General features: G+C 43.1%; 1 protein-coding gene across 4 annotated transcripts; it reads right to left on the bottom strand.

Moving 5' to 3' along the window:
* Positions 1-21,184: 21,184 nt before the first annotated feature.
* Positions 21,185-48,261, bottom strand: LOC148136034 (NACHT, LRR and PYD domains-containing protein 3-like). 4 transcript variants are annotated; one of them, XM_087983883.1, is made up of 9 exons: positions 48,010-48,259; positions 47,604-47,688; positions 46,337-46,506; positions 41,066-41,237; positions 40,901-40,966; positions 37,018-38,764; positions 29,995-30,081; positions 28,347-28,514; positions 21,185-23,507 (listed from the first exon to the last, which is right to left on the bottom strand). In XM_087983883.1, the coding sequence occupies exons 2-9, from the start codon at positions 47,665-47,667 to the stop codon at positions 23,420-23,422; spliced, it is 2,562 nt and encodes an 853-aa protein (XP_087840009.1). In that variant the 5' UTR covers positions 47,668-47,688; positions 48,010-48,259; the 3' UTR covers positions 21,185-23,419. The 4 variants fall into 4 exon arrangements, with proteins under 4 accessions (XP_087840009.1, XP_087840010.1, XP_087840011.1 ...); XM_087983884.1 differs by lacking the exon at positions 48,010-48,259 and adding an exon at positions 47,843-47,952; XM_087983885.1 differs by lacking the exon at positions 40,901-40,966.
* Positions 48,262-72,089: the final 23,828 nt, after the last annotated feature.

Raw genomic sequence — 72,089 nt, 5'->3', positions numbered from 1 at the left:
GAATTGACCTTGCTAAATTACACATCGTGTTTGGGGATATGTAAGCAAGGTGCATTAGATAGGGGAAGTCTAGACTAATTGGGGTAGGGGACTGGGTTGGTGTGGACTTGTTGGGCCAAATGGCCTGTTTCTACACTGTAGGGATTCTAATTTACTGTATAGTTTGCTTGAGAACTGGGTCTTCCAAAATGCATCACCTCGCATTTGCCTAGACTGAACTCCATCTGCCATTTCTCTGCCCAACTCTCCAATCTATCCATAATCTGCTGCATTCTCTGACAGTCCCCTTCACTAACTGCTACTCCACCACTGGTCATAGTTCTTCATTTTGAGAAACTCCGTTCCACTATTACTCACAGTCTCCTGTTGTCCAGCCAATTCTCTATCCACCTAGCTAGTAAACCCTGGATCCCATGCAACTTCACTTTCTCCATCAGCCTGCCTTGGGAAACCTTATCAAACGCCTTATTGAAGTCCACGTATATGACATCTACAGCCCTTCTCTCATCAATCAACTTTGTCACTTCCTCAAATAATTCTGTTAAATTGGTATTATCTCAGAGAATAGATAAGGGAGATCTAGTGGACGTGGCTATTTAGATTTTCAGAAATCTTTTGACAAAGTTCCACATGAAAAGTTAGTTTGCAACATCAAAGCAAATGGGATCAGGATAATACACTGACTTGAATTGAGAATTCATAGCAAACAGAACGTATATTGTTTGGAGTGGAAGGTAATGACACTGGGTATTATAAGGTTCAATGCTTGGGTTCTAGTTATTTGCAATAGCCTTTGTGAGTTTTTTTTCATTCATGCGATGTATATACTGGGTTCTCTAGACTACTCTCAGATATTTTGTTTATTTATTAATTGGATAATTAATATGACAGGATACTTCATTTCTTTGACTTGCAGTCTGAACTTGAACTGAGTGTTTATGCAGCAATTTAAATTCACCAGTGAAACGCCAACCATTGCAAATATAAATTCCGAACTGTTGTAATGTCTCAGGTATGTTCCCCGAATGTTATAATAAAAGAATTCTATAATTCTTGCACCGACCACAGAATGATGAAAATGTCGGATAACAACAAAAGTAAAATCACAGACTTTCTTCTGCTTTCCACCTCTGGGTCACCGGGATTCTCTCCTTTGCTATGGCCCTTCAGTCTCTGATGGGCCCGACTTGTCACAAAAATATGTTTCACTGTCAGTACTGAGCGACAGAATTAAAGTGTATGGAACCAAGGGCATTAAAACCCAATCAAAACAGTCAAATCCCACCCAACGGGCACAGAAAAATAATTCTGCTTTGGATAACAGAAACAATTGGCAATTACCTCTGTCAGTTCGTATCTATAGTAGAAGGGGATGTTTTTAAAAATAGACCAGAATGCATATTATTCAGAGGACGACAGCTGCATTTTTCTTGGCGCATTACTGTGTATCCACGTTCTGGAAACAGATGACAATTACATCGATCAAAGGAGGAGGTAACTATCAACCAGACAGAACAGTTTTTGGCTGAATGAATCAGAGCATTGTGAACACTACACATAGTGGTGAGATCCAGGAAAGACAGGGGAAATTAATACATTGAATCTGCCACAGAATAACCTCTGTGATTATAATAAATAGATCTGCCGTCACCACAGCCATGAGGTAACGGCTAGTGCAGGTTGAGAGGCTGCACTTTCCTTCGGCCAGTATCATAATTCCGAGTAAACAGGTCCTTCTCCTGTTTAAGATACCCCTTAAAATTCATGTCTTTGAATAAGTTATTGTCATCTGACATAATATAGACAATAGGTGCAGGAGTAGGCCATTCTGCCCGTCGAGCCAGCACCACATTCATTATGATCATGGCTGATTATCCTCAATCAGTATCCTGTTCCTGCTTATCCCCAAAACCCTTGATTCCACTATCCTTAAGAGCTCTATCCAACTCTTTCTTGAAAGTATCCAGATACTTGGCCTCCACAGCCTTCTGGGGCAGAGCATTCCACACACCCACCACTCTCTGGATGAAGACAGTTCTCCTCAACTCTTTTCTAAATGGCCTACCCATTATTTTTAAACTGTGTCCTCTGGTTCGGGACTCACCCATCAGCGGAAACATGCTTCCTGCCTCCAGAGTGTTCAATCCTTTAATAATCTTATACGGCTCAATCAGATCCCCTCTCAGCCTTCTAAACTCAAGGGTTTACAAGCCCAGTCGCTCCAATCTTTCAAGTAAGATAGTCCCGCCATTCCGGGAATTGACCTCGTGAATCCAAGCTGCACTCCCTCAATAGCCAGAATATCCTTCCTCAAATTTGGAGACCAAAACTGCACACAATATTCCATGTGCAGTCTCACCAGGGCCCTGCACAGCTGCAGAAGAACCTCTTTGCTTCTATACTCAATTCCTCTTGTTATGAAGGCCAGCAAGCTATTAGCTTTCTTCACTGCCTGCTGTATCTGCATGCTTGATGGGTCAAAATTAACTTCATTTAATCTGTCATGATAAAAGTGGGTGACATCAGCATCAGGCCAGGATGAACTGAATGGAAACAGAGCAAGTAAAGTATTGCTGAAAATGCATTTGCAATCAAAAGACACAAATTTTAAAAAAGTATGTGATTTAATCTTTATAATGGAGCATGTTGTCCTCTAAATTCTCGAATTTACATTCTCACCTGTTTACCTGTATTCAAAATCTTCCATGTTCATCATTAATTTATTTGTTTTCTTGGACAGGTGTGAATCACGTTTTGTAAAATCTCTATGAAAGTGTTAGCTGTTCTGTTGTGATGTAAATGTTATCAGCTGCTGTGATCGTGAAAGAAATGACCGATTTCATAGAATTAAGTGAAATGAAATGCAGGTAAGAATGCCAGAAACAACAGTAAGTTTGACAATTGGGAACAATCCTGTGTCATTGCACTGTCCAAACTTCTCGATTCCTTCTCCAAGTCCTTCTGATTATCCAACTCCGTCTCCTAAACCTATACCCTCTAGTTTTGCACTCCTCTCCCCTGGGAAAAAGACCTTGGTGATTCAGCCTATCCATGCCCCTCATGATTTTAATAACCTCTATAAAGGTCACCCCTCAGCCTCCAATACTCCAGGAAAGATAGCCTCATCCTATTCAACTTCCCCCTACAGTTCAAACCTTCCAAACCTGGCAACATCCTCGTAAATCTTTCCTGAAACTTTTCGAGTTTAACAATATCTTTCCTACTACAGGGAGACCAGAATTGCGCACAGCATTCCAAAAGGTCTAACCAATGTCCTGTATAGCCGCAACATGACTTTCTAACTCTCATACTCAACACGCTGAACAATAAAGGCAAGCACACCAAAAGCCTATTTCACTACCCTGTCTACCTGCGACTTCACTTTCAAGGAACAATGAACCTGCACCCCAAGGTCTCTTTATTTGACAACACTTCCCATTAAGTGTATTGGTCCTTTCCTGATTTGCCATACCAAAATGCAAAACCACATACTTATCTGAATTAAACTCCATTTGCCACTCCTTGGCACATTGGCCCATATGATGACTATTCCATTGTACTCTGACATAACCATCTGTACTGTCCACTACACCACCAATTTTGGTGTGATTTGATTTTTATTATTATTTTATTGGCATGTGCATTTTACATAAAAAATACAATAAAAAAGTGAAAACATTTTATTTGTCACAATGACACAGCACTATTTTGAATAATTTAAGAATAAGAAAAAATGGAAAGATATGGCTGAAGATGAGCCGGCTAAACACGGTAATCAATGCCTTTGCCATCATCCTCCAGTTCTTCCTCTTATGTAATGTGAACTATTTTTAAAATATCAATATTTATTTCCCGGAGTTCTCAAGCCCCCATTTCTTTTCAACAGTAAAAATTGATGTGAAATATTCAGTTACCATCTCTCCCACCTCCTGAGGTTCAACACAAAGACAACATTGTTGATCTTTAAAGGGTCCTACTCTCGCTCTCTCTCATTGCTCTCCTGCTCTTGAAGTGTTTATAGAATCTTTTTTGGGTTATCTTAAATCTTACTTGCCAAAGCTATCTAATTTTCCATTTTTGCCTTTCTGATTTCCTTTTTAAGCACGTTTCTACCCTCTTTATACCCTTCCAGCAACAGGACCATATGCTTCTGAATTCTCATTATCACACTTTTAAAGACTCCCACTTGTCAGTCATACTTTTACCTGTAAACGGTCTGCTCTAATCAACTTTTGAAAGTTATTGCATCATTCCCTTAAAATTTGCCTTATTCCAATTAAGAGCTTTAACTTTTTTGGAAGATTTATCCATTTCCATAGCTATTTTAAAACTAACAGCATTGCAATCACTAGTTCCAGTCACTTGCTCTGCCTTATTTTGCAAAAGATATTCAAGTTTTGCTCATTCTCTACAGGAACATTTATATATTGATAAAGAAAATTTTCTTGAACACATTTAACAAATTCTTCACCAACCAAAACTTTAACACTATGACAGTCCCTCAGAAATATCTATTCTAATTGCAGTAGTAATGTATTCCTTAATTAAATATGCCATTCCCTCTCCTCTCTTACTATCCCTCCGATAACACCTAAAGCCTGAAATGTTGAGCTGCCTCTCTTGTCAATTCCTCAACCAAGCTCCTGTAGTAGCTTTGACATCCCAAACCCACATTCCCATACATGCGCTGAGCTTATCAGCCTTACCTGAGAGTTAAATCATTCTCTGACCGCTCATGTTTGTCTTTTCGAATTAACTTGCTCTTTTCTGATTCAGAACCATCCTCATATTTCTGTCTATGCACTTTACTTAGAAGCTCCCACCTCACCACTCTAAAAATGTTGGCAGGATCCGAAAGTAGAACTAGCAAATCTCCCCAGTCGGATATTGGTCCCTTTCCAGTTCAGGTGAAACCCATCCTTTTTGAACAGATCTTTTATGTCCCAGAAGAAATCCCAACGATCCAAGAAACTGAATCCCTGCACATTGCACCACCTTTTCAGCCATTGATTTATCAATCCTCTCCTTCCCTCAAGCGAAACCCCAAAAACGCAGAAATGCTGTGCCGTCCACATTTCGGAAATAAGCCCTTCATCAGGAATGTGACTTGTTTTCAATAGATTCCAGTATCTGCAGTAATCTGCTCCTACATTTTCCCCTGTATCAGCTTTTATTTCTCCCTGCCTCACAATTATCATCCCCTTTATCTGGGTCTCTTCTCTCTCTTTCTGGGCTCCATCTCCACCTATTGCAGGAGTGAGAGCCACTAACTGCACTTTTTTTCCGAGCTACTTTCAGGACTGATGAAGGGTCACTGAATCTGAAACGTTACCTTTGTTTTAACTCCACAGAAGCTGCCAAACCTGCCGAGTTTCTCCAGCGATTTCTCTTTTCATCCACATTCACTTCCAGATGACGTTCCCAACGCGGGACCGCACTTCTATTGGCTATAAGCACGAGATTGACAGATTTTCTGATCAATCAGAGTTGGATGAGAGTAAAGGCCCGCCCTGAGGGCTCACGCGGGGTCTCGAGGCGCGGCCGTTTAACCGACTCTGCGCGAGCTCGCGGTTAGGAATTTGGAGAGTTTATTTTCAAATGTTTCCAGTGAAGGTAAGAAAACATCTATGATACTAATCAGTAAACTGTTAATGTGCGGATACACTGAGGAGGAAAGTTTTTCTATCCAATTACCTGTCCAAATGATGTTGGCGCTCGGGGTTAACAGGACACCAGATCAGGATGAGATCCATCCAAGGATTCTGATTGAAGTGAGAGGGGCACTGGCCACAACATTACAGTCTCCTCTGGACTGAGAGGAGGTGTCAGGAGACTGGAGGGTTATCAACATTATGAGCTGAAACTTTATTGCTGGAACAGCACAGCAGGTCAGGCAGCATCTAGGGAACAGAAGATTCGACGTTTCGGGCACAGGCCCTTCTTCAGGAATGAGCAGAGAGTGTTCAGCAGGAGAAGATAAAAGGTAGGGAGGAGGGACTTGGAGGAGGGGCGTTGGAAATGTGATAGGTGGAAAGAGGTCAAGGTGAGGGTGATAGGTCGGAGTAGGATGGAGGCGGAGAGGTCAAGAAGAAGACTGCAGGTCAGGAAGGCGGTGCCGGGCTGGAGGGATTCGGCTGAGACAAGGTGGGGGGAGGGGGGATGAAGAAACTGGTGAAGTCCAAGTTCATCCCCTGTGGTTGGAGGGTTCCCAGTCGGAAGATAAGACGCTCCTCCTCCGACCGTCGCGTTGTTGTGGTTTGGCGGTGGATGAGTCCAATGACCTGCATATCCTCGGTGGAGTGGGAGGGGGAGTTGAAATGCTGTGCTACAGGGTGATTGGGTTGGTTCGTCCGGGTGGTCCAGAGGTGCTTATGACCTTGTTCTGTGAAGACTTGTAAGTTAATCCTGGAATTGACAGCCTTGTCAGTTTAACACTGGTGTTGGGAGAGCTTCTGGAAACAACTATTGTGATAAAACTGATAATCACGTGTGTGGGATATAGGTAAAGTAGGGTTGCTTCTGCAAGCTTAATTGCTTATGCAAGGTGAATGAACTAACCTACGCCAGTGTATAATGGTTTCAGCAAAGAGCTGAGTAAGCTAAAATGTGCACACAAGAATGGAACATGCCTGCAAACACTGGAAGAGGTTACAGACAAATAGATAAGTTGAAAAAGAACATCAAGATATTCTAAGCTCAGCAAACTTCCCTCATGTCAGCACTGAGGCAAGCCAAGTCACTGATAGGGGGGAGGTCACCCGGCTTGGAGTAGGGGAGAAGTAAACAAGGGCAGAGCACAGCTGGGCAGGGGCAGAACACAATAAGGAATATTGATAGGTTTGAAGGCCAATGAGGTAAACGGGGAAGTACTGAGAATTAAACTGTGTAAATTGTGGAGTAATTTTTGGATGGGGGTGGCTACCTGCTAGTCACCCCTTCTTGCAAGAATATTTCAATAAAATTCGCTGCTTCAGAATTTGACTCAGACTGAAATTTATTATATTGTGAGCTCTGTTTCTCACACATCAAAAAAGGTGGGTTGGTTAAAAAATGTCAAGGGGAAATTGTGTAAAACTATCTTGCTGAAGTTTTCTGATGACTTAACAGAAAGGGTCAATGAGGGCAATGTTACTGATGTGATTAACATGGATTTCCAGAAGATAGCATACAACAAATTGTGCAGAAGATTATAAGTCATGGTACAAGAGGCACAGGCAACATGGATACAACATTAACTGAGTGATAGGAAAGAGAGAGTCAATGGTCAGTGGATATTTTTCTGGCTGGAGGAAGATTTGGAGTGGAGTTCCCAACGGGTCAATATTGGGACCGGCATGATTAGATTACAGTGTGGAAACAGGCCCTTCGGCCCAACAAGTCCACACCGACGCGAAACCCACCCCATACCCCTACATTTACCCCTTACCTAACACTACGGGCAATTTAGTATGGCCAATTCACCTGACCGGCACATCTTTGTGACTGTGGGGGGAAACCAGGGCACCCGCAGGGACCGGCATGATTAGATTACAGTGTGGAAACAGGCCCTTCGGCCCAACAAGTCCACACCAACGCGAAACCCACCCCATACCCCTACATTTACCCCTTACCTAACACTACGGGCAATTTAGTATGGCCAATTCACCTGACCGGCACATCTTTGTGACTGTGGGGGGAAACCAGGGCACCCGCAGGAGACCCACGCAGACACAGGGAGAATGTGCAAACTCCACACAGACAGATACCTGAGGCGGGAATTGAACCCGGGTCTCTGGCGCTGTGAGGCAGCAGTGCTAACCACTGTGCTACCGTGCCGCCCTGTTCCAGTAAGGAGAAAGGATAAGGAAAGCAAGGTAAGGGAACCTTGGATAAAGAAGGAGGTTGTGAATTAACTCAAAAAGAAAAAAAACAAATGGAAGGTTTAGGAAGCTAAAATTGGACAAGGACTGTAAAGAATATAAAGAAAGCAGGAAAGAATTCAAGCAGGAAATTAGTAGAGCAAGAAGGGACCACGAAATTGACAAATAGGTTTGAAGAGAATTCCAAGGTATTCCAGGCATACATTAAAAATAAAAACAAGAGGATAATGAGGGAGAAGGTAGGACCATTTGAGAATAAAGGAGGAACTTGTGCTTGGAGGTTTGCAAAATCCTAAATGAGTACTTTGTGTCAGTATTGACCCAGAAGAAGGATTTAGAGGATAGTGAGATTAGTGTGGAGCAAGCTAATATGCAAGGGCATTTTGAGATCAAGAAAGTAGTGGTATTGGGTTTTTTGAAGAGCATTAAGGTTGATAAGTCGCAAGGGCTTGATGCTACCTACGCCAGGTTTTTGAGTGAGGCAAGAGAGATTACTGGGACTTTGACCAAGACATTTGTATCTTCACTAGCCACTGGAGAGGTACCGGAGGACTGGCAAGTAGCTAATGTTGTTCCTCTGTTCAAGACTGCAATTTGGGATAATCCAGGAAATTATAAAGTGGTGAGTCTTTTGTCAGTCGTTGGGAAGCTATTGACAGAATTCTCCAGGATCGGATTTAAGCACATTCGGAAAAGCACTGCCTAATTAGGGCCAGTGAGCATGGCTTTGTGTAGGGCAGGTTGTGCCGTACTAACTTGGTTGAATTTTTTGAGGAGGTGATCGATGAGGGTAGAGCGGGTGGATATTGTTTCCATGGATTTTAGTAAGACTTTTGACAAGGTCCCTCATGGTAGGCTCATCCAGAAGAGTATAATGCATGGGATCCACAGTAACTTGGCCGCATGGATTCAGAATTGGTTTGCCCATAGAAGGCAGAGAGTAGTTGTGGAAGGGTGTTTTTCTGGCTGGAGAATGGTGACTAGTGGTGTTCCGCAGGGAATCATACTGGGACCTCTGCTTTTTAACAGATATAAATGACTTGGATGAAGTTGTAGATGGGTGGGTTAGTAAGTTTGTAGATGATGCAAAGATCAGTAGAGTTGTGGATATTGTAGAAGGTTGTGAGAGGACGCAGCGGCATATAGATCAGTTGCAGATATGGGCGGAGAAATGGTAGATGGTGTTTAATCTGTCTAAGTGTGAGGTGCTACTCTTTAGGAGATCAAATGTTAAGGAAAAGTATATAGTTAAGGGCAGAACCCTGAACATATCGATGTATAGCGGGATATTAGGGTTCAAGTTTGTAGCTCCCTGAAAGTGGCCACGCATGTAGATAGGGTGTTAAGAAGGTGTGTGTCGTACTTTCAGTATTGGTCAGGACATTGAGTCCAAGAGTCAGGATGTCATGTTGCAGCTTTATATTATGTTGGTTAAGCATACTTAGAGTATTGCATTCGGTTCAAAGTTAAAAATCGCACAACATCAGGTAATAGTCCAACAGGTTTATTTAGAAGCACTAGCCTTCGCAGCGCTTTCGATGATCGTGGAATATAAGATCGTAAGACACAGAATTTATAGCAAAAGTTTACAGTGCGATGTAACTGAAATGATATATTGAAAAAGACCTGTGTCTTATAATCTTATACTCCACAACCAACTGATGAAGGAGCAGCACTCCAAAACTAGTGCTTCCAAATAAACCTGTTCGACTATAACCTGGTGTTGTCTGATTTTTAACTTTCTCTTCCATCATTGTATAATTTGCTCTAGAAATAGACTTGCCTCACCTATGAGATAGTATGCTTTCTCGCATGACTCATGAACTGCCTTATCTGGAGACTGTTTTCAAATGCTGATTAGCGACAGAGTATTCACCAAAGTCCTGAGAACAATGCACCATTAATACCCACTCTTAGCAAGGTCTCAACTCTGCTGCATGCAAGTGTAAGTCGGCCATCTAGTGGCTAATTGTGGTACTGAGTCTAGTTAAGCAAATTGTCGTTGGGCCATTTATAAATCCCCGCTGAACTGGAGCTTTTCGATGCAGTCGCGATCCATTTGTTTTATGGACTGGCTGCTACCCATGACATATTATGAGATGTAATAAGCTTGGTCAATTCAAGGTCTGCATCTGAGATTTTCTTCAACACCGTCCGATGAAGGAAAGCATGCCGTACGCCTTCTTGATCACTCGATCGACCTGCATTGCCACTTTCAGGGCCTGAACACTCTGTATGTCAATTTTCCCAAGGGCATTTCCATTTACCGTGTAGTTCGCTCTCCAATTGGATCTTCCAAAATGCATCATCTCACATTTGCCCGGATTGAACTACATCTGCCATTTCTCTGCCCAACTCTCCAATCTATTTATATTCTGCTGCATTCTCTGACAGTCCCCTTCATCATCTGCTAACCCACCAATCTCAGTGTCATCTGCAAATCAGATCACCTGTACATCACTCCAGATCATTGATGTATATAACAAACAACAGTGGTCTCAACACGGATCCCTGTGGAACACCACTGGTCACAGTTCTCCATTTTGAGGAACTCCCTTCATTGCTACTCTCTGTGTCCTGTTGCCCAGCCAGCTCCATCCATCTAACTAATACACCCTGGAGCCCCCCAGCAACTTCACTTTCTCCATCAGCCTACCATGGGGAACCTTATCAAATGGGAAAAAGTGAGGACTGCAGATGCTGGAGATCAGAGCTGAAAATGTGTTGCTGGAAAAGCGCAGCCGGTCAGGCAGCATCCAAAGAGTGGGAGAATCGACGTTTCGGGCATGAGCCCGAAGAATATCCGAAGAATGAGCCCGAAGATTCCTGAAGAAGGGCTCATGCCCGAAACGTCGATTCTCCTGCTCCTTGGATGCTGCCTGACCTGCTGCGCTTTTCCAGCAACATATTTTCAGCTCGAACCTTATCAAATGCCTTACTGAAGTCCATGAGGATGACATCTACAGCCCTTCCCTCATCAATCAGCTTTGTCACTTTATTTTTAGATAAGATTAGATTTCTCAAAGAATTGTCTTTAGTTTTAAAAAAAAAACCAAGCTTTAAAATCCCTGTTACTCTCTCTTTCGTCAAAGCTTCCAATGGAAGTATTTCAAAATACGAACTATATTGCACCACTGTTACTTTAACTTGAAGTAGTTAAAACTCTCTTTGCTCAAAGTTTTTTGAAAAGAAACAAGCATTTGGAAAGGCCTTGGACATAAAGATGCAGGTTAGATGGAGACCTAAATGAAGACAGAATATACTCAAAATGAATTTCACTTCTGGTGAGAATCCAGAAGTCATTCAGGAAGGGCACTGCAAAACATCATTTTTTTTTCCCAATCACTGCATAGTAAATTGCTCAAAACAGAAGAGACCTTTGAGATGATATTGTAAAATCAGGCAGTCAGTGGAATGAAGAAGGGCTCATGCCCGAAACATCAATTCTCCTGCTCCTTGAATGCTGCGCTTTTCCAGCAACACAATTTCAGCATTTGTACATCAGCCTCAGCTGCAAAATGCAGTCCAATTACTGAGCATGGGGAGAAGGCAGAAAGGTTTCATATTTAGTATGATTTTTATTGCTTTTGTCGGATGTTTCAGACAAGCTGACCAACCAATTTAGTTTTAAAACCTGTTGCGTCTTATGAAAAGTTGTCGGAGTTGTAAGATGTTTACCTGTTTTAAGGACATTCCCAGAACAGCTCCAATTATCATGCTCTGCTCCCAAGGCAAAACGTTTATTTCCCTCTATAGGAACTAAATAGTGCATCTACAGACCGAGTTATAACATAGATTAGACAATCAATCCAAAATTGCACCTCATAAATCCACAATTTGAAGGTCTCTTATGGTAAAATCCGTGTGTCTTGTCAAGGAGGCCTGGGATCAAATCCCACCTGCTTCAGAGATGTGCAATAACTTTGAACATAGAACATATCTACAAACAATGCACCTGAAATGGAGCTCCATTTGTGTTGAGAGGTTATGGATACATTATTTTCCAGCAATCTTGTTTTTAACTTACAGTTTAGCAACAGGGCCAACACTAGCAAGGCTTGTCATTCACTTCCATTGAGACAGTGCTGGTGAGTTGCCAACTTGAATAACTGGTCTATCTGGTGAAGATGCATCTGTACTGATATTAGGCAGGGACTTCCATGACTTTGATTCAGTGACAATGCAGGAATAGCAATCTAGTTCCAAATTAAGGTAGGACACGAATGTGAAGGCACCTGTCAACTTTGTCTTTTTCAATGATGGAGATTCCAGAATTGGAAGCAACAGCTTGACAAGTGGCTGCAGGGTACAGTAAGGACAGGAGCTGCACATGGTGCTTAACATTGTACGGTCATCAGTAAATATTCTCACTTCTGACATTATGAAGGAGCAAATAGATGCAAAGATTACAATAAAGCAAAAGATTTTCTCCCGATTTTGAAAAATCATTAGTTAAGTCCCAGTCAGAGAACTCTGCTCAACACTGGGTAACATAATATAGGACGAATGGCAACGCACAAAAAGGGGATTCTCTGAAATGGTATTGAGGATAAAGGATGATAGCAAGAATAGTTGGAACCAAGAGAAGCTAGGAATATTCTTCTTACAGCAGAGTAGGTGAAAGGAAGATTTGATAGAAACTATTTATAGAAAAAGAAACAGGCTCCACTGACAGCAGAATGAATGGCCAGTGGATGTATTTGATGGAGGAATGATAGTTGATCAAAGGTGGTTTGGTTCCACATGGGACTTCCCTCCAAGTGTCCCTCTTCTCCATCTCCATTTACCTTTTCCCCAGGCAGAATTCAGCCCCGTTCCCTATTCTCCCCCCATTCACCAATCCTTCCATTTCCCCTGCTTCCTATAGTTCCTTGACCTCCACATCTCCCCCCAGTCTCCCTCAAGCCCTCCAACTTCCCTTTTGCTCCACCCTCAGTGAATGGAAGTTGGTTTCTCTTGCTCTGTGACTGCATGGATAGAGCGTGCTAAAGCAGATAAGTTAGGAATACCATGCAAGCAACAAGAGGAATTGCTTACCTCTGCAGGGGCTATCACCAATCCGGCCAACCAAGGTGTTGGTTAGGCCTCCAGTGGAGGTGGCACAGGCCACATTCCCAAAACTATCTAATGCAATAGCACATGTTAGCTAAAAACGAAGCTTAAGAAATTGGAAATCAAAATTAAAGTATCAGTGCACAGCCCTTCAGTATTAAACTACTTTAACCAATTAAGCACAGCAACTAGGTTAAAATGACCTCTACTTGTCCACTTGAACTGAAGCAAGTGTTAATGCTCCAATAATGACATAATATTGTTCGCAGATAGTCAAACTTCAGGACATGAAGTTAGTGCATGGTGTACTGAAGTTATGCTCACGTTTCTGCACAGCCTTAGTCACAAAGATAAAATCTTTTATGAGTGACGGCAGAAATTGAACTCCCCCTCCCACTCTGACAAGGTCACGCAGGTCCTGGGCCTCCTCCACCGCCACTCCCTCACCCCCCAACGCCTGGAGGAAGAATGCCTCATCTTCCGTCTCGGAACACTTCAATCCCCGGGCGTCAATGTGGGCTTCATCATTTCCTCATTTCCCCTCCCCCCACCTTACCCCAGTTCCAACCTTCCAGCTCAGCACCTTCCTCATGATCTGTCCCACCTGCCAATCTTCCTTTCCGCCTATCCACTCCACCCTCCTCTCTGACCTATTGTACACTTAGCTACCTTCTCCCCATCCCCACACCCCTCCCATTTATCTCTCCACCTCGGAGGCTCCCAGCCTCATTCCTGATGAAGGGCTCCTACCCGAATCATCGATTTTCCTGCTCTTCGGATGCTGCCTGACCTGCTGTGCTTTTCCAGCACCACTCTAAGCTTGACTCTGATCTCCAGCATCTGCAGTCCTCACTTTCACCTAAAACTTTAACATAGCAGAAGGAAACTGCTGGTTACTGCAAGTATAAGTGATTAACTCTGATATCACATGCCCGGTGATCGTGTTCCGAGGATCTGTGTCCAATGTGATAAACACTATTGCGAATGTGACTATTTTAGGCAAATGGAGGGTGAATGAATAACATCCAAGTGTAAATGTAGCTCTGGCCATAACCCAGGCTCGTGCTTCTTTCTACATTTTGGCTCAGATTCTGCAGATATGGGAATTCAGAAAATCATGCTCAACTGCAGCTCCACATCTAACACTATAGTAAAACAGGGAAGGTAACAGGCAACTTGATTCACACAAGTACCATATTGTAAGAAATGCTGATTATATTAAATGAGCCCACACTAAAACCCCATAACCATAATGATACTGAGGTCAATAAAAATCATTGTACAGGATTCTGTACAAGGTATAGTTTAATGAGCAAGATAAGATAGAATTAAATACACTTCCATTTGCGAATCCACTGGGGTGGAAGCTGCTTGGAGGTTTCGCTGCCATCAATCCCATAAACGTTCTGTAATCAAAGCCTCCATTGGGACTTTGGGAAACCCCAGTGTTTCAGCAAATCGCGATGCCCCTTGGTCACTCAGCATCACATGATTGGTCTGGAACAGCAGCAGCTTCCAATCAGCATTTAATTAAACAAATCACAACATATCACCAACAAAAACAGAATTTGCTGGAAGACTTTAGCAAGTCTGGGTGGCACGGTGGCACAGTGGTTAGTACTGTTGCCTCACAGTGCCAGAGACCCAGGTTCAATTCCTGCCTCAGGCGACTCTCTGTGTGGAGTTTGCACATTCTCCCCGTGTCTGCGTGGGTTTCCTCCGAGTGCTTTGGTTTCCTCCCACAGTCCAAAATGTGCAGGTTAGGTGAATTGGCCATGTTAAATTGCCCGTAGTGTTAGGTGAAGTGGGGGGGGAATGGGTCGGGGTGGGTTGCGCTTTGGTGGGTCGGTGTGGACTTGTTGGGCCGAAGGGCCCGTTTCCACACTGTAAGTAATCTAATCTAATATCACCAACAAAAACAGAATTTGCTGGAAGACTTTAGCAAGTCTGGCAGTGGCTGTGGAGAGAAATCAAGATTTAACATTTTGGGTCCAATGACTCTTCCACAGAGCTGCTAGTCACTAGGAAAGCGTTGTTTTTTAATGCAGAAGATAGAGTGGGTTGGGGGTGGGGGAGGGAAGGAGTAAAGTGGAGATGGAGCCCAGAGAGAGAGATAAACGGAGAAGTGGAGCAGCCTGGGAAATCAAATAGCTATTAGGGGGATAAATTAATGGCTAATAATGGGTTGTATGTAATAGCAGGCCATGCAAGTGCAAGACTTGGGGTTGGGGCAAGGAATGGGAGGTGTTTTAAGTTCTAAAATTGTTGAACTCAGAGTCTAGAAGGCTCTAGAGCTCTCAAATAGAAAATGAGGCACTGTTCTGGAACAATGCAGCAAGCCTGACACAGTGATGTAGGCCAGAGAGCAAGATGGGATGCTGAAGTTTCAAGCAACTGGAAGCTCAGGGACATTTTTTTGCACACAGAACATGGATGTTCTGCAAAGCAGTCACCCAGTCTATGCTTTGTTTCCCCAGTTTAGTAGAGACCACATTTTGAGCAGGGATTGCAGTAAACTAAATCGAGTGAAGTACAGATTAAGCATGACTTCATCTAGAAGGTGTGTTTAGCCACTGAGATATTGATGATGGAGGAAGTAAATGGGCATATATTCCACCTTCTGGGGTTGCAGAATGAAGGAGGAGTGCACCAGAGTCTCCCAGAGAGAATGGTCCTTGCAGAAGGCTGACACGGGAGGAGAGGAGATGGGAGGACATATTTGTTGATGACATTTGGAGGTGGCAGAAATGGGGCTTATGGAGTGTAGAGAGACCTAACTCAGTTCTGCTTTTCTTCCTTTGTCCACATACCCCTCAAAGAGACAACATAACTGGGCTCTATGTGGGTATCCATGGCCACCTCTCTGACCTGAAGAAGGTGAGTGCCATTAAGAGAAGCTGTTCACGTGAGTATAAGCTCAGCCAGGTGGAGGAGGGTGGTGGTGGGTAGGGCCCATCAGGCCATTTTTCCAGGAAGATGCAGAGAGCCCTGAGACCATCCTGATGGGGATGGATGGGGAAAGGATTGCTTGTCCACAGTAAAGGGGAGGTGGCTAGAGCCTGCAAACTGAAAATTCTGAAACTGACGTAAAGTATCAGAGAAATTATAGATGTAAGTGGAAAGGGACTGGTCAATGGAAGAAAACCAGAATTGAATTAGGTATCTCTACACTGCATAAACCCCATTTCTGCCACCTCCAAACACCATCAACAAACTGGTAACTGTTTATGTGGAGTTTGCACGTTCTCCTTGTGTCTGTGTGGGTTTCTTCAGGATGCTCCAGTTTCCTCCCACATTCCAAAGATGTGCAGGTTCGGTGAACTGGCCAAGCCTCCCATGAGAGGAAACATCCTCCCTGCATTTTCCCTGTCAAAGCCTATGTTTCAATGAGATCACGGCTCATTCTTCTGAATCCCAGTGAGTACAGTGCCAAACTGTTTAATGTTTGTTCATTAGACAATCCATCCATTCTTGGGACCATCCGAGCGAATCTTCACTGAACTGCCTGCAATGGAATGATGCCTTTCCTTAAATAAAGGGACTGAAACTGTTCACAGTGCTCCAGATGTAGTCTCACCAGCACCTTGTATAGTTACAGGAAGACTTCCCTACTCTTATACTCCAACCTCCTTGAAATAAGGGCCAACAATCACAATTGCCTTTTTTTTCCAGAATTCCTACAATGTGGAAACAGACCCTTCGGCCCAACAAGTCCACGCTGAGCCTCTGAAGAGTAACCCATCCAGACCCATTCCCCTACCCTACTACTCTACATTTACCCCAGTCTAATGCACCTAACTTGCACAGCCCTGAACACTATGAGCCATTGGTTTAGGTCAGTTGGCAGGGCAGCTGGCTTGTAATACTAATAGCAGAAGTTCAAATGGCACCCTGGCTGAGGTTACCAAGAAGGACTCTCCTTCTCAACCTTTCCCTTTGTCTGAGATGTCGTGATCTTCAGGTTAAACCACCATCAGTGACCTCTGTCTAATGAGAGATCAGGACTAAGGTCACTTTGCCTTTTCTGTTCTGTATGATTTGAAATGGACTTTAATGGAGTGTATTGCACATATTATTTCATAAAATGCTGCATACTTTTGCAACAAAAAAAATCATTGATTCACATAAATTATCCAATTGTATTACTTAACAATTCAGTATCATCATATTCTACCTCATCAGTGTTCTGACATGGATAGCTGCCAGAATTTGTTTACCCAAACTGTCCACAAAATCTTTGAAAATGCTGCAATTTGAATGTCCCTGTGGAGATTTCCAGAGAATATAGATAATTGGCTTCATTGACTCCAAGTTTAATTCAGTCGGGTTGTTCGAGGCAGAGTAATGCAGTCAGAAAATGCACGGAATTATTCGCAATGTCAACAAAATATATGACATGATCTTGGCCATCATTGGTATTCCGGGTAAGTGGGTTTGTACAGAAACTGTGTAAATATGCTGGTTTTACTGTGGGACTGATACTGCTGACCGTCTTTCTGCAGATACCAGGTCACTTTTTATCATATATTTTCAAACTGGTCGGTTCGTCTCAATTAACTCTGGAGTTTTGATTTACTGCCTCGGATACAAGTGAGGTTCTGATTGTAGTTGGCATGACTGTTTAGTACAGTGATATCTAAACCAGCGATGCCTGCAAAAGAAAAATTGATATTATCAAATCAGAAACAGAAATTGCTGGAGAAACTCTGCAGGTCTGGCAGCATCTGTGGAGAGAAAGCAAAGTCAATGTTTTGAGCCTGGTGACCCTTCTACAGAATTGAATCTGTTCCAAAAGCTTTGGCTTTGTTTCTATTTGCTTCATCGTCCCAGCTCATCGTGCTCTCCTGCTCCCACCCCTACCCAAATGGGGAATCCAGAGCAAACTGAGGTCCAGCTGCATTTGGTCCACTTTGGTGACTGAGGTCACTGCTCATGATATGGTTCTTTGGCAACGTGTTTAAACTTTGGTCAGAAGACAACTCTTCCATTCAGGGCTTCATCCTCGTATTTGGACCTTCTGTTACTCATCTGCAAGAGGCCACTCAACTCATCATCCAGAGGTGTGATGGGAAATGGGGTAACGTGATGGAATCTGGAGTGGAATTCTGGTCCAGGTAATGTCTAAAATTAGGAATATCTAAAATTCCAGTATGATCTGACGATACAACCGGAATGGGATCCGATCTTCAACATTGTGCAGCTTTAGCTTCTCGTGACTCTAAAATAGGTGAGCTAAATCAAAGAAAACCATTCCCATTTGTCCAGCCTGATAAGAAGTGTGCTTACATTTTCACTGATTCTGGGTTTACCTCCTTTCAGCTTCCTGAATTCCCACACCAGGCTGGGAAATGCTCAAACTGCAAAGTCAGTTAAATCAAGGTTCAAAAATCTCATTGAAACTTACAAAGATGTCAATCAGCTTTCAGGAAGTGGACTAAAGTTTATCCAATAAACTCTCTGTGTATTAAACCTTGGAATAGGCATGTCTGAGATTAAATGAGATCACAGTTGTGATGTTTAACCATTTGCTTAATTCAAAGTCCATGTCTTTTTGTATCAAAATACAGATATGATAACCTGGACTCGGACAGTATGTTTGCTTCAAACTATTTTAGTCTATTTTCTTTTCTCTTCCTAGCAACAGTTAATTTAGTGGCACTTAATATTTTGTCTCTGAAAAGTGTAGCCTGTCTTCCTGCACCTCTTGCTACCTGATGGCTATGGCAGCATCTGATCTGATGTTTGTTATCACTGAGGTCATACTGAGGCAGATCGATGTTTATTATTTCCCTTTATCTTTCTTGGATAAAACTCCTGTGTGAAGCATAAACTATGTCCTGTCAATAACAGCCACTTCTTGCTCTGTTTGGTTCATTGTCACTTTCAGCTTTGATCGTTTTGTCACTATTTGCTTTCAGAAAATGAAAAACTAAATATTGCACAAAGAGAAATGCTGTTGTAGTTCTAACAACAACCTACCGTGGTTTTGTATTTCAAAGCCGATCTATTATAGTGAATCCCAGCTGGGTGGGATTTAAATGGTTCCTTACAGTTCTTAATCCATTGTTGCCATTTGATCTAATTCTGCTGCTCAACGCTCTGACAGTCAGACACATTATAGTAGCCAGTCGAGTCCGTAAGGGACTGAGGGGTCAGAACAAAGAAGAGAATCACAGTGATCCAGAGATGGAGAGCAGAAGGAGGTCTATTTTGTGATCCACATATGTGATAAATTTCATTTACAATACTATTCCTCGAACTGATTCCATCGAATGAAATCATTCTTTACACGTATTTGAACAAGTCGGAGTTATTTTGATGAATTGAAGTGGTTGCACAAATGCATTTATTTGTGGGGCAACATAGTCCAAATTCAGGCACCAGATCAAGAAAGCAGTGAAATGTTCTTTTACATAAATCAGCATTGTAATGAACAAATAGAACAGCATAGTGTCCAAATACAGATCCTAGTGTTTCCAAAGCATGGAAGATTTATTAATATCTTAACTTGACATTTGCATATCTCTAGTGGCTGATTTTGTGGGTGGATGAATGAGGTGTGTAGGGGGATGCAGGTAGTGTTGTCGATGGTACAATAATTGTGATTCTGCACAGAGCTGGTATCCCATTATCAGGTCACCTTTTATCTACATGTGCACAGTACACTGGCTGTGGGTAGCCAGCTCAGAATCAGTCCCTGAAGTGAGGAGACTGAATTTCCTATTTTTTTTTCTTTTCTCTTAAACTATTTCAGATGGTGGTAATTCTGTGTGAAATTGTGCTCTGTTATTATCCTTATGCAGCCTGTTTCAGAAGTCAATTGCTCATTCATTCTCTTTGCCCAATCTGTCTAAATCATAGAATCCCTACAATGCAGAAGGTGGACCATTGGGTCTGTCCTAACCCTTCAAACAGCATCCCACCTAAACTCAGTGCATCACCTTAACACTGTAACCCCAATTTACCATGGTCAATTCACCTAGCATTGTACCCTCAGAACCTCAATCAAAAAGTAAAACTTGCTGACTTTACAAGTTCATGTCAGTCTCATTCATACCTTGTGTTGATCCCGTGGGAATTGTGTGAAATAATTGCTGGAATAGGGAAGGGTCCAGCAATTCCTTTCCCTCCAGCTCAGTCTGAACAGCATCAAGAAGCTGTGACTCTGGGACTGGAACAGATCTGCAGCAATCTCGGCTGGTTCTAACAAGTCAGTCTGACAGAGAGAGGGGTTTGTATGTGGATGTGGGGATGGCACGGGCTGGGTCCTGGTCTTGGTTCAACCCTCCCTGTTCCACTAAGCTGCCATCACCTGACTGGTCGCACTGTATACTGCAAAGGTTGTGCATCCTGACAACATCAGTCTCTAAAAATTGTCACATGCCTAATAAACGTGTGCCAGTACAGCTACAGTGCTGGCGTGGAATACAATGTCTACAGTATGAGATAACTGATATATGGACAGTCCACAGTGTGCAACGTATTTACTGTCTACAGTAATACAATATCTACAGTAATGCAACATCTATAATATTTGATAACTAATATACAGACACTCTGTAGTGTGCAAAGTGTGAACTTTCAACAGTGATTGCTGTCTACAGTGTGTGACAATGACATGTGGACAGTTAGCAGAGTGCACGTTTGTATTGTCTACAGTAATACATAGTCAACAGTGTGGGAGACTGATATTTGAATATTTAGCTGAGTGCAGCCTGAATTGAACACACGGGTGCACAATGAGGTGCTGGGTCCTTTCCAGTCTTTACCATTGGACGATGCACCATTTGTTGAACTCTAAGACTGAATGGAGCCTTGTGGAGATCTGTGTTAGAGGCAAACATTTAACAGACAAAACCACAAAATTGACACTGACAAGTTGACCCGACCCTGCAACCCGACATGACTGAGGGACCAGAGATGGTCAAAGTGAAATTACAGTGAATGTAATGGGAGCATCAAAAAATGGCCTTTTAGGGACTGGGAGGGAGATTACTTAATTAATCTTCCCTTACAAACGTGATTTCTTTCAGAGTTTTGTTAGCGGGATCTCTGCAAGTGTCGGGGTCGCCAGTGTATTTGATGAGAGTGGGACAGGCACACGTTGTGCAGATGGTCACTGGTTCCAAACTACGACCTGATCCTGACTGATTTTACACACACTGTTGATGCAGACCCTGTCATCCCCACAGGGGAACAGCTACAGCGCTGACCAATCTCTGACCCAGTATCAAACACAGACTGTCACTAAAGTCTAACGCTGGGAATAATTACACACTTGAACATATGTTTATTATACAAACAACCATATGTTTATGACAAATTGAATATAGCTTTATGTACAACTGAAGACAGATAATAATAAGAAATAATTAATAACTAACAGGTTTATTGTACAATCGAACAAATTGCAGAGCATGGAGTACAGGAGTTAGAATGCCTTGTTGCAGGTGTACAAGAGTTCTTTGAAGAAGTAACAAAGGGGATTGATGAGGACAGAGCAGTAGATGTGATCTATATGCACTTCAGTAAGGCTTTGACAAGGTTCCCCATGGGAGACTGATTAGCAAGGTTAGATCTCATGGAATACAGGAAGAACTAGCCATTTGGATACAGAACTGGCTCAAAAGGTAGAAGACAGAGAGTGGTGGTGGACGGTTGTTTTTCAGACTGGAGGCCTGTGACCAGTGGAGTGCCACAAGGATCCTCTACTTTTTGTCATTTACATCAATGATTTGGATGTGAGCATAAGAGGTACAGTTAGTAAGCTTGCAAATGACACCAAAATTGAAGGTGCAGTGGACAGCGAAGAGGGTTACCTCAGATTAAAACAGGATCTGGACCAGATGGGCTAATGGGCTGAGAAGTGGCAGATGGAATTTAATTCAGACAAATGCGAGGTGCTACATTTTGGGAAAGCAAATCTTAGCAGGACTTATATACGTAATGGTAAGGTCCCAGGGAGTGTTGCTGAACAAGGAGACCTTGGAGTACAGGTTCATAGCTCCTTGAAAGTGGAGTCGCAGGTAGATAGGATAGTGAAGGCAGCGTTTGGTATGCTTTCCTTTATTGGTCAGAGTATTGAGTATAGGAGTTGGGAAGTCATGTTGCAGCTGTGCAGGACATTGATTAGGCCACTGTTGGAATATTGCATGCAATTCTAGTCTCCTTCCTATTGGAAAGATGTTGTGAAACTTGAAAGGATTAAGAAAAGATTTACAAGGATGTTGCCTGGGTTGGAGGATTTGAGCTATAGGGAGAGACTGAACAGGCTCCGGCTGTTTTCCTTGGAGCGTCGGAGGCTGAGGGGTGACCTTATAGAGGTTTACAAAATTATGAGGGGCATGGTTAGGGTAAATAGGCAAAGTCTTTTCCCTGGGGTCGGGGAGTCCAGAACTAGAGGGCATAGATTTAGGCTGAGAGGGGAAAGATATAAAAGAGACCTAAGGGGCAACTATTTCACACAGAGGGTGGTACGTGTATGGAATGAGCTGCCAGAGGAAGTGATGGAGGATAGTACAATTGCAACGTTTAAGAGACATTTGGATAGGTATATGAATAGGAAGGGTTTGGAGGGATATGGGCCGGTTGCTGGCAGGTGGGACTAGATTGGGTTGGGATATCTGCTCGGCATGGACGGGTTGGACTGAAGGGTCTGTTTCCATGCTGTACATCTCTATGACTCTATGACTCTATGACATGAGTGAGGTCACATTTGGAATACTGTACACAGTTCTAGTCGCTCTACTATAGAAAGTAACTATTAAACTAGAAAGAGGGCAGAAAGGATTTACTAGGATGTTACCTGGACTGGAAGGTTTGCGCTACAAGAAGAGATGAGATAGGATGGGACATTTTTCCCTGGAGTTTAGGAGATTCAGGGGTGACCTTATACAGAACTATAAAATCATGAGAGGCGTAGATAAGGTAGGTAGCCAGCAGCTTTTCCTCAAGGGAGTCTAAAACTCTGGGGCATATGTTTAAGGTGAGAGGAGAGAGATACAAAAGGGCATAGAAAGGCAGTTTTCTTCACACTGAGGATGGTGAGTGTCTGGAATGGGCTGCCAGAGGTGGTGGAAGTGAGTACAATTTTATCATTTAAGAAACATTTAGACAGGTGTATGGATGGGTTAGATATGGGGGTACATGGACCAAACACAGGCAAAAGGGATTAGTTTAACGGTGAAAACTGGAAAGCATAGGCATGCTGGCCGAAAGGCCTGTTTCTATGATGGCGATCTCTCGGACTCTTTTATAAAAGCTTCACAATCACAGCTCCATCTCCCTGTGCTCGACGGTGAATATCACCCACACACCGACACACTCACCAGCTGCTACTGAAAGTTTCTATTGAATACTCCACATCGTTCCCATTCTATTTCGGAATTCCAGGAATTGTTTTACTTGAGCCAATGTAATATCTCATGTGTTTCACTTGATGGAGGTGAGAGATTTACACCTCTCAGTAATATCAAGTCCAAATAGTTGGCAATTTCTTGATCCTTTGATCACACAAATACTCGGACACCAGCCCTGCATTCTCTCAGTGATCGGAGTTGCTTCTTTCCATCTGAACTGAACTGATTCCTCCATAATCTAAGAAAGAAATTAATGATTAATAACCAACCAATTAATAAAGTTAAAATGACAGAATCATTCATAATTTTCCAATTGAAACACACATTTTGAAATCAAACTGTGAGCAGCTACACAGTAACAAATGGGTGTAAGTGGTGGGGGAAAGAGAATCTAATGAGCTGCTGCACACACAGACAGTGCTGTAAGAAACTAAGGTGTTGATATTTGGGGAATGATGTAAATTGAGGATGTAGTTGGAGGGGGAAATCGCATTGGACTTGTAATGCAGTGACCTAGAGTACAAATGCCAGCAACTGGCTGAATTTTATCTCAAATAATTAAACCATCTGGAATTGAAAGTTAGTTTCATAGTCACCATTTTCATAGAACCTAATCAGTGATTGCTGTAAATACACATCTGCTTCACTCATGTCCATCACCAAAGGGAATCTGGGAATCTTACCTGGTCTGGCCCAGAGGTATTTTCAGAAGACATTTAAATAGTTCTGACTGATATACAATGTGTGGTTAAAGATGTATCTTTCAGATATGAATATGAAATGAAAATGGGATGGATATCTGGTTTCAACTTTGGCACTGAAGCTTACAACACATGTAATGAACACAGTAATGACTCCTTCCTAATGACTGGTATCAAGACAGATATGGGCAAGGATTCTTATTTTGCTGATTTTTACATCAGTTCACACTGAAATGTTGATTGCACTTTGAACACCATCTTAAAGAAGTGCTTCAAATGGCAAGGACGGAGAATAGATTCCGGCTGGGGAGCATCAGATTCTCAGTAGCAACACAAGGGACCAAATTCGTTAATTCGTGAGGACACTCAACCAGACTAGACCTGAAACTCGCGTAAAGGGAACCAATAAGAGATAACAACTTGTTTCAACTTAATGAGATGGGAATCGCAGAGGCCATGGGGCTCAGCAGGAGAAAGAGCATCCACCAGAGGGTGGTAGTGAGAAGTGACTGAGGAAAATTCTGGGAGTTGAATCACTAGAACAGGGAAGGAGATTGCTGAGTATTCAGTGTCAAAGAACAGTTAGATTAACTCCTGGAAAGGGAGGGTGAACAGCAGTGTGTGTGATTCAGATGGGAACTAACAATCAACAACTTTAAGGCAGAGCAAAGAGTGTCTTTCAGCAAGGTGATGGTCCTCCAGGAGCAGTTGATGTTTGTCTCGTTGTGCGTCCCGGGGAACAGACTCTATAGCACAGAGTCTTGTGTCATGGAACTGCTCAGGACGAACCTTGACAAAGGCCACTGCATCTTTCTCCAGACTTCCTTTGCAAAGACAAATTCCAGAAGGAGATGTGTGACAGTCTCTCTTCCCCCCCACAACCCCTTAGAGAGTAGCATGCTGAGGCAAAGAGAGTCTGGGTTCGAGAGAGGCAGAGAGAGAGAGAGAGAGACAGACAGACAGAGAGACAGAAAAAGAGAAAAAAAAAGAGAGAAGAGGATTCAACGACAGGAGCAGGGCTGTCTAGTTGCCTACATGCAGTGCCTTGGTGAGACCACACCTGAAGTCATGTGTATAGTTTTTGTCCCTTATCTAAGGAAAGACATTCATGCATAGAAGGAATACGACAAAGGTTTTCCAGACTGACTCATGGGATAGCAGGACTGATGAATGAAGAGAGACTGGATCAGTTAGGACTATTTTCACTGTAGGTTAGAATAATATGGGGCACCTTTTAGAAACCTACAAAATTCTAACAGGAAAGGTCAGGGTAAACACAGGAAGGATGTTCCCAAGGTCCAGAACCAAGGGTCAATGTCTAAGGATCTGGGGTAGGCTATTTCGAGCTGAGCTGAGGATAAATTTCTTCACTCAGGTTGAGGTGAGTCTGTGAAATTCCCTGTCAGAGAGAGTGCTTGTTGGCTAAAACACTGAATGGTTGGAAAGAAAAAGTTAAATATTGTTCTCAAAAAGAACAGAAATTTCTGGTGAAACTCAGCAGGTTTACAGAGAGAGAAAAACAGAGTCGGCTGTGAAGAAGGATCACTGGACTCGAAACATTAACTTTATTTTCTCTCCACAGATGCTGTCAGGCTTGTTGAGTTTCTTCAGCAATTTTGGCTTTTGTTTCAGGTTTATAATATCTGTATTTCTTTGCTTTAGTACGTCATGTTGTGGCTGTGCAGGCCATTGCTTTGGCCACTTTTGAAATGCTGCATGCAGCTCTGGGCTTCTTGCTATAGGAAGGATGTTGTGAAAGTTGAAATGGTTCAGAAAGGATTTACAAGGATGTTGCTGGGGTTGGAGGGTTTGATCTAGAGGGAGAGGCTGAATAGGCTGGGGCTGTTACCCTTGAAGTGTGGGAGGCTGAGGGGTGACCTTATTGAGGTTTATAAAACAATGAGGGGCATGGGTAGGGCAAATAGACAAGATGTTTTCCCCAGGGTTAGGGGATACCAAAATTAGGGGGCATAGGGTTAAGTTGAGGGGGCAAGATTTAAAAGGGTCCTAAGGGGCAACTTTTTCACACAGAGGGATGGTATGAGATTGGAGTGAGCTGCCAGAGGAAGTGGTGGAGGCTGGTACAATTACAGCATATAAAAGGCATCTGGATGGGTTTATGAATGCGAAGAGTTGAGGGGGATTAGGGCCAAATGTTGTCAAATAGAGTCTGTGATGATGCTGCTCCTTTAACAAGGTTTTATTTTTAAAAGAATTTGTGCAATGAAAGGGGAATGGTCACTTCCGCCAGCTCAGCTTTTCTCTGGTTTGATTTGGTTTTTGGACGTCTGGCTATTCACTGAAAGCAGGCAGGTAGTGTTTTGAGGCTGCTGATCCAAGAAACAGTTACGTGAAGCAGGTTCGTGCTGATCCTCTCTGTCTGACATCTCTCTCCTGTAAGACCCTGTGTTTGATGCTACCTTTTGCGCCACGAGGTGTTTATGGGGATTGTTGCAAGTATAGGGAACAGGTAAAGTCTGTTTGGTTTTTGGATAGGTGAGATTATTTAATTGGTGGCACAGTGGTTAGCACTGCTGCCTCACAGCACCTGAGACCCGGGTTCAATTCCGGCCTCAGGCGACTGACTGTGTGGAGTTTGCACATTTTCCCTTTGTCTGCGTGGGTTTCCTCTGGGTGCTCCGGTTTCCTCCCACAATCCAAAAGATGTGCAGGTCAGGTGAATTGGCCATGCTAAATTGCCCGTAGTGTTAGGTAAGGGGGTAAATGTAGGGGTATGGGTGGGTTGCGCTTCGGCGGGTCGGTGTGGACTTGTTGGGCCGAAGGGCCTGTTTCCACACTGTAATCTAATCTGTAATCTAATCTAATTCTGCATTCGGTTCTCTTTTGCTTCTATTTCATTGACTAATCTTGTAAATAAATTTGGTTTTGTTTAAAATGAAGTGGTTTGACCAATGGCACCTCTCCTGGAATATCCACTTTACACCTTCTTAAAACAACGAGCAATGTTAGGGTCTGGGCTACTTTTTTGAAATGTTTTGAGGGGGTCTGGCCTGGTCCATAACAAGTCAGAGACATGTACGCACAGAAACAGATCCTTCAGTCCAACTCGTCCATGCTGACCAGATATCCGAACCTAATCCAAAAATCATTCAACACCAGGTTATAGTCCAACAGGTTTAATTGGAAGCACTAGCTTTCGGAGCACTGCTCCTTCATCAGGTGGTTGTCCGGAACAGTGCTCCGAAAACTAGTGCTCCCAATTAAACCTGTTGGACTACAACATAGCGTTGAGTGATTTTTAACTCTGTATACCCCAGTCCAACACTGGCAGCTCCACATCCTAACCTAATCTAGTTCCATTTGCCAGCGCTTGTCCCATTTCCTTCCTATTCTTGTGCCCACCCAGATGCCTTTTAAACATCATAATTGTACCAGCCTCCACCATTTCTCTGGCAGCTCATTCCATACACGCACCACCCTCTGCATGAAGAAGTTGCCCCTTAGGTCCCTTTTCAATGTTTCCCCTCTCACCCTAAACCTACGCCCTCTAGTTCTGGACTCTCCCATCCTAGAGAAAGAACTTGTCTATTTACCCTAACCATGGGACTCATTATTTTATAAACCTCTATAAGGTCACCCCTCAACCTCCGATGCTCCAGAGAAAACAGAGTTTATTCAGCCTCTCCGTACAGCTCAAAGCCTCCAACACTGACAACTTTGTAAATCTTTTCTGAACCCTTCCAAGTTTCACAACATCCTCCCTCTAGGAGAGAGAGCAGAATTGCACAGAATATTCCAAAAGTGGCCTAACCAATGTCATGTACAGCTTCAACATGACCTCCCAACTCCTAGACTCAGTCCTCTGACCAATAAAGGAAAGCATACCAAATGCCTTCTTCACTATCCTATCTACCTGTGACTCCACTTGCAAGGAACTATGAACCTGCACTTCAAGGTCTCTTTGTTCAGCACAGTCCCCAGGACCTTCCCATTAAGTGTATAAGTCATGCCCTGATTTGCCTTTCCAAAATGTAGCACCTCACATTTATCTAAATTAAACTCCATCTGAACTAGATTAATTTGGGGTATCTGTTCGACATGGACAGTTAGACAAAAGAGCCTGTTTCCGTGCTGAACATCTCTATAACGCCAGGCAGATAAAGTTCTTAAGGGTTAAAGGGGTCAAAGATATCAGGGAGAAAACAGGAACAGGGTTCAAGTTGGATAATCATCCATGGTATATATAATGATAGATCAGGGTCTATGGGCTGAATGGCCTGCTGCTGCTCTGATTTTCTATGTTCCGGTGAATTAATATGTTAAGCACCCCTGAAGAACTTGCTGTGGACATGACTTAAGGAAATTATTGTTTACAATACAATGGAAATGTTTAATGTTTTAACATATGCACTCACTGAATCAGCTCCAAATTCTTGCAGTTGATGATGAAGTTTCTCATTTTCGGAATGCAATCATCTGTGAATTTATTTCCATCCAGGTATAGCATTGACAATGATTCGCTCTGACTAAATGCCATCCTCAGGTCTTCAATGCAAGCAAATGTCAGATTGTTATCCTGCAAACTAAAGATTGATAATTACAAATCAGTTTTCAATACAGCTCGAAAAGATAAAAGAAATTCCACTGAGAAGGAAAAGCAATAATTGGATCAGCATAACAAAGTGAGAAAGCTTTTGAACCATCAGCCTCCTTTTCATTTTATTTGACTCAGTAATGACGAACTAATAATCAATTAACTTTAATGCTTTTAGTCTTTAACACTATTATTCCTTAATTGAAAGACATTACTCTTAATTTTGAAAAGAATATGCGTACCTACAACCTCACAGAATCAAACAGGGTACAGTGCAGGAGGAGGTGATTCGAGGCTCCGAATGAGCAATTCACTTCCTGCCACTCTGTATCCCGTATCCCTGTGCACTGGGCCTTTCCAGACCAAAGTTTAATTCCTTTTTGAACACTTCAGTTGAACCGGCCTCTGCCCTGATGTCAGTCAGGCACAACATTCCAACCTTAACCAGTCACTGTGCAGAAAAGATTATCTCACATTGTTCTTGCTTCTTTTGGCAATTTCTTGAATTTTTGTGCTGATATACTTGATCATTTCATGGCAGTGAACAGTTTATTGCTACCGACTCTTTCCACTGTCATTATCATTTTTAATACTTCATTCAAATTACATCACAGCTTCCTTTCCTTAATGGAGACAGATCCGATGTTTTCAATCTATCTTCAGACCTTATGTTCATGATCCATGAAATCCTTTTCATGAGACATTTCTTCCTTTCTCCGATGCCCTGCATCTCTCCTCAAGCATTGTAACAACGTGGGATGTAAACACATCAGCTTAGGCCAAATTGTATTAATTGAACAAAAAAATTAACTTTTTTACTTTCGTCTCTGAATCTTAACAACTCTTTTTGTTGAGAATCTGAAAATTGTGCTTCTCTAGTTGGAAGAAGTGTGGTTTGAACTGGCTCCTGAATGAATGGCTTAACTGTACCTTTAAAATAATGCTCTTTCCTTGATCTTTTAGCTAACGACCCTGTCCCATCATTCACCATTTTAAACATCTCCATTGGTTACCATGTGACCATAATTTCCACAAAAAGATTCTGATTCAATTTCTCCCTAATATCTTCCTGTTGAAATTTGATTGCAGTCTAATATATACTTGTTGTGCAGAACAGAACAGAATACTCCAGGTGCAGTCTAGCAAGATCGAAGAATGTGGTGCTAGAAAAGCATAGCCGGTCAGGCAGCATCTGAGGAGCAGGAAAATCGACATTTCGAACATAAACCCTTCATCAGGAGTCCTAATGAAGGGTTTATGTTCAAAGCATCGATTCTCCTGCTCTTCGGATGCTGCCTGACTGGCTGTGCTTTTCCAGCACCACACTCTTGACTCTGATCTCCAGCATCTGCAGTCCTCACCTTCCCCTATATTTTCAACAGTGGTCATGCCAAAGATACAGCAAATTCCCGACTTGCCACAAATCATTGCACATAAAATTTGGGGTTAATGTTGGGAAGATTACCTACTCCAATCGCTTTGTTTTGCATTCCGAATGCGCCAATGATGCAGACAAAATGTTGACTCCTGTATCTCCAATGTTATTGTCATTCAGCCTAACAGCCAAGGAGAAAAAAACAATCAAGGAATGGGAAATCTCTCCGATTAACATAACATAAACTTCACCTTACAGAAACTCCATCCAATTGTTTCTCATTGACACACTGAGGCATGGGCAGATAGAACAGTGTTGTGCAGTATTAGAAAACAGATTGAAATCTTGCATAACTATTCTCACTGAATTAGTTGGTGACCAGTGAACACATATTTCAAACAATAGATTAATTGTTTGGTGAAAAATGAGAGGTGTACAGTTCTTATCATATATTTTACTCAGTAAATTGCTGTTACTCATTCACTGACTGAAAGGCTATTGACAGTACAACCCAGCATAACTCTGAAAAGAGGAATTTGATATATACCTGAAGGAGAAAACATGTGATAGCTTTGAGGGAAGAGGAGGGGAATAGGATGAAGTGTGTAGGCCATTTAAGGAGCCAGTGCAGACATAATTGGCCAGATGGCCTTATTATGTACTACCCATTTTATGACCTGGAAATAGAATATATAACTTAACCCAAAACTGGACACATGGGATTCAGGGAGAGCTTGCCAATTGGATACAAAATCGGCTTATCAGCAGGAGACAATATGGAGGGTTGTTTTTCAGACTTGGAGGCCTGTCACCACTGATGTTCCACGGGGATCGGTTCTGGCTTGTGTTTTGTTTGTCACTTATAGAAACGATTTGGATGAAAATACAGAAGGCATGGTTAGTAAGTTTGCAAATGATATCAAAATTGGTGGCATAGTAAAGAAGAGGATTTTCTAAGGGATTTTGACAAAATGGGTCAATGGGTTGAGAAATGGCAGATGGAGTTCAATCTAGATAAATGCATTTTGATACAACAAACTTGGGGAGAGGTTAATCAGTTAATGGGAGGGCTTTGGACAGTGTTGTACAACAGAGGGAGCTGAGGATTCAGGTACATAATTCTTTGAAGTTTGCATTGGTGAGGCCTCTTCTGGAATACTGTGTCCAGTTATAGTCACTTAGGTAAAAGAAGAATATTGTTAAGGTTGAGGAGGTTCAGAAAAGGTTTACCAGGAAGCTTTGATCTGGAAGGTTTGAGTTATAAGGAGAGGCTGGATAGACTGGGATTTTTTCCCACTGGAGCATAAGAGGTTGAGAGGTGACCTCAGAGGGTTATAAAATCATCAGCGGTATAAAAAGGCTTAATGGTAGGTGTCTTTTCCCGAGGATGGGGGATTTCAAGACTAGGGGCACATTTTTAAGGTGAGAGGACACAGAGTTAAAAAAGTCACAAGAAGAAATTATTTTAAACTCAGAGGGTAGTTCCTGAGGAAGTGATGGATATGGGTGCAATTAGTGGCAGATGGAGTTTAATTCAGATAAATGCGAGTTGCTGCATTTTGGGAAAGCAAATCTTAGCAGGACTTATACACTTAATGGTAAGGTCCTAGGGAATGTTGCTGAACAAAGAGACCTTGGAGTGCAGGTTCATAGCTCCTTGAAAATGGAGTCGCAGGTAGATAGGATAGTAAAGAAGGCGTTTGGTATGCTTTCCTTTATTGGTCAGAGTATTGAGTACAGGAGTTGGGAGGTCATGTTGCAGCTGTACCAGACATTGGTTAGGCCACTGTTGGAATAGTGTGTGCAATTCTGGTCTCCTTTCTATTGGAAAGATGTTGTGAAACTTGAAAGGGTTCAGAAAAGATTTACAAAGATGTTGCCAGGGTTGGAGGATTTGAGCTATATGGAAAAGCTGAACAGGCTGGGGCTGTTTTCCCTGGAGCATCGGAGGCTGTGGGTGACCTTATAGAGGTTTACAAAATTATGAGGGGCATGGATAGGGTAAATAGACAAAGTCTTTTCCTTGGGGTCGGGAAGTCCAGAACTAGAGGGCATAGGTTTAGGGTGAGAGCGGAAAGATATAAAAGAGACCTAAGGGGCAACTTTTTCACACAGGAGGTGGTATGTGTATGGAATGAGCTGCCAGAGGATGTGGTGGAGGCTGGTACAATTGCAACATTGAAGAGGCATTTGGATGGGTATATGAATAGGAAGGGTTTGGAGGGATATGGGCTGGGTACTGGCAGGTGGGACTAGGTTGGGTTGGGATATCTGGTTGGCGTGGACAGGTTGGACCGAAGGGTCAGTTTCCGTGCTGTACATCTCTATGACTCTAAAAGATATTTCGATAAATACATGAGAAGGAAAGGTTCAGAGGGATATGGGCCTGGAGCAGGCAGGTGGGACTAGTTTAGTTGGGATTACGTTCAGCATGGACTGGTTGGACCAAAGGGTCTGTTTCCATGTTATTTGACTCTATGACAAGTGGAACGCAAGACAAAAAATTGATTGTCTTATATTCAATTTTTTAAAACATTTGTGCAATTATATTCCATTGAACTCATCCATATGTAATCCAGCAAAGAGTAAAAGCAATGGTTAATTGTGAGGCATTATTGCCCTGCTTGGATAACACAACAAAGAAAAAGACTTATAGACATCAATCAATCAATAAATTCCTGCTTCTCTGATGCATTTAACAATACACAAGCCATGTTTTCAGTTTCAAGCAGAATGGATAATAGTTTATCCCAACAGTCATGTAAAATATGTGGTGATGAGCTGCCCAATCTCCCTGCTGCTGAGGTGAATGGTGAATTTGGTGCTACCACAAATGGCAGATCATGCCTCCTGTAAATCACAGACTGTTGAACCTCTATTTCAAACCCACCCTGACCTCACCCGTAACAGTTTCAGATACATGAATGGCAGCCTTGCTGTGTTAGCAACGTATTCTGCATTGAACTAGGTACAGCATTCACTTACTATTTATCTAGTGAATGGTTGGGTCAAATACAATATCAGATTAGCTTTGGTTTGTAAAAGTAAACTACAAAGGATGATATTCATCTCTGCAATGGCACACAATTGGTGACAGAGGTTGGGTTCAACAGTTTGATTTGCCACCTGATCTCCATTGCTATTCTCTGTCAGTGAACTGTGTTCAGTCTCACACCAGGTCTGTTCATTTAATTGAGGGCCTCTTAGGATTAGTGTTCAAACCTTCGCCAACTTTTCGTTTAATTTATTATTTTATCAATTTTGATTTGTAGCTGTGAACTGCAATGAGCTGGAAATGATCTTTGGATTGTGAACAGCAACTTGTGTTTCAACAAAACAAACAAACAAGCTGCTGTTTGTTCGCGAGGTGGGGCCTCACAGGTAATGGCAGGTTAGCTCTTGATCAATAGGATCCTGTAGATGATTCAGCACAGTGGGAGAGCAGCACATTGAACTAGATAAGAAATGTTTGGGAATTGATCAGGCCAGTACCTGGGAATTGTTGTTTACAAGCCTGGGATAGAACATAAAATCGAAAGAACTGTGGATACTGGACATAAGAAACAAAAACAAAAATTGAGGGAAAAGCGCAGCAGGTCTGGCAGCATCTGTGGATAGATATATTTCGGTCCAATGAGCTTTCCTCACAACAGCAATTTCCATTTGTTTCTGGGAGAGAACGAGATGGTCAAACATAGGCATAGATCACAGTTTAAGTTGGTTTTTGGGACTGTGCTTTTGAGAGAATGAACTTAGCTATTGACGTTACAGCATGAAGATTTAAATGCTCCCTGCCTAACCTTCCACTTTATTTCAGAATTTCAGTTCTCAGAGTGAATTCAAAGGTGGCACAGATTGATATCTTCAGAAAATTAACAAAGAAACCATTAAATATACATTGAGAGTAAGATATGAAAACCACTTAATCTGGCCAGTTTTGTTACTTTATTTTAATTATCCCTTCACTGTGTTTATTTGTCTGTCTTTTGTGTGAATTGCCCTGAAAACAAGGTTATTGGTTTCAAACTTTGTTGTTTAAGTTTGCTGTGCTAAAGTTCCTATATTGGTAATAAATTGCTTTTTTGTTGTTGTTTCAGTTATTAACCTACCGTCTAGGTTTCATTATCAACGGAGTCTGCGATTGGTTATAAAGTCTGGTTAGGAATTGCTGAGGTTAAAATCTTTGAAGGTTTTAATTTTACTCTGTTGTGAACACAGAGGTACGATGATTTGGCTCGGTTCTTTGTTTCCTTGTCATAGCACTAGTTAAAGACTCTGCCAGACTCCTTGTGGCTTTGAATGTCTCACAGTGTAAGACCAACCAAGTTAGCCTGGTGCTTTTTTTTTGTTATAGTTAGAGCACTCAGTATCAAGGTCAATGCGGTAGTAGCGTTAAAAATAAATAAAAAGCATGGAAAACTCCTTGACTCTCAGAAAAAAAACGAATAGTAATTGTTATTCAGCTACTATAGTGACAAGTGGCTCAACAGTTAGCATTGTTTCCTCACAGCACCAGGGATCTGGGTTTGATTCCACCCCTGGGTGACTGTCTGTGTGGAGTTTGCACATTCGCCCAGTGTCTGCGGGGGTTGCCTCTGGGTACTCCGGTTTCCTCCCACAGTCAACTATGTGCAGGTTAGATGGACTGATCATGCTAAATTGCCCATAGTTTCTAGGGATGTGCAGACTAGATGGGTTATAGAGTCATAGAGATGTACAACAAGGAAACAGACCCTTTGGTCCAACTCGTCCATGCCGACCAGATATCCTTAATTAATCTAATCACATTTGCCAGCATTTGGCCCATATCCCTCTAAATGATTCCTATTCATAAACCCTCCAGATGCTTTTTAAATGTTGTAATTGCACCAGCCTCCACCACTTCCTCTGGCAGCTTATTCCATACCCACACCATCCTTTGTGTGAAGAAGTTGCCCCTTAAGTACCTTTTAAAGTACCTCAGTCAAGGATAGTAGTGGGAAGTTGCGTGTGGAGGCTGAAGAGATTGGGGAGACACTGAATGAATACTTTTCGTCAGTATTCACTCAGGAACCGGACATTGTTGTCGATGTGAGTACCGAGTCACAATTAAGTAGAATGGATGGCTTTGAGGTATGTAGAGAAGAGGTGTTGGAAATCCTGGAAAGGGTGAAAATAGATAAGTCCCCTGGGCCTGATGGCATTTATCCTAGGATTCTCTGGGAAGCAAGGGAGGAGATTGCAGAGCCATTGGCCTTGATTTTTATGTCCTCGTTGTCTACAGGAGTAGTGCCAGAAGATTGGAGGCTAGCAAATGTGGTTCCCTTGTTCAAGAAGGGGAGTAGGGATAACCCTAGTAACTATAGGCCGGTGAGTCTCACTTCTGTTGTGGGTAAAATCTTAGAGAGAATTGTAAGGGATAGGATTTATGAACATCTGGATAGGAATAATGTGATCAAGGATAGTCAGCATGGTTTTGTAATGGGCAGGTCGTGCCTCACAAACCTTATTGAATTCTTTGAGAAGGTGACTAAGGAGGTGGACGAGGGGAAAGCAGTAGATGTGGTGTATATGGATTTTAGTAAGGCGTTTGATAAGGTTCCCCATGGTAGACTAATGCAAAAAATACGGAGGTATGGCATTGAGGGTGAGTTGGAGGTTTGGATTAGGAGTTGGCTGGCTGGAAGAAGACAGAGGGTAGTAGTTGATGGCAAAGGTTCATCTTGGAGTGCTGTCACTAGCGGTGTTCCGCAAGGATCTGTTTTGGGACCATTGCTGTTTGTCATTTTTATAAATGACCTGGAGGAGGGGTTAGAAGGTTGGGTGAGCAAGTTTGCGGATGATACGAAAGTCGGAGGAGTGGTAGACAGTGAGGAAGGATGTGGCAGGTTACAGCGGGATATTGATAAGCTGCAGAACTGGGCAGAAAGGTGGCAAATGGAGTTCAATGTAGCTAAGTGTGAGGTGATTCATTTTGGTAAGAGTAATAAAAAGATAGGGTACTGGGCTAACGGTCGGATACTTGGTAGTGTGGATGAGCAGAAAGATCTAGGTGTCCATGTACACAAATCTTTGAAAGTTGCCACCCAGGTAAATAGTGCGGTGAAGAAGGCATATGGCGTACTGGCTTTTATTGGTAGAGGAATTGAGTTCCGGAGTACTGAGGTAATGTTGCAGTTGTACAAGACTCTGGTGCGGCCGCATCTGGAGTATTGTGTGCAGTTTTGGTCCCCATACTATAGGAAGGATGTGGAGGCACTGGAACGGGTGCAGAGGAGGTTTACCAGGATGTTGCCTGGTATGGTAGGAAGATCGTATGAGGAAAGGCTGAGGCACTTGGGGCTGTTTTCATTGGAGAAAAGAAGGTTTAGGGGTGACTTGATAGAGGTGTACAAGATGATTAGGGGTTTAGATAGGGTCGACAGTGAGAATCTTTTTCCACGTATGGAGTCAGCTATTACAAGGGGGCATAGCTTTAAATTAAGGGGGGGTAGGTATAGGACAGATGTTAGGGGTAGATTCTTTACTCAGCGAGTCGTGAGTTCATGGAATGCCCTGCCAGTAGCAGTGGTGGACTCTCCTTCATTATGGGCATTTAAACGTGCATTGGATAGGCATATGGAGGATAGTGGGCTAGTGTAGGTTAGGTGGGCTTGGATCGGCGCAACATCGAGGGCCAAAGGGCCTGTACTGCGCTGTATTCTTCTATGTTCTATGTTCTAAATCTTTCCCCTCTCACTCCCAGATCCCAAGGAAAAGACCTTGCCTATTTACCCTAAACATGTTCCTCATGACTATATAAACTCTATATGTAAGGTCACCCTCAGCCTTCAATGCTCCAGGGAAAACAGTCCCAGTCCATTCAGCCTCTACCTATAGGTCAAACGCTCCAACCCTGGCAACATCCTTCTAAATCTTTTCTGTCGCCTTTCATGTCCCTTTAAAATGCAGGGATAGGGGAGGGGTCTGGATGGGATGCACTTCAGAGGGTTGTTGCAGACTAGATGGTCCAAATGACCGTTTTCTGCTCTGTAGAGATTCTATGATCCTATGAAATTCATATCAGGTGGAATTTATAAGAGAAAATCAATGGGTCATTGCAGACATGTTATCTAATTTCACCCGGATCAATACATACCTTAGAACTTTGCACTTGTGGATTGCAGGGGCCAATCGTTTGATCCCCTCCTCCTGAATATAACATTTCTCCAAATTCAACTCCATCACTGACTCACAAAGTTGTACAACATGAGACATTACAAAACAGTCCATTGGGTTCAATCTCAGTGCATTCTTTGGATTGGAGTCCCCAAAGTTCAAACGCTCCACAGATCCAATGGTCTTCTGAACTAAAGCTCTATTCTGAGACTCCGACAAATAATGGAATATGTTCAGCAGTTTCCTCTTTCCAGTGACTCTGTCCATGTTTTTGATTTCTGCCTGAACATTGGCCTGCAGCCAGTCTATCACCTGACTGGTCGTGTGATGAGACAGCGGACCCAGGAATGGTTCCAGATTTCGGGATGAAGTGGGTGTTGAAAGACCAACTAAAAATCGAATAAAAATCTCAAACCGACCATCATCCTTCTTAAAAGCACAGTGTAGCATTTCCACCACGTTCTGATGCTTTGGACTCAAATACTGAGCCAGGGCGGCCAAGAATTCCTGGATGGTAAGGTGGAGAAATGTGTACACAATGTTTTTAGCTGTGTCATCCCTTTCCAAGATCTCCATCATGAATCCTGAAATGAATTTGCTGGACTCCAGCTGATGCTGAATGAAGTGATTCTCATTAAAAACAATTCTCCTTTTCGAAACTCCCTGGTAAGCCAACTCCCCGAGTCGCTGTAAAACCATCCGCTGGTCCTCAACATCTCGCTTGTGGTTGTCCAAGAGATTGGAAAGGTAGATGGAGAAAAGTTGAGTGATGGTTTTGGGAAGAGGTTGCTTGCACTTCAGCTGTGTAAAGAGCGGGCCTAAGGTTGAGCAAATGATCCAGCAATATGAAGGGTTGTAGCACATGGTGTACAGGATCTCATTCTCCTCGATGTGTTTGAAGACATTGGTAGCAAGTTGCTCACTGCCAAAAAACTTTCTGAAAAATTCTTTTCTTTCATCAGCAAGAAAGCCCAGGATCTCAGCCCAAAGGTTGACATTGGCCTTTTCCAATGAGTCAAGGGCAGTCGGCCGGCTGGTAACCAGCACAGAACAACCTCTGAGCAGCTGTTGCTGTACCAGGGAGTGCACCATTTCAAAAACTTCACATCTGCAGTCAGGCGCAACACAGTGATTCGCAGAGACATCACCAGCCACGTGGCCAGTGAAATCAATCTGGTGTTTGTACTCATCTAATCCATCAAAAACCAAGAGAAGATATTCAGGTTTCATCCAGATATCTTCAATTATCTTTTCTAAATAAGGGTACTGATCCAATACCATTTCAGTCAGAGAAATGGCTCTGTTGATAGCATTAAGATTTCGAAATGTGAAATGTAGAACAAATTGGAACTGAGGATAGATGTTTCCTGCTGCCCATTCATGGACCATCCTCTGCACCATTGTTGTCTTACCAATGCCAGCCACTCCGCTAACCACCGTGGTGCCAGACAGGCTGGAGTGGCCAAAACTGCTCTTGAATAATTGATCAATCCGGATTTTTTCAAGTTCGCTGGTGACGTACTTCCGCTGCCATTCTTCATGTTCCCTGCCTCTGGAAAGGAGCTCATGTTCCACTAGTCTCCGTTCACGCAGAGTGGAAATAATGATAAGCTCTGTATATCGATCAGTGAGGGAAATGGTCGTTATTTTGCTGTCTCCTTTGATGGTGTGTTTGACCACATGCTCGGTTTGGTGGAGGAGGTGTTGCTTGTGTTGATCTTGTATACCTTTCATGACAATGATCAAAATTATGTTGGCATTGTTCTTATTTGTTAATTAACTACATTAAAACAATTAACGAGAAGCAAGGAGGAGTTTGAGTTGGGTAGCAATACAAAATATGTGAGTCGAATCCAAATTTTACTACGCTGTGCTAGAAATTAATCTTATCGAATAAATATTGAATTAAATTAAATATAAATCAGGGAGAATCAGATGGATTATAGTAGATTTTACATTATAACAGACAAGCCCCTCCACTCTATCGTCATCTCCATTTGAGGAGAATTTAACATTAGAACATGTGAGAAGCCAAATATTATCACATTGTTCACTTATTATTACTTACTGTATTCATTTTTGTTTTGTCTGTTGTCCCCAGTGGAGATAGTATCAGAGTGTTTATAAGATTGATGTCTGCTTCAATCTCAGACAATTTATACCTAATGTAAACATATGGCCCACTGGCTGAATAGGGACTGTTTATAATACTCACTTTTTCAATGCTTAATGTTGGGAACAGGATGACAAACCAGTGATACAATTAAATGTGCTATGTGAACCATAATTATAAAATAACACTGTCGATGTATAAGGATCACATTGGGATCTTCCACCAATTTTATCAATTCATTGTCCATTTCAGTGCGAAAACTGAAGCCTCTCATTGTACAGTCTAAGATTGTATGTGAATGGACTCCCTATCTATTCTGAATCTTCATGTGAATCTACCTATACCCAGCTTGACCCCATATTTGATTTCATGTTTTAACAAGTCCGAGACATAGACGAAGCAAATCTTATCTCGATATGAGCCTAAATATGTTTCCAAGTCAACTAATTGCCTGGCCTGACAATTGAGTACAGTCTTTGACACAGCCACTCTACGTCAGTAAGATTTCAGTCCAAAGATGTGCAGGTCAGGTGAATTGGCCATGCTAAATTGCCCGTAGTGTTAGGTAAAAGGGGTAAATGTAGGGGTATGGGTGGGTTGCGCTTCAGCGGGGCGGTGTGGACTTGTTAGGCCGAAGGGCCTGTTTCCACACTGTAAGTAATCTAATCTAATCTAATCTAATTTCAGCAAATATGGGCTCTTCACAAATCCAATGTTTCAGCACTGTGTGTAGAAATGTGTTTCTGGGATATGTGACTTATTGAAAAACAATTCCTTATCTAGTCCTGGTTGATCAATTAGGTCAAGCTAATATCATTGTAGCCCTATTTGTGCCTTCATTCAATGCCCAAACAACATCTGATACATGTTGAACTCTAGTACATATGCAGTCGGTAGAAATATGACACTTGGATGTTTAAAGATTCTGTTTCTATACGTGACCCAAATCCTCACCTTTTTGAGGTCAATGTGCGTTTCAAGTCATTGCCCAGGGTGGAGCCGACATATGAATCAAGACCTTCTTCAACCAGTACATACATATCAGTTCAGTCTATCCACACTATGGGACCACACTCTAACTTCTGTATTCATCAGATCTGACTTCATCAGTAACTAGTCTAGAACCAATTGTGATCCTATAAATGACATCATCTTTACTCAGTCTGTCATGTATTTGATTTAAGCTTTAACTGGGTCTGGAGCTCTATGTGACTCCAGCCCAATACAGACTTTGTAGACTCCGAGACTCTGGCGATATTGAGGTTTACATTTGCATAAAGGCACCCGACGGCCTTGTATTGACAGTAAAAGCAAGACTTCTTTTCAGACCCTGATGTGACTGAAGGGAAAAGAAATAATGGCCTGACAAAGTACCAGGGAAGATTTTGAAACCAACTGACTTGCAAAACTGAATGTGACTTTGTGGTTCAGCATCTAAAACTGGAAGGTTGGGCTCAGTCTGCTCCAGAGCAGCTGGGAAAATCAAAATGAGCATTCAGCAATTTCCAACAAAGCTCAATATCACACATGTGGCATATAATTTGTGGCAGATGGAACACTGTCCATGCCCAAGTTCCAGTTCATTTGCTTTGTGTTGTAACTTGAATTGCATTTTATAGAAACAGTTCATGGTAATAATTTGGAGGGTTTGTTTCCTCTCAGTGATGAAATGTGAGACACAAATAAAATGTTAGAACTTAATTAATGCGGTACGTTTTTATGATTAACGATTACTTTTATTTTGACTTACCTTTGAGGTGATCTGATAGCTCTCCTTCCATCTCTCCAATGTGTGCATTATAAAGCAAGTCAAAACCTGGGAAAGATGTTTCATTTCATTAGTAGTGTGTGGCAGCCTCATCCATTAAGGAGGCAACCATGTTTGATTGCTAGAAATACTTGGACTGTACAATACCTCTGCTCTGAATTTCTTTCAGAATGAGTTTCAGTTTTGGCTTTGATTCTTGCATTTTCACCAATGTTTCCCAAAATATTCGTTCTCTGCAGCCATTGGTTTTGGTTACTGTGTTCAGAAGATGTTTTGTTGCTTCCTTTCTCTGTTGATGCTCTGAAAGATTACGGATATACTGGAATATAAAGAGAAGAACAGGTAAAATAGAAAGGGAAATGGGAAAAGGGAAACAATAGATGAAGGAACGGAATGGAAGAATGAATTGATGGAGGAAATGAGGGAAAAAGAAAGATGGGAAAGAAACAAACAAAGGAAGAACAATGAAATAAACCAGAAAGAAACAAGAAAAAGAAGAAATAGAAAGGAAAACAATGAAAGAGAGAAAATGATAAACAGCAGTGTCGTAATTGTGAAAAGCTGTTACATTAATGATATTCGATTGGTGAAGAATATTCATCTCAGCACACTGATGAGACCTTGCCTCCACTTGTGAAGAAGAACTATGAGGGAGACATTAGTAGTAGGCAAAAACAAGGGCTGCAGATGCTGGAAACCAGATTCTAGATTAGAGTGGTGCTGGAAAAGCACAGCAGTTCAGGCAGCATCCGAGAAGCAGGAAAATCTATGTTTTGGGCAAAAGCCCTTCATCAGGAATAGAGGAATCTATTGGATATGACATGAAACTTGTAGTTAACAAGTCATGTGATAAACAAAACTGGACTCTACAATATTGGAAGTGGAAGTTTTGGGGTTTGAGTTTGAATCCATAACTGAGCTGAAAATGTGTTGCTGGAACAGCGCAGCAGGTCAGGCAGCATCCAGGGAACAACAGAATCGACGTTTCAGGCATAAGCCCTTCTTCAGGAATCCATAACAGGAATCCTGTTTGAATCCATAACACTTGAACTATGATGCGAAGATGAGATCCATGTTGTCACTTTAACAGTTTGTTGTGCATTGCCTTTGATGCTAGAACCACAACACCTTCAATGAATTCCTACATTAAAAGTGGACTAGTTTCACTGCTATATCCAAAGAAACAAAAAGGAAATCCAAAACAATAGATTAGAAATTTTGTAGGAAACATTGAAAAGTTTGTAATTGCCAGGATTTTATTGCAGTAAGAATTGAAAGGATATCAACGGTCATTATGGTATTTGGGGCAATTTGGGTAACTAGTTCTGATAACATCATGAAACTCCAATAATTGAAGTCATAAATATTCTTCAGCTCACCAACAGACACAATATTAACATCACTGCAACTGCATGAAGTGTTGCCTTTTCAACGTGTGTGCTTACAAAGAACAAAGAGAATTTACAGTCCAGGAACAGGCCATTCAGCCCTCCAAGCCTAAGCCGATCCAAATGTACTGTCTAAACCTGTCGCCCAATTCCTAGCATCTGTATCCCTCTGCTCCCCACCTACTCATGCATCTGTCGAGATGCATCTTAAATAAATCTACTGTGCCTGCCTCTACCACCTCTGCTGGCAACGTGCTCCAGACACCCACCACCCTCTGTGTGAAGTACTTGCCACGTGTATCCCCCTTAACCCTTCCACCTCTCACCTTGAAAGCGTGACCTCTTGTTATTGAATCCTTCACCCTGGGTAAAAGCTTATCTCTATCCACCCTGTCTATATCCTTTATGATTTTGTAAACCTCAATCAGGCCCCCCCTCAATCTCCTTTTTTCTAATGAAAATAAACCTAACCTACTCAATCTCCCTTCATAGCTAGCACCTTTCAGACCAGACAACACCCTCGTAAACCTTCTCTGCACCCTCTCCAAAGTGTCCACATCCTTTTGATAATGTGGCAACCAGAACTGTACACAGTATTCTAAATGTGGCCGAACCAATGTCTTGTATAATTTTAACATGACTTGCCAGCTCTTATATTCAATACCCCGTCCAATGAAGGGGTATATATACTGTATGTCTTCTTGACCACTCTATCCACCTGTGCAGCAACCTTCAGGATACAAAGGACCTGCACTCCCAGATCTCTCTGCTCATCAACTTTTCCCAAGGCTCTTCCATTCATTGTATAATTCACTCTTGAATTAGTCTCACCTAAATGCATCACCTCACATTCGTGTGGATTGAAAACCATCTGCCACTTTTCCGCCCAACTCTCCAGTCTATCTATACCCTCCTGTATTCTCTGACAGTCCCTTATGCTTTCTGCTACTCCACCAATCTTCGTGTCATCTGCAAACTTGCTGATCATACCAACAGTGCCCTCTTCCAGATCATTTATGTATATCACAAACAACAGTGGCCCCAACACTGACCCCTGTGGACCACCACTGTCACCTTTCTCCATTTCGAGAAACTCCCTTCAACTACTACTCTCTGTCTCCTGTTGCTCAACCAGTTCTTTATCCACCTAGCTAGAACACCCTGCACACCATGTGACTTCACTTTCTCCATAAGTCTACAATGGGGAACCTTATCAACTGCCTTACTAAAGTCCATGCATACGACATCAACAGCCCTTCCTTCATCTATCAACTTGGTCACTTCCTCGAAGAACTCTAATAAGTTGGTAAGGCACGATCTCCCCCGCACGAAACCATGTTGTCTATCACTGATAAGCCCATTATTTTCCAAATATAAATAGATCCTATCCCTCAGTACCTTCTCCAGCAACTTTCCCACCACCGACGCCAGGTTCACTGTACCCGCAATATCCCTACTACCCTTCTTGTAAAGGGGGACAACATGAGCAACCTTCCAGTCCGGCACCTCACCTGTATTTAAGGATGCTACAAAGATATTTGTCAGGCCCCAGCTATTTCCTCTCTCGCCTCCCTCAGCAACCTGGGATAGATCCCATCTGGTCCTGGGGATTTGTCCACCTTAATAACCTCTAGCCTACCCAACACATCCTCCCTACTTGTGTCAGAGTGATCCACTCCACCAAGGATATGCAAGTCCTGGGCCTCCTCCACCACCAAATCCTAACCACCTGATATCTAGAGGAAGAATGTCTCATCTTCTGCCTTGGGACCCCCCAACCACCCAGAATCAATATGGGTTTCACCATTTTCCTCATTTCCCCTGCCCCCACCTTCTCCTAGATCCAACCTTCCAACTCAGCACTGCCCTCTTGAACTGTCCTACCTGTCCATTTACCTCCCACCAATCTGCTCCACCCTCCTCTCCAACCTATCACCTTCACCTTTATCTACCTATTGCATTCCCAGCTACCTTCCCCCCCCCCCAGCCCAACCCTATCTCTCAGTCCCCTTGGGCCACCCTCCCATTCCTGATGAAGAGCTTGTGCCCGAAACGTCGACTCTCCTGCTCCTCGGATGCTGCCTGACCTGCTGTGCTTTTCCAGCACCAGAGATTCTGATCTCCAGCATCTGCAGTCTCACTTGCTCATACTTAAAATTAAATTGGGCGATTTTTCTTTTTCAATTTCTTTCTGGTTAGTGCAGACATGCTGCACTGAATTGCTTTATTCTGTATCTTTATATTCCTATCGTACCAAACCCACAACCCTGATATTCAATCTACAAACAATGTGGACTTGGAAATATTCTACCTTTCATTCAGTGCAGCTGTTTAATAATCCTGGATCCCAATCCTATCGAGAATTCAGCTATATCACATCAAATCGAGTGCAATGCTTCATGAAAGTATGTCGTTCCCAACTTGGCAAGAACAATTAATGACGCAATGCAAATGCTCACCGAGCCACTGGGGAGGAAACTTAATGAAATGATAAATTTGCATGTTATTATACTTCACTTCGATGTTAATCATTATCTGACTTAGCTTGATGGTTCATGTTTCTAAGGAAGCCTTTCTTCCACCAAGGAATAATTTGTTTTTGGAATCATTAAATGTTTCCTTCACAGCTCTGGTCTTAATTTGTAAACATTTTCCCGAAGGTTTTTTTTTTACTGTGGAATAGCAGGCGTGATATACTTTTATAAATGTATGTCATTTGTCCAAACATGAAAGGCTCTTTCCTTCAATATGAATTGATAAATTTTCAAGCTGTGGTCATTCTTGGTGACAGGCATATTCACTATGGCAAAACTCTTTACTGTATTCATTACATGTAACTTGTTTTTGTTTTGTTTAAAAATATTTTGTAGTTTTAAGAAACCATTTTGAATGAACGCTGCGTGTTAATTTCCAGTCACATTTACCAGTTTGTTTTGTACGTTTTACAATGTGACACATGAGCACGTGGAAAATCTATATTATGATTTGACTAGAGACCAATTACCTTCACCTAAAAAGTAGACACAGTGAGTTCAAGGAACTTAGTCAGTGAAAAAAGCTGAATAATTCTCCAGCAACAAACAGCAACAGATTTTACTTAATTATATTTATGACAGTGGCCCAGAATTTATGCACCGTTTATATTCAACATCCAGAATTAACAAGAGGGAAATATGGGAATAGACTTTGATAGAGCACCCTACGGAGCATATTGATTAGCAAAAGTAATTAGAACAGTGTCCAGAGATTTCTCAGCTAAACTCACTGGACATGAATAACATGGAACACTACCAAGCCAAGAAAACTTCACAAGGGGTTGTAATTCCTCACTTTCAATGATCTGGACAGGACACTTCTTCAAGAGTCCCTCAACATTACCTGCCTCAGTGACATGAGTGGCACCTTACTGGTACTTGAACTTGAACTTCATAAGGTGACCTGTTTAAAACTTGACAACATATTTCTTATTTTTTTTAGATTCCCTACAGTGTGGAAACAGGCCCTTCGAAGAGTAACCTACCCAGACCCATTTCCCTCTGACTAACGCACTTAACCTATGGGCAATTTAACATGCTCTCTGCTAGGATCTTGTTGCTTGCAGAGCACACACAAGCTATTCTTCTCAGTGAAATATTCATCGTGGCATTTCTTCCATCTCGCTAAAACTGATCTGGTATCCTGACATTCTCTGACATGTGGTTTTCATCATCACATGATTTCATCCACTAACCACTAAGCCACCTCACTAATTTGTATTTTGCTCTCAGTTCGTTATCAGTCCTTCAAGTAAACAACTTTTCATTATTTATTTTTCTTTGAAAAAAATATTGTTTCAGTATTTTCTATTTTCTGGTGCATTTTTATTTTTGTACCCCTGACCCTTACTTTTATTGTTTTTCATATCATTAATGAGATGCACAACCTTGTTACTTTTCCTTAAATTTCCAAAGGTTCCTTCAATTACATGCCCACTTCAATCATTTTACTGATTAATAATAGAATAATGGAAAAATTCTATAATATAACTTACAGCATAATTTCCATTGCTCAATGAATCAGTTGCTGTTAATGTCAGGGCAATGCTCTCCACCAAGTCTAATATTGCATCCTCCAATCTCTCACAGTAGAATCGGGTAATCAGGTTTAACTCCCTGTCGCTGTAACTATTCAGCAATTGACTAATTCCTTTTCCATCATCGTCTGTCCGAAGAAAGTGAACAAAACATGCAATTAAAAATCTAATGTAAAAAGTTAAAGAAATATCACACCGAAAACCTTCTATTTTCAACCATTGATACAAAATATTAATTTGCAATAAATAATTGTGCGATTTTACTTGCAGACTCTTCCTGTCTCTATGTAGCAATTTCACAAGGATTAATGGTCTCTTTCTCCTCCTACATGACAGAGTCAAAAACCTAAATTGTTTCAGTTCTCATTAGTTATTTCTAATCACTCTGCCCATAGATATTACACATTTAGGGTAGCAGGCTGAACTTGAACACACTTAAGAATTCTAACCCTGCATCATTGCTGTGTTTTATTAGCATATGTTTCTACCCAGAAGTGTTATCACGTAAAAATGAGTTCTTTCCCACTGCAACTTCTTTTGTTGTTTTTTTTGTATAACGAGCAGCCACCATTAGTAAAAACTCATGTGTATCCAATTGATGATTTACAAGCGCAGCCTTTTTTGGGCAATGCAATACCAAATATAAACATGGCAGGGGACGTAGTAGAAAGAGAGGGAAGGGATAAAATTGAAATGGAGTTGGATGGGAAATAAAGCACTGTATGCCTCTGTGGTGTTCCATCCCTCTAAAGGCATTGAGATGGACATTCTGCGCCCCATCTCCAAGGACACCCGGGCTTGAATGGAACCACAGAAGAAGGACAGATAGTTACCTCCCTCCACAGCCACACTGCCAAGACCTGTTTACAACCAGCCTGACCATCCAATTGATGTTACGAGCTGGTTCAGTAAACTGAATTTTGTGTTTCCATGTAGCAGGATCGTGGGCCTAGATGATCTCTCCTGCTGCCACAGATCAAGTATGAGGGGATAAAACAACTGTTTTTGTTCATAGGTGGTCTGCCCAGTGGCCAAGCACCAAATACCATTCATCTGCAAGTTGTGCTCAGGCTATCCAGTCTTCTGAGATGCCTGCCATGCTGTTTACCATTCTGATAGCCACAGTCACTTCTCAGCCTTTCCTGAAATTGTAACATTCTATCCTGGAGTGTCTGATACTCATCAGGGAATATTGCCAGTAACACAGCTGATCTTTGAACTTTACCTTTTCCATTTCTTCCTTTCATTGAAGTACATTGTATTTGTCCCACATTTACTCCGTCCGTCATAATTTTGCATTTGTTCACCAGCTAAACAAAAGAATATGTACCATTGTTAGACTGATCAAAATGCTGGCGGAATTTTGTTGCTGCTGCTATTCAACAAATGTAAGCAAACTACATTCTAATAACAGCAAAATGATCGTGTTGATATCAAAATGCAATGACACTAAAAATATTTAACTGTATTGATTAAGATGAAGAGTCATCTAGACTCGGAACGTTAGCTTGTTCTCCCTCTGTGAATGCTATCTGACCCGCTGTGATCGCCAGTATTTGTTGTTTTCATTTCCGATTCCAGCATCTGCAGTCATTTGTTCCCGCACCTTGATTAAGATCTCAGTGTGTTACCTTCTGATTATATGATTGTCGTAGAGATCGACAGCACAGAAGAAGGTGATTCCGATTTATCCCCTTTTTCACACCTCTCTTAGTGACAGGTTGAGCAGATTAATATTTAACCGACACTGTCAACACCCAGCACAGTCAAGGCTTCCTGTGACCCGGCATGAAACGGTCTCACTCAGTGGGAGCTTCCATATCAATCCCGAAGGAGCGGGCTCGGGTTTGAGGACACACCTTGAGGGGCTGAGGCAGCGGAAGGAGCTTCCGGGGCCAGACCTGGAGGGGAGTGACGTCACAATGCCAGAGTAATGTTTTGGACAGAAGGGCTGCTGATTGGTCAGTAACGGTCAGATGACTCACTCTGTTCTGACCTGAAACCTCCATTCACCTTTCCCTCCCCATCAGGTTTAAGGGCAATGGGAGTTAGGCTGGTGGGGGAGCGGTACAGTCCTGGGATTTAGAGTGGGATCTAGACTGCTATTTCTAGAATTAATTGCATGTTTAATGTTCTTTAATGAGATTCTAACTCTAGGGCCGTCTAGTTTGCTGGAAGTTAATTTTAATAGACATTAATTTTCAATGAAATAGTTGTGAGAAGATTAAAATGGCAGTACACTGGGTAGTTTGCTTATCATATCGAATGTGGGAAATAAGAGACAGTTCGAACAGTCATGCCAACCAAACCTGTGGGAACTGTCCAATTGTAGCTTCTGTCAGATTACATGGGTCAGAGTGGGGACACACTTCGGGGCATTCAGGAAAGTGGGTGGAAAGCATCATAGACAGGAGTTTTAGAGTCGTGGACACTACCAAGGTTCAGGTAGGTAGCTGGAAGGGACAGGCAGTTGGAGACTGGGACACCCCTGTGGCTAAACCATCTCCAACATGTATCCTGTTTTGGATATTGAGAGGAGAGGAGTGGAGTGGTGGGTAGGGTCCGATCGGGGATAACAGCAGCAGCTGCCAGAACAGTGCTACCACAGCTGGCACTGTTGTTCAACAGGCAGGATCAAAGTGCAGAAAACCAGTACTAATAGCGGTCTCCATAGGCATTTCTGTGGCTGCAAAAGGGACCAGGATGGTGAATGGCCTCCCTTGTTCCAGGGTCAAGGATGTCTGTGAGTGGGCATAGAACATTGTCAAAAGGAACGATGAGTTGAAGATGTACAGGACATTGGTTAGGCCACTTTTGGAATATCGTGTGCAATTCTGGTCTCCCTCCTGTAGGAAGGATTTGTGAAACTTGAAACATTTCAGAAATGATTTGCAGGAATGTTGCCAGGGTTGGAGGATTTGAGCTATAGGGAGAGGCTAACAGGCTGGGGCTGTTTTCACTGGAGTGTCGGAGGCTGAGGGGTGATCTTATAGAAGTTTATAAAATCATGAAGGGGCATGGATGGGATCAATCGACAAAGTATTTTCCCTGGGGTGGGGGAGTCTGGAACTAGAGGGCATAGGTTTAGGGTGAGAGGGGAAAGATTAAAAAAAAGGGACCTAAGGGGTAGCGTTTTCACACAGAGGGTGGTGCTTGTATGGAATGAGCTACCAGAGGAAGTGGTGGAGTCTGGTACAACTACAGCATTTAAAATGCATCTGGAATGGGTACATGAATAAGAAGGGTTCAGAGGGATATGGACCAAGGTGCTGGCAAGTGGGACTAGATTAGGTTAGGATATCTGGTTGGTATAGATGAGTTGGACCAAAGGATCTGTTTCCATGCTGTACATCTCTATGACTCTGAGTAGCCAAAGAGTGTGGTACAGGTTGGTATGAATAACATAGGCAACCCCTCTGGGGTTCACATCTCGGGATTACTCCATGTGCCAGTGAGGCGAGGAATAGGAAGACAGTGCAGTGAAAAACATTGCTAAAAGGCTGTCAGATGGATGGCTTCCAATATGTGGATTGTTGGAATATCCTCCAGGGCGATTGGGACCTCAACAAGAAGGAAGGATTTAACGCAAATTGGAGAGGCACCAATATCCTGGCAGGGAGGTTTGCTGGTGTCACTCGGTAGGTGTTTAAAGCAGGTGGGAGAAAGGGAAGACTGCAGATGCTGGAGATCAGAGTCGACTGTGGTGCTGGAAAAGCACAGCAGGTCAGGTAGCATCTGAAGAGTAAGAGAGTCAACGTTTCAGTCATAAGCTCTTTATCAGGAATGGGGCTTGTGGGCCAGGGGTTTGAGAGATCAATGGGAGAAGGCTGGGGCTGGGGGGAAATGTAACTGGAAATTTGTTAGGTAGGTGAAAGTGGCAGGGAAAGGTGATAGGGTGGAGTGGATAGGTGGGAAGGAAAATGGACAGGTCAAGAGGGTGGTGCTGAGTTGGAAGCATGGGACTGGGATAAGGTGGAGGGAGAGGAAATGAGGAAACTGGTGAAATCCATATTGCTCCTGTGTGGTTGCAGGGTCCCAAAGTGGAAGATGAGGTGTTCTTCCTCCAGGTGTCAGGTGGTTTGTGTTTGGTGATGGAGGAGGCCCAGGACCTGCTTGTCCTTGGTGGAGTGAGAGGGGGAGTTAAAGTGTTCGGGGGGATGGGGTTGGTTGGCGCTGGTGTCCCAGAGATATTCTCTGAAACAATCCGCAAGTTGGCGTCCTGTCTCCCCAATGTCAAGGAGACCACATCAGGTGCAACGGATACAGTCGATGACGTGTGTGGAAGTACAGGTAAATCTCTGTCAGATGTGGAAGAATCCTTTGGGGCCTTGGATAGAGGTGGGGGGGAGGTGTACTTGGGATCAATGTGGATTTCACCAGTTTCCTCATTTCCCCTCCCCTGCACATTCTCACAGTCTCAACCCTCCAACTCGGCACCGCCCTCCTGATCTGTCCATCTTCCTTTTCACCTATCTGCTCCATCCTCCTCTCAGACTATCACCTTCCCCCACCCCCCCACCTTCACCTACTTATCATATTCTCCCACTCTCCCCAGCCCCACACCCCTCCCATTTATCTCTCAGCCCCCCTGAACTACAAGCCTGATTCTTGATGGAGGGCTTTTGCCTGAAACATCGAGTCTCCTGCTCTTCGGATGCTGCCTGACCTGCTGTTCTTTTCCAGCAGCGCACTTTCAATGAAGTAGAAGAACAAACAGGAAGAGGTTACTGAACACTGCAGGACTGGCGATCTGAAGTGAATTTGTTCTAATGCAAGGATTATGACACATTAAACAGATGAACTTAGGGCTTGGATTCATGCATATAACTATGACATTGTAGCTATTACTTGGGTTCAAAGAAGGAAAAGAATGGTAGCTTAATGTTCTATATTTTATCATGCAAAATAGAGAGGGATGTAAAAGATGTTGAGGATTATTGATTAGGGAGAATATCACAGGTTTACTGAGGGAGGACATCTTGGAGGGCTTATCCAGTGAGGTCATATGGGTAGAGCTCAGGAATAAGAGGGCTGCAAACCTTGTATTACAGGCTTCCCAACAGCCAGTGGGAGACAGAGGAACATATCCATGGAGAGTCAATGGAAAAATGTGACAACACCAGGTTTGTGGTGATGTGTGATTTTAACATTCTAGAAATTGACAAGGACTCTCTTAAGGAAAGGGGCTTTTGTGTGGGTGGGGGTAGAATGTGTTAGTTGAGTCCAAGAGGATTTCTTGAAGCAATATGTCTCCAGTCCAATTGAGGAAGGGAAATACTTGACCCGGTATTAAGGAATGAGCCCAGTCACGTGATCAAAGTTTCAGTGGAAGAACATTTTGGGAACACTGACCATAATTCTGCAAGTTATACATTACTTATGATGAGGATAAAAGTGGTTCCTGGCAAAATTGGGAGAAGCTAGCGATGGCGATATTAGTCACAAACTGGAGCATATAGATGGGAGTAGCTGTTTGCTGATAATATGAGACTCTTTTAAAGGCTAGTGAATTCCAGGCCAACGTTTCCTGTGAAAGTGAAGGATAATGATGGCTAGATTCAAGTGCTTTGGATGACAATTGGTTAAGCTACTTTTGGAATACTGTGTGCAATTCTGGTCTCTCTCAATATCTTGTGAAACTTCAAGGGGTGCAGTAAAGATTTACAAGGATGTTGTTAGGGTTGGAGGCTTTGAGCTACAGGGAGAAGCTGAATAAACGGAAGCTATTTTCCCTCTAGCATTGGAGGCTGAGGGGTGATTTTATAGAGTTTTATGAAATCATAAGGTACATGTATAGGGTGAATAGTCAATGTCTTTTTCCCAGGGTATGAGAGTCCAATGTCAGAAGGCATAGGTTTAAGATGAGAGAGGAAAGGTATAAAAGGGACCGAAGGGGCAACGCTTTCACACACAGGGTGGTGCATGTCTGGAATGAACTGCCATTGGAAGGGATGGAGGCTGGGACAATTACAACATTTAAAAGGCATCTGGATAGGTACGTGTATTGGAAGGGTTTAGAGGGATATTGGCCAAAGCTGAAAAATGTGTTGCTGGAAAAGCGCAGCAAGTCAGGCAGCATCCAAGGAACAGGAGAATCGACGTTTCGGGCATAAGCCCTTCTTCAGGAATAAGAAGGGTGTGCCAAGCAGGCTAAGATAAAAGGTAGGGAGGAGGGACTTGGGGGAGGGAGGAGGGAATGCGATAGGTGGAAGGAGGTTAAGGTGAGGGTGATAGGCTGGAGAGGGGGTGGGGGCAGAGGCGGAGAGGTCGGGAAGAAGATTGCAGGTCAAGAAGGCGGTGCTGAGTCCGAGGGTTGGGACTGAGGTAAGGTGGGGGAGGGGAAATGAGAAAGCTGGAAAAATCTGCATTCATCCCTTGTGGTTGGAGGGCTCCTAGGCGAAAGATGAGGCGCTCTTCCTCCAGGCATCGTGTTGCCATGGTCTGGCGATGGAGGAGGCCAAGGACTTGCATGGCCTTGGCGGAGTGGGAGAGGGAGTTAAGGTGTTCAGCCACGGGGCGGTTGGGTTGGTTGGTTGGTTGGTGCGGGTGAGGGAAAAGCCAGGTCCAGTTGAGGACAAAGAAGGAAATTTCTGCATGAAGCCAGAGGATGTGGGTGAGGACCTTAGTGAATAATTTGCATGTGTATTCAAAAGAAATGGACATGGTGAATCTAGACAAGGGTATGTTGATAATTCTAGGGCATGTCTATATAAAAAAAGAAGGAAGTATTGGGCTTTTCAAAAATCCATGAGGTTACAAGTTCCCAGGAGCTGATGGTGGCTATTCTAGGGAGGAAATTTCTGGGTCCTTGTACAAAATCTTTAAATCCTCTTTAGTTACAGGAGAGATCCAAGAGGACTGGAGAATAGCCAGTGTTGTTCCCTTGTTTCAGAAGGGCAACACGGATAATATGGGAAATGCAGTGAACCTTATCTCAGTGGTAATTTAGCATATCTGGTCAGTATGGATGGGTTGGACTGAAGGGCCTGTTTCCTTGCTGTACAACTCCATGACTCTATACCGCCAAGCCAAGAGATCTTGGAGATGGGCCAGGATTGACTCACGTTTGAAAAAAAAAAGGACTAATTAGTGACAGGCAGCAAGGCTTTGTGTGGAGAAGGTCATGTCTCACAAACTTGATTGAGATTTTTGAGGAAGTGGCAAAGATCCCTGAAGAGAGCAGAGTGGCAGATATTGTCTCACAGGATTTTAGCAAGGCCTTTGTCAAGGTCTGTCATGGTAAGCGGATACTGGGGGTGAAGTCATATGGCCATATGACCAGTATTGTTGCACAGGGATCAGTATTGAGACCCCTCATTTGTTTATAAATAATTTGGAGGAGAATGTCCATCGTCTGATCAGTAAGTTTGCCGATAACACAAACATTGAGGGAGCTATGGATAATGTGGAGGATTGCCAGAGGATACAGCAGGGTTATAGATAATCTGGAGATTTGGGTGAAGAAATGGCAGATGGACTTTAATCTGGAAAAATATGAGCTGATACATTTGGAAGGTCCAATGCATAAGGGAAGTTACACAGTAATTGGCAGAACCCTTAGAAGCATTAAAGTACAGGGGCTTGAAGCATACAGGGCCACAGTTCCCAGAAAGGGACAATGTCAGTGGATGAGGTAGTCTAGAAGGCATATGGCATGCTTGCCTTCATTGTTTAGGACACAGAGTATAAAAATTGGCAAGCCATGTTGCAGAGCATTAGCAAGGTCGCATTTGGAATATTGTGTACAGTTCTGGTCATTGCATCATGACCAGAAACATGTGAGAGCATTGGAGAGGGTATAGAAAATGTTCTCCAGGATTTTATCTGGTTTGGGAGGTATTATCTGTGAAGGAGATTGGACAAGATTGGTTTTTACTTGAACACCAGAGGCTGAAAGGCAGCCTGATAGAGATTTACAAAATTATGAAAGGCATGGATAGAATGCAGTTTTTTTTCCCCCAGGATAGAAATCTCAATTACTAGCGGACATTGATTTAAGGGTAAAGGGGGAATGATTAAAGGAGGTGGGAGGGGCAATTTCTTTTTCCACAGAGGGAACTTCCTGAGGAAGTAGTGGATGTGGGTGTAATTACAATGTTTAGAAAGAGATGAGAGAAGTACATGAATAGGAAAGGTTTGGAGAGTTGAAGGCCAGGAGCAGACAGGTGGGACTAGTTTAGTTTGGGATTATGCTCGGCATGGACGGGTTGGACTGAAGGGTCTGTTTCCGTGCTGTATGACAATATGACTGACTCAATGTGCCTGGAATGCGCTTTCAGAGGAAGTGGTCGAAGCAGACATTATAGCAATTGGCATTTTGACAGACATGATTGGCAGGAAATAAAAGGATACAGACAATACAATATACAATACTGTTCACCTCCATCAACATCGACCTGGCAAAGGAAACACTTACCACACTTTTAGAAGAGACCATCTCACACACCCCAACCACCATCCAATCACATTACCAACGAAAACATCATGAAGCTAGTGGACGTGTGCCTCACCACCCACTTCACCTTCAACAACATAATCTACAAACAAACCAACGGCACACCCATGGGATCTCCGCTATCAGGATTCATAGCGGAAGCGGTAATGCAAAGACTACAACAAACAGCCCTACCGACCATCAAACCAAAAATCTGGGTCCGCTACACAGATGACACCTTTGTCATCACAAAACGAAACAAGATAGAAGAGACATTTAACATCATCAACAACACCCTCACAGGAATAAAGTTCACCAAGGAGAAAGAAACCAACAACAAACTCGCATTCCTGGACGTCACAGTCAAAAGAAAGGACAACAGAGAACTACAAACCTGCGTATACAGAAAACCGACAAACACTGACCAAATACTTAACTACACCAGCAACCATCCCAACACACACAAACGAAACTGTATCAGAACACTATTCCAACGAGTCGCCACACACTGCAGCACAGACGAACTTTGGAAAACAGAGGAGAACTACCTATACAACGTATTCGAGAAGAACAGATACTCAAAAAATACAGTCCGCAGATTCCTCAAGAACAAACCACGACAAGCAGACCAAACACAGCCAGAAACCCTAACCACCTTACCATACATCAAAGAAGTTTCAGAAATGACAGCCAGACTACTAAGACCCTTCGGAATCCTAGTAGCACACAAACCCACCAACACTCTCAAACAAAAACTAACAAACTTAAAAGACCCAGTACAACCCATGGACAAAACCAACATCATCTCCAAAATTCCATGCAAGGACTGCCACAAACACTACGTAGGACAAACAGGAAGAAAGTTAGCCACCAGGATACACGAACACCAGCTAGTCACAAAAAGACATGACCCTCTCTCCCTCGTAGCCCTACACACGGATGAAAAAAACCACCAATTCGACTGGGACAACACATCTATCCTGGGACAGGCTAAGCAAAGACATGCCAGAGAATTCCTAGAAGCCTGGCACTCCAACCACAACGCCATAAACAAACACATAGATCTAGATACCATCTATCAACCCCTCAGAGAAAGAACAGGAAATGACATCACCACAAATGCCAGGAACCCCATCCAGGACAAACATATAAATAGAAAGCAGGAGACAACAGCTTCGCTTCACTTGGAGGTCACCACTGATGATGTTACCTAGCCAGGTAATGCAACGTTTGGATATCAAACCTACAGCTCAGCGAGCAAACTTACACCCTAAACCTCAACCTGAGCTACAAACCTTCACAAACCTTGCACATACAATACTAGTCCGATTAAAACACCCCTGATTAAGATTTACAAAAAAACCCCAAAACTTCTTATCTCAAAACCAGACAGCTTTTGTTCTTCTCTGTATTTCAGTCTTCTTTCAGTCTCCTTGGGGATATTGCGTCACAGGTTACTGATCGATAAGGGGACCTTTGAAGAGAGCTATTTTGCTGGGCAGTGTGCAGATGCTGTTGCAGTTGAGAAGATGCTCCTCCCAACTGTTCAAATTTCCCTGGTCTTACAATCCAGTGCTTTAGGGGTATATCATTTTAAGATTGTCAATATACCAAATTCAAACTGGATTGGAGTTTGGTATTTTTTGGGGTATAATTTAAACTGATTGGCCTAATTCGATTCTGTTTGTCGTTTCCTGGCAACCAGCTACCATAGCTACACCAGTAGCTGGGGCACGTTACATTATCTTTTTTTTCTGTCAGGTAGTTCTGTAGCTTTTAACTCTCTTAAAGGTACAGTACACCCCACATCTTCACAACACTCACCCAAAATTAACTTGTAGGATAAATTAATTTTGTACTTATGGATGCTTCTTAAACTCGCATTCAGATGCGTTGTGGCACAGCTCTGAAGTAGATGGGTTTTAAACAGAGGCCTCTGGGCTAGGGGAAGCAATGGCCTAGTGGTATTGTCACTAAACTGTTAACCAGGGATGCTGGTAATGAGCCTGGTCCCCAAGTTCAAATTCCACCGTGGCAGCTGGTGGAGTTTGCATTCTGTACAAAATCAGGAATGAAGAGTCTCACAATGACCGTGAATCTATTGTTGACTTTTGGGAAAAGCCCTCCTGGTTCACTGATGTTCTTTAGGGAAGGAAACTGCCATCCTTACCTACATGTGACTCCAGACCACCTAGCTAATGTGACTCAATCACAACTGGCCTCTGGGCAATTAGGGATGTGAATTAAATGCTTCCTGAGCCAGCAAAGCCTTTCTCCTGTGAATGAATACAAAAACCCAGCCAAAAGAGTCTCTAAATATTTCAATCAATCTGTTCAGACCCATCTTTAGAGAAGCAGGGTCTTGAACCCAGGGCTCCTGGGCCAGAGGTAGAAGTATCGCAAGAGCCCAATTTTGCTCCCGTGTTGAATATTGGGAGTAGCAATCCAAATTTTTCACAAGTACTTAAAGGGTGAGGTGCAATGTTACTAAGCGTAATGTGCCTTCAGAGGCATATTGTGCAGTGGTAATGTCCCCATCTCTGAGTCAGGTGGCCAGAGTCCAAGTCTTGCCTGCTCCAGAGGTACGCAATAATATTTCTGAACAAGTTGCTTTGCGGAACGTAAAATGAACAGAATGGTTAGTTTTCAACCATCATTTATTGGTGCCCTGTTGCTCAGAATTTGAAATGCCCATTTTTAGGATGGTGCTTTTGCGTCCAAGGCAGAAACATATGGGATCCTGCTCCCAAGACCTGCTCCAGGTGGATGCTTGTTGCATAATAATAATGGAAAGTCACTCATCATCTGCGACATTCTCTGGTGGAAATTTGAAACTCCATTACAGGAGCCAGAAAACATCACACCACTGCTAGTTCAGTTTGGGAAAGCTGGGCGGCATGGACAAGTTGAACCCAAAGGTCTGTTTCTGTGCTGTATAATTCTATGACTGCAAGATTAGAAGAATTTTGAGCTGAGTTCTGTTCCTCAACTAACAACCCAGAGGTCACAGACATTTCATGTGATGTCTCTTTATAAATTTAGAAGTTTAAGCGATAATCTGATCAAACCCTTTGGGATATTAACAGGAAAAGACAGGGTAGGTAGGGATCAACTCTTTTCACTGATTCGAGAACTAGGTGATATAGTCTGTGTGTAGGACAAAAGGTGTTAGGAAGCACATCTATGCATAAGGCAGGTAGATATTTAATATCCTCTTCCACAAATAGCTATGGATGCTGTATCAGTTCTAATTTCAAATCTGAGGTTGATAACTTTTTGTTAAGCAGAGATATTAAGGGATCTGCGTCAAAAGCAAGTAAATGGGGTTAGGCCACAGATCAGCCGTGATCGCATTGAATGGCAGAAGAGTCTTGAGGGGTTGATCGGCCTATTCCTGTTCCTATGTTTCCTTTCATTTTAATGTTTATTGGGTTGTCAGTGAAACTGTTGTCAATTTGCCCACCTCTTGACCTCAGCAGGCTTGCGAAGCATGGCAGAGAGTATTTACCAGTCAATCACACCGTGGGTCTGCGAAATAAAAAAAAGGGATGGCAGATTTTCTTCCCAAATGTAAGTTGCTGAAAAAATAATCAGCTTTGATGAAAATAGCTGTTACATTCACTGCCACTGTATTCCACGTGATTTCATAGATTTCAAATTGAATCAGCCAACACAGCAGAATTGGTACACTGTCTGGAGCTTTCATCCTATTAGTTCAAGAACCACAATACAACAATACTGCCTCTGTGCAAAATAAATGTTCTTTACTTCTATTCGTTACAATAATGTGAAAGGATTTCAAAGTCTGTGAGAAGATTTATAGCTCGGATGCTCGTTGTTGTGGTTGTGTTCGTCGAGCTGGGAATTTGTGTTGCAGATGTTTCGTCCCATGTCTAGGTGACATCCTCAGTGCTTGGGAGCCTCCTGTGAAGCGCTTCTGTGGTGTTTCCTCCGGCATTTGTAGTGGTTTGAATCTGCCGCTTCCGGTTGTCAGTTCCAGCTGTCCACTGCAGTGGTCGGTATATTGGGTCCAGGTCGATGTGCTTATTGATTGAATCTGTGGATGAGTGCCATGCCTCTAGGAATTCCCTGGCTGTTCTCTGTTTGGCTTGTCCTATAATAGCTGTCTTCCTGTTTGTCCTATGTAGTATTTTGTGCATTCCTTGCATGGGATTTTGTACACTACATAGACAGCTAATGATCCGCATCCATGAACACCAACTAGCCACGAAACGACACGACCAGCTATCCTTAGTAGCCAAACGCAGATGACAAGCAACATGAATTCAACTCGGACAACACTATTATTATAGGACAAGCCAAACCGAGAACAGCCAGGGAATTCCTAGAGACATGGCACTCATCCACAGATTCAATCAATATGCACATTGACCTGGACCCAATATACCGACCACTGCAGCGGACAGCTGGATCTGACAACCGGAAGCGGCAGATTCAAACCACTACAAATGCCAGAGGAAAGATCACAGAAGCGCTTCACAGGAGGCTCCCAAGCACTGAGGATGTCACCTAGACAGGGGACGAAACGTCTGCAACACAAATTCCCAGCTCGGCGAACAGAACCACAACAATGTGAAAGGATACTCATACAGGATCGTGTTTAGGGATGACAAAAGATTAGGTATAGCAGCTTAGGAATTGGGTTTTGTTTGGCTTAATGGCAAATAGAAGTGCCGTGGCAATGTATGCTCCAAGTGCAGTCATGTTTATAGTTGTATGAAGTCGTCACTATCAAATAAAAATTGAAAGAACTAGGGATGCTGGAAATCAGAAACAAAAACAGAAATTGCTGGAAAAGCTCAGTAGGCCTGGTCACTTCTGTGGAGCGAAATCAGATAATGTTTGGGATTCAGTGACCTGTCCTCAGAACTATTCTCTACTTTTCTTTGTTACAATAATTTCAAAAGGATCCCTTATACAGTGTGAAACATTCTGAGGGAGGATCACTAGACCCGAACCGTTAACTCTGATTTCTCTGCACAGTTGTTGCCAGACCTGCTGAGCTTTTCTAGCAATTTCTGTTTGTTTCAGTCACTATCAAATATCCTTCCATTTAACACTGAGACTCTGGTAATAGCTGCAGATTCAACCACATCAATATCTGGCTTGGGAAATTAATGTGATCAATTTTCCATCTTCTCTGCTGAGCTTTTTCTGACAACTTGCTTAGGAAGGAGGCTGCAAAGAGCAGAGGACAAGTCTGACCGTCTGTGAAAATACCCGAAATAGATAACACTCACATTTATTCTTATTTCGAAACAAAGCGACGCAGTAGTCAGACTGATACCTCAAGCTGTTGTTTTTTACTCAAATTAGTGGGACAAGTAGAGTTTTACTGGAATGGTGGTGTTTAGAGCCATGCTTCATTGATTTTGTTCCTACCTCATAACGAGCACTGTGCAAAGTGACACAATTGGATGTATACAGTATCATGTTAACCACACAGCCTAACCAAAGGCCACTGATTGAGAGTCTTCTTCCCGTCCTTACAGTCAATTTGTCCCACTCTCTGGTCAAAGTTGAGACTCCGATTACAATTACCAAGGGTGACTCAATCTGATAAGCACTAGTTTTTATTGATTTGTAATTATACTTGTTGATAGGAAGCCATCAGTTTACGATCTATCATTGCAAGTCCCGAACAAAGTTTACACAAACTGGCTTCAATCTTTCAACTTTGAGGGCAGGTTACATGCAAAGGAAAAAGTTTAATGATTGATCAGGTCACGTGAGAAGGCTGTGGTGACAACTATTTTTCCGCAGTCAAGAATATTTCTAGATGCCTGTAACGGTTACGGACAGTTAAAAACAAATGTTTCTGTGGCAGCAATCGGGACACCAAAGTGGTGTGTTGCCTTCCTGGTGCCAGGGTCAGGGACATCCCTGAGTGGTTGCATGAAATTCTTAAGGGGAGTGTGAGCAGTCATTGTACATATTGGTAACAACTGCATGGGTAGGAAAAGGGATTAGGTCCTGAACAGTGATAGTAGGGAGTCAGGCAGAAGGTTAAAATGTGGGACCTCGAGGGCAGTAATTTCCGGACTACTTCCGGTGCCATGTGGAAGCGGGAGTAGGAATAGGAGGATTTGGCTGATGAGTGCGTGGCTTGAGAGATGGGGCAGGTATTCAGGTACTTGGATCATTGGGATCTCTCCTGGCGTAGAGATGATCGGAACTGGAGGTTGGGAGACCTGCTAGAGCCACAAGAGATGGATGAGATCCTAAATGAATATGTCTTGTCAGTATTTACTGTTGAGAAAGGCATGGATGTGAGGGAATTTGGTGAAATAAATTGTGATGTCTTAAAGACAGTCCAAAGTACAGAAGAATAGGTGCTTGAAGTCTTAACATGAATTAAGGTTCAATCCCCAGGACCTGATGAAATGTCTTCCTGGACTGTGAGAGGCTAGGGAGGATACTGAGAGGTCCCTGGTGGAGATATTTGTATCATCGACTGCCAGGAATGGAATGCCCGCAGATTGAAGAGTTACTAATGTTGTACTATTATTTAAGAAAGGTTGCAGGGAAATGCGTGGGAACTTTCCACTATTGAGCTTATCATCTGTGTAAGTTGCTACAGGGGATTCTGAGAGACAGGATTGAAGGTATTTGGAAAGGCAACGATAGTCTGGGATAGTCAGCATAGCTTTTTGCATAGGAAATCGTGTCTCATGAATTTCACTGAGTTTTCAAAGAGGTGATCAAGAAAGTAGATGAGGGCAATGTAGGAGATGTTGTCTATGTGGACTTTAGTGAGGCTTTTGACAAGGTACCACCTGGTAGATTGTTGAGTAAGGTTAAAGCTCCTGCGATTCAGGAGCTAGCCAACTGGATCCAAAATTGGTTTGACAGATGGTGGTGGAGGTTGTGTGTCCACTGTTATTCATCATTTATTTAAATGATTTGGATGTGAATTTAGTAGGAATGGTTAACCAATTTGTGAATACGACCAATATCGATGGTTTAGTGAATGGTAAAGAATGTTATCTGGGAATACAGCGAGATCTTGATGAACTGATCCACTGGGCCGAGGAATGGCAGATGGAGTTTAATTTAGACAGGTGCAAGATAATGCATCTTGGTAGGGCAAACCGGGGCAGGAGTTACAGTCATGGGCCTCTGGGGAGCGCTATACAACAACAAGATCTGGGGATACAGGTTCATAGTTCCTTGAAAGGAGTCACAGGTAGACAGGGTGGTAAAGAAGGCTTTCGACATGCTAGCTTTCATTGGTCAGAACACTGAATACAGGGATTGGGGCGTTTTGTTGCAGCTGTACAAGACATTGGTGAGGCCACATTTGGAGTACTCCATGCAGTTCTGGTCACCCTGCTATAGAAAGGATATTATTAAACTAGAAAGAGTGCAGAAAAGATTTACGAGGATGCGACCTGCACTGGAAAGTTTGAGTTATACAGAAAGACTGGATAAGCTCAAACTTTTCCTTGGGGTGTCGGAGAAGGAGGGGTCCCCTTATAGAGGTCTATAAAATGAGAGGCACAGATAAGGTAGATAGCCAACTGCTTTTCCTCACGGTTGGGGAGTCTAAAACTAGACAGCATAAGTATAAGGTGAGAGGGGGAGAGATACTAAAGGATCCAGCGGGGCAATTTTTTTTCACACCGAGGATGGTGTCAGGAAGGAGCTGTCAGAGGTCGTGGTGGAAGTGAGGGCAATTTCATTATTTGAGAAACATTTGGGCAGGTACGTGAATGGGATAGGTATGGAGGGATATGGATTAAACGGCCTGTTTCTATGCTGTAAAACTCAGTAACTAGAAATGGCAGATGTGCACAATTTCCTCATGACTTTTCCTAACCATCCCATATTTTTTCCATATGACTTTATCCCAAATAATTGTTCCCCATAGTTAAACTGACAAGGTTGTAATCGCCAGCATTAGCCTTAGGTTTTCAACCCTTTTTAAAACAAAGCTGTAATGCTGGCAACCCTCCAGTCTCCTGACACTTCCTCCCAGTCCAGAGGAGACTGTAATGTTATAATGTTTATGGGCAGCACGGTGACACGGTGGTTAGCACTGCTGCCTCACAGCGCCAGAGACCTGGGTTCAATTCCCGCCTCAGGTGACTGAATGTGTGAAGTTTTCACATTCTCCCCGTGTCTGCGTGGGTTTCCTCCGGGTGCTCCGGTTTCCTCCCACAGTCCAAAAATGTGCAGGTTAGGTGAATTGGCCTTGCTAAATTGCCCGTAGTGTTCGGGGCAGGGGTAAATGTAGGGGAATGGGTCTGGGTGGATTGCGCTTCGGCGGGTCAGTGTAGACTTGTTGGGCCGAAGGGCCTGTTTCCACACTGTAAGTAATCTAATCTAACCATAAGAAGTAGGAGTGGAAGTAAGACCATTCGGCTCATCGAGGCCACTCCACCATTCAATCATGGCTGATGGGCATTTCAACGCCACTTACCCGCACACTCCCTGTATCCCTAATTCCCTGCAAAATTAACAATTTATCAGTCTCTGTCTTGAAGACATTTAACGTCCCGGCCTCCACTGTGCTCCGTGGCAATGAATTCCACTGGCCCATCACTCTCTGGCTGAAGAAATGTCTCCTCATTTCCATTCTAAATTGACCCTCTCTAATTTTAAGGCGGTGCCCATGAGTCCTAGTATCCCTGCCTGACAGAAACAATTTCCCAGCATCCACCCTTTCTAAGCCGTGCATTATTTTGTAAGTTTCCATTAGATCTCCCTTCAACCTTCTAAATGCTAATGAATACAATACGAGAATCCTCACCCATTCATCGTACATTAGGCCTACCATTCCAGGGATTATCTGTGTGAATCTCCACTGGACACGCTGCAGTGTCAGTATGTCCTTCCTGAGGTGTGGGGCCCAAACCTGGACACAGTATTCTAAATCAGGCCTAACCAGAGCTTTATAAAGTCTCAGTAACACATCACTGCTTTTACATTCCAACCCTCTTGAGATAAATGACAACATTACATACTTTTTTAACCACGGACTCAACCTGCAAGTCAACCTTTAGAGAATCCTGCACTAGCACTCTCAGATCCCTTTGTACTTCGGCTTTATGAATTTTCTCACTGTTTAGAAAATAGTCCATGCCTGTGTTCTTTTTCCCAAAGTGCAAGACCTCACATTTGCTCAGATTGAATTTCATCAGCCATTTCTTGGACCATTCACCTAAACTGTCTAAATCTTTCTGTAGCCTCCCCACCTCCTCAGAACTACCTGCCTGTCCACCTAACTTCATATCATCGGCATACTTCACCAGAATGCCCCCAATCTCTTTGTCCGGATCATTTGTGTAGGAAGTGAACAGCTACAGCCCCAACACTGAACCCTGGGGACACCACTTGTCACCAATTGCCATTCTGAAAAAGAACCTTTTATCCCAACTCTCTGCCTTCTGTCAGACAGTCAATCCTCAATTCATACCAGTAGCTCACCTGGAACACCATGGGCCCTCACCTTACTCAGCAGCCTCCTGTGAGGTACCTTATTAAAGGTCTTTTGGAAGTCTAGGCAGATAACATCCACTGGGTTTCCCTGGTCTAACCTGCTTGTTACCTCTTCAAAGAATTCTAACAGGTTTGTCAGGCATGACCTCCCCTTACTAAATCCATGCTGACTTATTCTAATCGATACTGCACATTCAAGAATTTAGAAATCTCATCCTTAACGATGGATTCTAGAATTTTACCTACAACCATGGTTAGGCTAATCATTTATAATTTTCGATCTTTTGTCTTGATCCTTTCTTGAACAAGGGGGTTACAACAGCGATTTTCCATTCACCTGGGACTTTCTCTGACTCCAGTGATTTTTGAAAGATTATAACCAATGCCTCCACTATTTCTTCAGCCACCTCCCTCAGAACTCGAGGATGTAGCCCATCCGAGCCAGGAGATTTATCAGTTTTTAGACCTTTTAGCTTTTCAAGTATTTTCTCTTTTGCAATGGCTACCATACTCAACTCTGCCCCTTTGACTATTGTTGGGATATTACTCATGTCTTCCACTGTGAAGACTGACACAAAGTATTTGTTAGATTGTTCAGCTATTTCCTTATCTCCCAGCACTCGCCTTCCTGCATCAATTTGGAGCAGCCCGATCTCTAATTTTGCCTCTCATTTGTTTCTTATGTATTGAAAGAAACTTTCATTCACATTTCTAATATTACTGGCTAGCTTACCTTCATATTTGATCCTCTCCTTCCTTATTTTTCTCTTTGTTATCCTGTTTGTTTTTGTAGTCTTCCCAATCTTCTGATTTCCCCGTGCTCTCGGCCACTTTATAGGCTCTCTCTTTTTCTGAGTTCCTTCATCAGCCATGGATGTCTAATGTTGAGGGCAGAGGTGCAGGACATGGCTGAAATACATTGGAGGGCATTTTTAACCACGCGGGAGGGGACATCACGGTCTTTAAAGAAGGAGGCCATCTGGTGTCTTCTCTGGTGGAACTGGTTTCTATTTCCCCTCCCCAAACTTTACCCCAGTTCCAACCTTTCAGTCAGCACTGTCCCCATGATCTGTCCCACCTGTCAATCTTCCTTCCCACCTACCTGCTCCACCCTTCTCTCTGACCTATCACCTTTATCCTCACCTCCATCCACCGATTACACTCTCAGCTACCCACCCCTCTTCCATTTATTTCTCCACCCCCGAGGCTCCCAGCCTCATTCCTGACGAAGGGCTCCTGCTCGAAAGGTCGATTTTCCTGCTCCTCGGATGCTGCCTGACCTGCTGTGCTTTTCCAGCACCATTCTAATCTTGACACCGTGAGAGTCCTCAGGGCGGGCCTTGGTTCTCCATCCCACTCTGATTGGTTAGAAAGTCTGTCCATCTCGAGGAATTGTGGTCCCACCCTGGGAATGTCGTCTGGATGTGAATGTGAATGAAAAGAGAAATCGCTTGAGAAACTCAGCAGGTTTGGCAGATTCTGTTGAGTTAAAGCAGAGTTAATGTTTCAGATCCAGTAATCCTTCATGGTAACTGATAGGAGCGAGGAAAAGGTGCAGATGGGGGGGTTGGGAGGTGAGGCATCTCACTGCTGCAATAGGTGGAGATGGAGCCCAGAAAGAGACAGAAGAGCAGTCAGACAGATAAAGGGGACCAATAATTGTGAGGCAGTGAGAAAGGAAAAGCTGATCATGGGGCGACAGATGAAACTGGGGTTGGCTGTGCCTCCATTTTGACAGAGCGGCGAGGAGAGAAGGTGGAATGAAGCGAGGGCTGCCGGGAAGGTAAGGGCTTAATTTATATTTGGGCAGTGGCTAAACCCGAGATACTACACGTGTAGTATCTCCCTCCTGCACAGCCCCCCACCCCCCTACCTCGAACCGGAAGAAAAAGATTCTGTAAGATAAAGCTTTTCTTTTTCCTTTATCTTTCTTTTTCATATATTTAAGGGCATTGTTTGGATTTAGTTAGTTGATATAAAGCTAAGCCTACAATGGCAGGGGACCTCAGACCCATGCCCCTTGCTTGATGAGGGAGCTCAGGGATGTGTCTGACATTCCTGACCCTTACACTTACAAGAAGTATGTCCAGCTGCAGCTCTTGTTTGACCGTACAACGGCTCTGGAGCTGCAGATAGACTCACTGTGGAGCATCCGCGGTGCTGGGGAGGTCGTGGATAGCACGTTTAGTGAACTGGTCACATGCAGGTTAGGATTGCTGAGGGAGACCAAAAGGCAGAGAAAGAGTAGGAAGGCAGTGCAGGTTCCCCTGAGCTCCAAAACAGGTATATCATTTTGGATGCTGTTGGGGGAGATGGCCGACCAGGGTAAGGCAGCAGTTGCCAGGATCACGGCACCGTGGTGGGCACTGCTGTTCAGAATGGCAGGAAAAAGACTCATAGGGCCATAGTCATTGGGGATTCTATTGTGAGGGGAGTAGATCTGCGGTTCTGTGGCAGAAAACGGGACTCCTGGATGGTATGTTGCCTCCCAGGTGCTTGGGTCAGGGAAGTTACCGATCGGCTGCAGAGCATTCTAAAAGTGGAGGGTGAAAGCCAGTTGTCTTGGTGCATACAAGCACCAATGATATAAGTAAAAAACAAGATGAGGTCCTGAAAGCAGAATTCAGGGAGCTAGGAGAGAAGTTAAAGAGAAGGACCTCAAAGATAGTGATCTCGGGATTACTACCAGTGCCACGTGCTAGCCAGCGTAGAAATGAAAAAATAGGCAGGATGAACATGTGGCTTGAGAAATGGTGTAGGAGGGAGGGGTTCAGATTTGTTGGACATTGGGACCGGTTCTGGGGAAGGTAGGACTATTACAAAATGGACGGTCTACATCTGAACCAGACTGGAACCAATGTCCTTGGGGGAGGTTTTAAACTAATGTGGCAGGGGACTGGGAACCAGAAGAGAAAACAAGGAGGCAGTGAGGTGGAGACTGGAGACGGTAAGAATAATGAAGATAACATTAATAAAGGGAAGAGTAGGCAGAGACCAGATGAATACAAAAGAACTGGTGGCCTGAAATGCATCGAATTTAATGCAAGGAGTATAGTGTATAAGGCAGATGAACTTAAGGGCTTGGATTGGAGCCTGGGAGTATGACATTATTGTGATCACAGAGACTTAGTTGAAGAAAGGGCATGATTGGCATGTTCCAGGATATAGATGCTTCAGACAAGACAGCAAGGGAAGTCAAAGTGCGGGTGGGGTGGAGTTGCATTGTTGGTCAGGGATGATACCACGGCTGTGCTAAAGGAGGACACTATGGAGGGCTTGGGTCGTGAGGCAAGATGGGTGGAGCTGAGAAATAAGAAGGGTGCAGTTACATTGTTGGGGCTGTATTACAGGCCTCCCAACAGTGAGTGTGAGGTAGAAAACAAATAAGTAAACAGATTATAGAAAGATGTAGAGGCAATAGGGTAGTGGTGATGGGAGATTTTAATTTCCCCAACATTGACTGGGATACACTTAGTGTCAGAGGTCTAGATGGAGTAGAATTTTGTACAAAGCGTCCAGGAGAGTTTTCTAGAGCAGTATGTCAATAGTCTGACGATGGAAGGGGCCATTGTGGACCTGGTACTGGGCAACAAGCCAGGACAGGTGGTAGAAGTTGCAGTGGGGGATTTCTTTGGGAACAGTGACCACAATTCTGTAAGTTTTAGAATACTTGTAGATAAAGATGAGAGTGGTCCTAAGGAATGAGGACTAAACTGGGCCAAGGCCAAGTAGATCAAAATTAGACAGGAGCTGGGAAATGTGGATTGGACACAGCTATTTGAAGAGAAATCCACATTTGAGGTGTGGGAGGCTTTCAAAGAGAGGTTAAAGATGGTGCAGGGTAGGCACGTCCTATTGAAGGCAAAGGATAGGAAGGGCAAGATTGGTGAACCATGGATGACAGGAGAAATTGTACAACTAGCCAAGAGGAAAAGGGAAGTGTACATAAGGTTTAGGCAGCTAAGAACAGAACGGGCCCTGGAAGAATATCGGAAGACTAAGACCAGTCTTAAACGAGGAATCAAGCCGGCTAAAAGGGGTCATGAAATAGCTTTAGCGAGCAGAATTAAAGAGAATCCCAAAGCATTTTATTCTTATATGAAAAGCAAGTGGGTAACTAGAGAAAGGATTGATCCACTAAAAGATAATGAAGGAAGGCTGTGTGTCGAACCTGAGAGAATGGGTAAGATTCTGAATGATTACTTTACATCAGTGTTCACTGAGGAGAGGGACATGATGAATGTTGAGATTAGAGATAGAAGTTTGATTAGTCTGGATCACGTTGACATAAGTAAGGAAGATATGCTGGGTAGGCTAGAGGTTAGTAAGGTGGACAAATCCCCAGGACCAGATGGGATTTATCCCACGTTGCTGAGGGAGGTGAGACAGGAAATAGCTGGAGCCTGACAGATATCTTTGTAGCATCCTTAACCACAGGCGAGGTGCCAGAGGACTGGAAGGTTGCTCAAGTTGTCCTCCTGTACAAGAAAGGTAGAAGGGATATTCCAGGTAACTACAGACCAGTGAGCCTGACATCAGTGGTGGGAATGTTGCTGGAGAAGGTGCTGAGGGATAGGATCTATTTATATTTAGAAAAGAATAGGCTTATCAGTGATAGGCAACATGGTTTTGTGCAGTGGATGTCGTTAGATGAAGGAAGGGCTGTTGATGTCATATACATGGAGTTTAATAAGGCATTTGATAAGATTTCCCATGGTAAACCAATAAAGAAAGTGAAGTCACATGGTGTGCAGGGTGTTCTAGCAAGGTGGATAAAGAACTGGTTGAACAACAGGAGACAGAGAAAGGTGACAGTGGTGGTCCACAGGGGTCAGTGTTGGGGCCACTGTTGTTTGTAATATACATAAATGATCTGGAAGAGGGCACTGTTGGTATGATCAGCAAGTTTGCAGATGACACGAAGATTGGTGGAGTAGCAGAAAGCATAAGAGACTGTCAAAGAATACAGGAGAATATGGAGAGTTGGGCGGAAAAGTGGCAGATGGAGTTCAATCCAGACAAATGTGAGTTGATGCATTTAGACAAGACTAATTCTAGAGTGAATTATACAATGAATGGAAGAGCCTTAGGAAACGTTGATGAGCAGAGAGATCTGGGAGTGCAGGTCCATTGTGCCCTGAAGGTTGCTGCACAGGTGGATAGAGTGGTCAAGAAGGCCTTCATCATGTTTGCCTTCATCAGACGGGGTATTGAGTATAAGAACTGGCAAGTCATGTTAAAATTGTACAAGACATTGGTTCAGCTGCATTTAGAATACTGTGTACAGTTCTGGGTGCCACATTATCAAAAGGATGTGGACGCTTTGGAGAGGGTGCAGAGTAGGTTTACGAGGATGCTGCCTAATATGGAAGGTGCTAGCTATGAAGAGAGGTTCAGTAGGTTAGGTTTATTTTCATTAGAAAAAAGGAGATGGGGGGGACCTGATTGACGTTTACAAAATCATGAAGGGTACAGACAGGGTGGATAGAGACAAGCTTCTTCCCAGGGTGAAGGATTCAATAACAAGAGGTCGCGCTTTGAAGGTGAGAGGTGAAAAGTTTAATGGGGATACACACAGCAAGTACTTCGCACAGAGGGTGATGGGTGTCTAGAATGTGTTGCCTGCAGAGGTGGTCGAGACAGGCACGATAGATTCATTTAAGATGCATCTGGACAGATGCATGAATAGGTGGGGAGCAGAGAGATACAGATGCTTATCAATTGGGCGACAGGTTTAGACAGTGGATTTGTATCAGCTCAGGCTTGGAGGGCTGAAGGGCCTGGGCTGTAAATTTTCTTTGTTCTTTGACTTTGAAATGTGTCTGCAAGAAGTTAAAAATCACACTACACCAGGTTATAGTCCAACAGAATTGTTTGGAAGCACTAGCTTTTGAAGTGCTGCTCCTTTATCACAACCACCTGATCAGGAACAGTGCTTCGAAAGCTAGTGCTTCCAAATAAACCTATTGGACTATAAACTGGTGTTATGCGATTTTTAATTTTGTCCACCCCACCCCAGTCCACCCCACCGGCACCTCCAAATTATGTCTGCAGGATGAGATTCAAGAGAGGGTGCAGATTTTCAAATCCACAGCGACTTCCATCCAACTAAATCACAAATCTCAAGATTAGATCAAACATCTTTTTTAAAGCTAATGAGGAGTATTGGGCACCATGGCCACATGCTGAGAATTGTTCGCATCTCTGCAAGCTCTTGAGATTGGCACCATTGGCAATGTTGGTGGAATTGAGGGTAATGATGATGTGAAGCAGGGCATCATCTCTCCACAATGCCTTCCCCTCTAATCCTCACCATCAGACTCCTCTCCTACCCTATTCTCTCACAGGGAGCTCCACTTCAATCAGTCTCTCTCCAACTCAATTTCTGACCCGTCTTCCTCCCAGTCACATGCATTGAGGGCTCTCCTCAAATTGTTGGCACATCAGTTCTCTACTGAACAATTTTTACCACCCTTAATGCTTTTCAAAAGGATGAACAGAGGGATTGGCCTAGGTCCGAGGAGAAGGGTGGCATTTGGGACAGTTTCTGTCCCTCATTAAGAATCAGTTCTGTGTATCTCACCGGTTTCAATAAGCCCGAAACTTTCTCAGAATAAATCTCGAGAACATTACTCCCCAGTTACCCCCAAATCGTCAGTCAGTGCAAGAGGAAGAATTTTACACTAACCTTTTTTAGGGCAGCACGGTGACTCAGTGGTCAGCACTGCTGCCTCAAAGCACCAGGTTCACATGTTCGATTCCAGCCTCGGGTGACTGTCTGTGTGGAGTTTGCACATTCTCCCAGTGTCTGTGTGGGTTTCCTTCAGGTGCTGCGGTTTCCTCCCACAGTCCAAAGATGTGCGGGTCAGGTGAATTGGCCACGCTAAATTGCCTATAGTGTTAGGTGCATTAGTCAGAGGGAAATGAGACTGGGTGGGTTACTCTCCGCAGGGTCGGTGTGGACTTATTGGACCGAAGGGCCTGTTTCCACACTGTAGGGAATCTAATCTAATATCTTAAAAAAAATTTCAAACTTCCCCATCTTCTGCCTGATCAGATTGCTGATGGTGTTTTCAAAGCTTTGTTTTCTCTTTGTAAAGTCCAGCTGTTTTGATGATCTCTCTGATCACATTCACTCGCAGACAGATCAGCCAGAGACACGGTCAGTGCAGTGACCTAGCCTTCTCTGTGTTTCCTGACACAGCCTCGTGTCTCAGTTGAAGCCTGTTTACACACCAGTTGTGATGTCAGAACTCTCTCTGTGATGTACACGGTGAGGTCACACTTGTTCTGTGAGATCACACTTTGACCTGTCCAGTTCAAGTGGCCTCACTGCGATCAAACAGGGAGTAAGCCGGGAAGAACCGAAACCCTCACCTTTCTCAGGTTACAATGTGTTCATATTCCAGAATATACAAAGCAGTTCTAGACATAGACATTAGGGTGTATGGGTGATGCTCAATGACACGGAGTCAGAGACACACAGATACAGATTAAGACTGCCCAGGAGATGTCTCAGAGCTGACTCTGAGACACACGATCTGTACGGCAGCAAATGGGGATGAATCATTTTGTTCCCTGCAGTGTACTGGGCATGCTCAGTGTAGAAACCCAAAACAGCTGACTGATGATGGAGCAGTTTGAAGGGAGATGGAGGTTAGGGAGGGTATGGGTCTGGGCCCACTATACAGAGAGGTGTGGGTTTCACTCCTTGTCTGTCATATCCTCTTGCTTCACTGTCTACATCAGTCTGCAGCCTTGTCCACTGTGGCATTTCAAAATATCATCCATATAATTCCGAATTGTCTTCAGGGT

This window comes from Chiloscyllium plagiosum, unplaced genomic scaffold (assembly GCF_037043375.1).
Source record: "Chiloscyllium plagiosum isolate Xiang-an unplaced genomic scaffold, Cpla_swu_hap1 HiC_scaffold_47, whole genome shotgun sequence".
In the NCBI taxonomy this organism is placed as follows: Eukaryota; Metazoa; Chordata; class Chondrichthyes; order Orectolobiformes; family Hemiscylliidae; genus Chiloscyllium; species Chiloscyllium plagiosum.
The sequence above is the reverse complement of the archived record's forward strand: the minus strand, read 5'-3'. Positions and strand labels throughout refer to the sequence as shown.

Bases quoted from the DNA above. Each gene is read 5' to 3' on its own strand.
- LOC148136034 (XM_087983883.1), bottom strand. From the start codon at position 47,667: ATGACGGACGGAGTAAATGTGGGACAAATACAATGTACTTCAATGAAA. The intron at 41,238-46,336 runs GTAAGTTATATT...TTTATATTCCAG, and splicing joins TGAGCAATGGAAATTATGCT to TATATCCGTAATCTTTCAGA. The intron at 38,765-40,900 runs GTAAGTCAAAAT...TTGTCATGAAAG, and splicing joins GCTATCAGATCACCTCAAAG to GTATACAAGATCAACACAAG.